The sequence below is a fragment of the Magnolia sinica genome, chromosome 15, assembly GCF_029962835.1.
Source record: "Magnolia sinica isolate HGM2019 chromosome 15, MsV1, whole genome shotgun sequence".
NCBI classification, from domain to species: Eukaryota; Viridiplantae; Streptophyta; class Magnoliopsida; order Magnoliales; family Magnoliaceae; genus Magnolia; species Magnolia sinica.
Window position 1 is genome coordinate 72,507,988 of NC_080587.1, and position 57,780 is coordinate 72,565,767.

Here is a 57,780-nt window from a genome sequence, read left to right on the forward strand (position 1 = left end):
AACAGTGTTGATTGAACGTTGACCATTAAAAACTTTTTGGGGGCCATAAAAGTTTTAGATCAAGCTGATCTTTGTTTTCACCCTTCATATAAGTCTGTATGACCTAATCAACAGATTGGATGTCAAATAAACAGTACAGTGGGCCTTAGGAGGATTTTAATGGTGGATATCCACTCACTATTGTTTTCCTGTGATGTGGTCCACCTGAGATTTACATCTCTCTAATTTTTGGTATCAAACCCTAAAATGATCTGTAAAAATGGATGAACGGTATGGATGAAATACATACATCATGGTAGGGCCCACAGAGCACCGACCACCGGCCACCCGGCCGCAAAGATCTCGTCTTATTCGCGGCATGCTACCATCTTACTAACCCACTGTATATATAGACAAAAAAATTGGACCGTCCTGATTTTTATATCATGTGATCATGAAGGTATGGCCCACCTTCTGCACGGGTCGGATAATTTACAAAATGTGACACGTGGCACTGCTCGGATATAGTTGTAACGATGCATGTGATTGCATCAGCTTTCCGTTGTTAAAGCAATCTATTAAATAAAGTCAGGTGGGTTTGTAAAGATTTTAGTTCACCAAAATTCTGAAAACGGTGGTGACTCTGAAACCGGACACGTGGCATAGTCGTAAGTCAGTCCGGACCGTCCAACTATCTGAGCAGTCACTGATGGAGAAAAATCGAAAATAATTTAAAAGATAATTCAATTTTAACTATCTGATTCTTCCCTTGAAATGTGGACCACTGGCTGACAATCGATGGCCATCAATTGAATGGTTAGGATATCTCGACGAATCTGATTGTAGTGATGAGATCCATAGACAGTGTCTCCCATGGTTTCGTGAATATCACGTGCGAAGATGATGAGTCCCCGTCATCTTTAAAATGGTGGTGAACTGTCGGTGAACTGTCAGCGGAATACATCAATTGACGTGACTTGGACAGGATATCAGCCTCCTTGCGATGGGGACTTGCGAAAGCCTTCCACGTGAAGTCCTGCGCTGGAATTTATCTCGACCGTGTGCTTTTGACCTCAGTATCGGAGATGATACCGAAAATAATATGGAATCAAAACCCAAGTGGGCATACGAGAGGTTATATTGGGGAAAGAGCTTTCTATCTTTAAAACTTTTCTGGGCTCTACCTTGTGTTTTTTTATGCCATCCAAATGGTTTATAAGGTCATGCGAAAACAAAAAAATAAAAAGAAAAAATTAGCATAATAAGAAACTTTCGTGGCCTTAAAAATATTTCAACTGTTGTAACTGAATCACAATTGTTTCTTCTTGTGCAGCCTACTTGAGTTTTGTATCCATCTGGATTTCTGTAGAATGTCCTAAAATGATCTCAGATAACAGATGAACGGGATGGATTTATGATAAACATCAAGGTGGGCCCCACCTAGCATCCTAGTGCAGGAACTTCATGCAAAAGGCTCTGGCAGGGAATCTCAGTCCGAAAGTGATGGGGGATTTCTTGCCAAAGCCTTTCACATGAAGTCTCTGTGGTGGGATGCTAGGCGGGCCTACCTTGATATTTATCATGAGTTCATCTCATCCATCCATTTTTTGAGCTCATTTTAGGACATGATACCGAAAATGATATGGATTCAAAACTCAAGTGGGCATAAGAGAGGAAAAACTAGGGAAAAAGTTTTCTACCATTGAAACTTTCCTAGGCTCCACCTTAATTTTTATATGCCATCCAAACTACTTATAAGAAAATTCCCATTAGGATGAAGTGAAAACAAGAAAAATTAGCATGATAAGAAACTTTTGTGGCCTTAAAAATATTTCAATGGTTGTGACTAAATCAAAACGGTTTCCTCTCACATGGCCCACTTGAGTTTTGTATCCATTTGGTTTTCTATAGAATATCTTAAAATGATCTCAAAAAATGGATGAACGGAGTGGATTTATGATAAACATCAAGGTGGGCCCCACCTAGCATCCCAGCGCACGAAATTCCTGCCAAAGGCTTTCGCAGGAAATCCCCATACGAAAGTGACGGGGATTTCTTGCCAAAGCCTTTCACATGAAGTCCCTGTGCCGCTGGGATGCTAGGTGGGCCTACCTTGATGTTTATCATAAATTCATCCTGTCCATCCATTTTTCGATCTCATTTTAGGACATGGCACCGAAAATGATATGGATTCAAAACTCAAGTGGGCATATGAGAGGAAAATATGGAGAAAGAGTTTTCTACCGTTGAAACTTTCTTGAGCTCCACCTTGATTTTTATATGCCATCTAAACGGTTTATAAGATCATTCCCACTAGAATGAAATGAAAACAAGAAAAAATTAGCATGATAAGAAACTTTTGTGGCCTTAAAAATATTTCAACAGTTGTGACTGAATCATAACTGTTTCCTCTCACACGGCCCACTTGAGCTTTGTATCCACCTGATTTTCTGTAGAATGTCCTAAAATGATTTCAGGAAAGGGATGAATGGGATGGATTTATGATAAACATCAAGGTGGGCCCCACCTAGCATCCCAGCACAGGAACTTCCTACCAAAGGCTTTCGCGGGAAATCACCGTCCGAAAGTGATGGGGATTTCCTGTCAAAGCCTTTCACATGAAGTCCTTGCGGTGGGATGTTAGGTGGGCCTACCTTGATGTTTATTATAAATTCATCCTGTCCATCCATTTTCCGAGCTCATTTTAGGATATGATAGCGAAAATGATATGGATTCAAAACTTAAGTAGGCATAGGAGAGGAAAAACTGGGGAAAGAGTTTTCTACCGTTGAAACTTTCCTGGGCTCCACCTTGATTTTTATATGCCATCCAAACGGTTTATAAGATCATTCCCACTAGGATGAAGTGAAAACAAGAAAAAAAAATTAGCATGATAAAAAACTTTTGTGGCCTTAAAAATATTTCAACGGTTGTGACTGAATCACAAATGTTTTCTCTCACACGACCCACTTGAGTTTTATCTGATTTTCTGTGAAATGTCTTAAAATGATCTCAGAAAACGGATGAACGAGGTGGATTTATGATAAACATGAAGGTGGGTCCCACCTAGCATCCCGACGCAGGAACTTATTGCCAAAGGCTTTCGCAGGAAATCCCCGTCCGAAAGTGACGGGGATTTCCTGCCAAAGCCTTTCACATGAAGTCCTTACGCTGGGATGTTAAGTGGGCCTACCTTAATGTTTATCATAAATTTATCCCATGCATCCATCCGTTTTCTGAGCTCATTTTAGGACATGATACCGAAAATGATATGGATTCAAAATTCAAGTGGACATGGGAGAAGAAAAACTGGGGAAAGAGTTTTCTACCGTTGAAATTTTCTTGGGCTCCACCTTGATTTTTATATGTCATCCAAACGGTTTATAAGATCATTCCCACTAGGATGAAATGAAAATAAGAAAAAATTAGCATGATAAAAAACTTTTGTGGCCTTAAAAATATTTCAACGGTTATGACTAAATCACAACTATTTTCTCTCGCGCGGCCCATTTGAGTTTTGTATCCATCTATTTTTTGTAAAATGTCCTAAAATGATCTCAGAAAATGGATGAATGGGGTCGATTTATGATAAACATCAAGGTGGCCCACCTAGCATCTCAATGCAGGAACTTCCTGCCAAAAGCTTTCATGGGAAATCTCGTGACGGAGATTTCCTGCCAAAGCCTTTCACATGAAGTCCCGCGTTCGGATGCTAGGTGGGCCTACCTTGATGTTTATTATAAATTCATCCCGTCCATCCGTTTTTTGAGCTCATTTTAGCACACGGTACCAAAATTGATATAGATTCAAAACTCAAGTGGGCATAGGAGAGGAAAAACAGGGAAAAGGTTTTCTACAGTTGAAACTTTCCTAGGCTCCACTTTGATTTTTATATGCCATCCAAACGGTTTATAAGATCATTTCCACTAGGATGAAGTGAAAACAAGAAAAAATTAGTATGATAAGAAACTTTTGTCGCCTTAAAAATATTTCAACAGTTGTGACTGAATCACAACTGTTTCCTCTCGCGTGGCTCACTTGAGTCTTGTATCTATCTGATTTTCTATAGAATGTCATAAAATGATCTAAGAAAAAGGATGATCGGGGTGGATTTATGGTAAGCATCAAGTTAGGCCCACGTAGCATCCCAGCGAAGGGACTTCCAGCCGAAGGCTTTCGCAGGAAATCCCCGTCCATAATTAAAATGTTCAAATTCTGTATGATAGTTCACCACTATTTAAAACAGCAGTGACTGGTCCAATTTATGAAAAATGTGTAGAAAATCCATCATCTGTACCATGAATACCAATCAGGGAGAAAATCTGATTGGTCAGGAATTTCTATGGGCCTAAAGTTACATTGGTTCAGATCATCAGCTGTCCAGTGATTTCTAACTTGTAGCCAATTGAAAAAATGGGCCACCTTCATTTTCAACCCAGATGATTTCCATGGTGTGTCCCCCATTTTCCACGGATCAGATTTAATAAATAAATGATAAGTGGGTGGAAACAAAGCAATGCACGTGACAGTTCACATGCACCCTTGATGAGAACATTTCTCTTTAAAAAAGAAATCAGCACGTCATTTTCCTTGTGTGTGGGCTACTCTCACCATTCGATCAAATGACGACTGGGCCCACCCTGCTCATTCCCTTTTAAGATTTATTTTTCAGTGGTATCATGAGCACTCTCTAACTAAGCATTGCTAGCCGACACGTGTTTAAGAGACATGTCCACGTCTTGTTTTATTCTGCTGCGCCTGATCCAATACATCAGATATGGACAGTTTAATTTGAACTGCTTGTTTTCCACGCATGCTACACACTCCGCACGAGTATCAATGCGTTTCACTCGTAAAATAACTTCTTCTTTTCTTTGTTTTTTTTTTGTTTTTTCTTGGGGGGGGGGCGGGCGTGTGTGTCAGCATGTTAGTAAACACCCATGTCAGTACACACTCCATGTTAGCCACCCCACTAGGGATCGATATCAAGACCGTGAGATAACTTTCTCAAAGCATAATGGATGATAATTATTTTCTTGGTAATTACCTTCACAGTTACCTATGTGTTGGTTTGACTGTTACATTTTTCAACACAAAAATTGAGGAGGTTGCCAAATATTAGGGGGGGCGCCATCCGTCATGCCAACTAAATTCAGGACGGAAGCCAAAAAATGAAGTAGATTCAAAGTTCAAGTGGACCACACCACAGTAAAAATGTAATCGAGCACTTGCTGTTAAAAACTTCATGGGGCCACTGTTTACTTTGGTATGGGACACTTGAATGTTGAATTTTTCTCATTTCTCAATGCATGCCTCTAAATATTAGGATTAAATGGATGGACGATGCAGATATGTTATATACATGACAGCGGGGCCCACAAATTTATGCAGTCATTTTGGACCTTTTTCAAAGCAAGAATACTGGGGCATTTCCAAACGGGTGAAATTGCAATAATGGGATATTTACCCTGCATCTCAAAAATCAAATGGGCCCTAAAAGCTAAAGGGTTTTTAATACTCCAACCATCCAACTTTTCATCCTCAAACAACCACTCTTTCTTTTCACTGTCAAACAACCAAGCTGGAGCTATTAAAAGGATTGCATAGCAATGTATATGCCAATGCCTTCCCTGTGAAGTCGCATTGTGGAATGATGCTAACTTATTTTGGTTTTTTTTTTTTTTTTCGGTTTCTGGGTGGGGGGTCTTTTTTATCCTTTATTTGTCATCTCTAACTTTAATTCAATTGAAATACAAGATTACTAAGAGATAAAAATTGTGTTTGACTTGGAGTCACTACTAGTTAAACAAAGCTCGAAATTTATGGCAGGCTAAAAACTAAGGATTCCCCCACTTAAGTAACTTTTGTAATTGGTATGCGACTATAGATTTTAAATAATGACGCAGGTTATGAAAAAAATGAGTTAGGCATCAATTTTCACCCATACAACACACGATCTTTACTTTACAAAACTGTAAAAATTTTATAAAAATTTATGAGAAACTTACAATATTAAGTAGCTAAACTGTACCGCACTAGCTCGTGGGGATTGGTTAAGCAAAATAAAGGAAAAAAAACAAAGAATTAACAAAATAAACAAAGTTAAGCCATATTACCCAGAATTTTTAAGATCCTAGTAGGCAAAATAAAAAGGCCCCTAAAGGCAACAGTAAAGTAAACAAAGCAAGCATGGTTACGCGATACTGGTGAAATATTAATGAAACGAAATAAAATAAAGCATAAGTGTGGATGTTACAAGTGTGTAGGAAATGTGCAGAATGGAATACAAGTAGATTTTAAGACGTGAGAAGGAAAATAAAAGATTAGCACCCCTTTCAATCAAAAGGGATGTCTGTACATCCTAACTTCCGACTATATTCATTGACTTCAATGCCGTCTTTATCTTTAAGGTTGACATGAAGGAAGACCCGATAAAAGGAATATTTCAGAGGGTACATATGGTTAAGCACATGCTATTTTCGATGTAACGAAGCTGTGTCATTTGAGTAGATTCTAACGGAATCTGCTCTCTTCGACCGAACCCTTCGACGACGCCTATGTCTCTCCCCTTCTACCCCTCTCTTTACTCAGTCCATCCATCTGTTCCTCGTCTTTGACTCTCTCGCTCCCGGGTGTTTTCCTTTCTTCCTCGGCTCATTGGCAACCAGTTGCATTAAATAGGCAACAGACCAGGTGACATATAAGTGCTACAGCCCTTACTGGAATACGTCGAGCCGGGACCGTCCACGAAAGCACAAGTATCGGGGGTGCAGGCTTCATAGGCTCGGGGGCAGTCTTGGTTTGGTGGCCGGGGCAGTTATGTCAGAAATGGTGAGGTCCGCATGAGATTTGGATCTGCATCATCTTTATGATCATCCCTTAAAATGACCTTTTAAGATGTTTAGATGGTGTGGATTCAAGGCACGTAGATCACTTAGAGCCCCATGGTCAGGGGTCCCACCCACCTCGGTGGATCGGGGTCCCACCCAATCCGATTCCTACAAAATGGTCTAGCTTACAAAGCTTTGACACCAGCGATCGGCTGGTGTTGGCTCACCTGCCACCCGTCAAACCCGTCCTTTTAAACTAATGGCAGCCGTCAAAGCCTTTGTAGTAACAAACTCTGTGGGGCCCACTGTGATGTACACGTGACATCCAGTCCGTCCATTAGTTTCTCCCGCTTGTGTGGAAATGTGAGTGGATGTCGTACCAACATCATGATAGGCCCCATTGGGTTTTCCGCCGCACGGCTTCCCTGCAACAGATTACACATGCAAAAGCGGATGGGGTTGTGGCTACGGGTGTACGTCGAGTCGAACTGAGTTGAGCTGAGGTGCGCTCCCCTCAGCTCGGCTGCTAGCTAGCTGACCTCAGCTTGAACTTGGCTCGGCTCAGTCCTCGGGCCTGATTGGTCAGCTCAGCTCGGCTCGGTTCAGTTAGCAACCCAGGCCAGTTCAAGCTAAGAAACATCAGGACTGCACCTTCAAAATTTTAATGTATTTGAGACAGCAACAATGGTTTTACAGTATTTTATTAAACACTTTCTAAGCAACACAAAAATCATAATAAAAAAGGTATTAGTTTCATATACATACTGTCTTTGCCTCATTTCATAGTCACTGACCTGATTCGATCCGAGTTCAATTTGAGTCGGGTTAGATTCGAGTCAAGTCGAGCCAGGGCCAGCTCGAACTCATTTGTGAGCTCAAAAAATTAGCTCAACTCGGCTCGGACTCAACTTTAAACCAAGTCGAGTCAAGTTAACTGAACTAGCCTGGTTTGTGTACACCTCTAGGTGTGGCCCGCCTCTCACAACATGGTATGGCGCTATTCATGAGGCCCACCTTGATGTGTGTAACATATCCATGCCGCCCATTTGTTTTTCCAGCTCATTTGAGGCTGCAAACCCAGAACTGAAGTAGATATAAATATCAAGTGAACCACGCTGCAGAAAAACAATGGTAATTGAACACTCACCATTAAAAACTTCTTTAGTACCCACGGCAATGCTTATTTGCCATCCATCCAACTTGCCGATAAGGTCACAAATATCAGCTTGATCCAAAACCTTTGTGACCCACAAAAAGTTTTTAAAGATCGATCTCCACTGTTTCCTGTACCGTGGTGTACCTGAGATTTGGATCTACTTCATTTCTATCATCATGCCGGGAAATGATATTAAAAAACAGACGGACACTAGATATATTACAAATACATCAAAGGTGGGCCCCACAGCTAAGGCCACCCGGTGTTGGGGGACACCAAGGCGGCACCTAATCTGCTCCCATCCTAGGCATCCTCTTTTCCACTTTTGAGTTTTGACCATCCATTTTTGGTGAGGCCCCGGATCCGAATCGACTGAGGTGGGTGGGTCCCCTGACCGTGGGGCTCATAGTGATGCATGTGTCTTAAATCAACACCGTCCAACTACTTTGAAAGCTTATTTTAGGGTATAATCCCAAAAAATTGAGGCTAACTCAAGTCTTAGGTGGGACACATCACAGGAAACAATTGTGATTGAATCCTGACCCACTATTTATAACTTAATGGATTCCACTATATTATTTATTTGTCATCCAACCTATTGATAAGATCACAAACACCTGAACGAAGAGACCACACAAATATCATCTTGATACAAAGAAGTGTTTAATGGTTAGTCACCACTGTTTTCTTTTCTGTACTATGGCGCATCAGATATGTGGAACTACTTTATTTTTCTAGAACTTTCAATATGGATGGATGGCGTGGATGTAGTCACATACATCACAGTGGGCCCCACAGCGAGGGTCCCACCCACCTGGGTGGGTCCAGAAAATGTAGCAGTTCTAATCCCACCATCTGGACCATAGAACAGGAAACAGTGTTGATTGGCCATCAAAAACTTTTTGTGGGCCACGAAAGCTTTGGATCTTGATAATATTTGTGTGGTCCCTTCATCCAGGTGTTTGTGACCTTATCAACAGGTTTGATGGCAAATAAACATTCTGGTAGAATCAATGAAGCTTTTAATGATGGGGATTCAAACACGACTCTTTCCTGTGGTGTGGTATACCTAAGATTTGATTCAGCTTCATTTTTGGGGTCATGCTCTAAAATGAGCTTTCAAAATGGTTGGACGGTGTGGATTTAAGTCACATATATCACTTATATCACTGTGAGCCCGACTGTCAGGGTTCCACCGACCTTGGTGGATCCGGGTCTCACCTGATCCGCTCCCCCATGACCCGGTTCTTGGTCGTTCCCACCGTACACATGGCCAGCTATGCAGATTGTCTAATTCCCTGTCTTGGGGAGACGCTTAGGTGCAGCCCCACCTGCCCTCACCCAAGACAATGAGGCCCTTACCATGGGCCACTTTGATGTATGTATGTTATATCCATGCCGCTCAAGCGGTAGATTGAGTGAAAGATACCTCGTTTCAACACTGAGGGTTTGGCATCATACCTCGCTTCAACACTGAGGTTTTGGCATCGATTCCGCGGTAAGGGTGGCTAACGATGAAGTGTGATCTAACAATGGGTGTACTAACAAGCTAACAAAGAATTTAAAAAAATGTTATACCCATGCCTTCCGTCCATTTTTCCAGATCAAGCCCTAAAATGAAGTAGATCCAAATCTCAAGTAGACCGTAGCATAAGAAACATTAGTGATTAAATTCCTTGGGCCCACCATGATGTTTTTGTAATGTTTATTTGCCATCCAACCTATTAATAAGGTCTTGCAAACCTGGATTAAAGGAAAAAATAAATATCAGTTTGATCCAGCACATGAGAAATTTTAATGTTTAATCACCGTTATTTCTTATGCTATGGTCTACCTGATATTTTGATCCATATCACTTTTGGGTTCATACCTTTAGATGATCTGGAAATACAGATGAACAGTGTGGATATAGAATAAATACAACAAGGTGGGTCCCATGGTAAGGGCCGCACCTAATCCACCGCCAATGCCATAAGGCACGTGTCCGTAATATCTTAGTCAGTCATCCATCTGTGTGGAACACTGTCAGAAGTCTTACTTATTATTATATTTTTTCCTGCTGAATATCAGGTGAGCCATGAATGTAAGGACTCCGAGAGTCGAAAGGATCTGAGCAGGTCCCTATTTTCTTTCCATTTCTATATTTCTTTATTGGAAGGAAAGCCAATTTTATATATTATATGCAGCGAATGCATGTAAGGACGAGAATAATCCATGACTACGTACGTGTGGTTTAAAAGAAATTAATAAAATAAAATAAAATAACAAGAGAGAACTTATGATTGGATGTTGATTTGGGGGAGAATACATGCAACAACGTTAGCTTCCTTAGGCTAGGACGCGGATTAGATACTGACAAGTCAGTAGCCAAATTGGCCACTGAAGTGACGTCACCAAGCTCTGTGGACCCTACCATGACGTATTTGTTGTATCCATACCATCCATCCATTTAGAGAGATCATTTTATGGCATGAGAAAAATAATGAGGTAGATATAAATTTCAAGTGGGTCCCACCATAGAAAACAGTGGAGGCAGTGACATCCACCATTCAAAACTTCTTAGGGACTACAGAAGTTTCCAATAAAGATGATATATATATATATATATATATATATATATATATATATATATATATATATATATATATATATATATATATATATATTTCACTTCACCTATCTTTATGTTAACTTATGAATAGGTTGGATCTCAAAAATACATCATGGTGGCCCTATAAATGTTTCGGTGGTTGTTACTACTCCCACGGTTTTCTATGGTGGGTTCACTTGAATTTTAGATCTATATCATTCTTTTTCTCATGCCATAAAACGATCTCTCCAAATGGATGGATGGTATGAATACAACACATGCATCATGGTGGGGTCCACAGAGATTGATGACGTCACTTCAATAGCCATTTGGCTGGTCAGTGTTTACTCCGCGGCCTGTTTGGGCGGTGGAATTAGAAGGGATTAGGTGGGATGCAAGTGCCTATTTGGTTTTCCAATTGTTGCAAAAATATTGATTTTTATAAAATATATTTTAATAATAAAAAATAATATACGATATATAAAAAAGTTGTTTTTGAAAAAATACCGTTTTGTGGGTTTTTAGGAATAGTCCCACATGGGAAAGGGAAGAGAAGAAAAAATGGTTTAAATGAAAACAGTGAAGTATTATAATATTTACTCACCTAGTCCAAGGACTATGGACCTTGTGCGCGCGCTCGGGCTTGGGCTCGGGCACGAGCACTGTGCGAGGGCGTGGGCATGTGAGGCAGTGTGGCTGTAGAGGCGCTAATGGCGCACTTTGCACTTCGCACTTCCGCATCGTGTCGCAGAGGGTCACTCCTTTGCAACCCTGAGCGAACCGGAGCGAGACATGTGCGAGTCGCCTCCTTCGCGACCTTGAGTGAACCGGAGCAAGACGTGTACGAGTCACGGTGCGACTAAGGCGGATGGCTGGATAAAGGGAAGACTAGAGGATTGAATGAGAGTCCTCCAGAATATATAGAGGGCTGAAAAATAGAGCTATTGCAGCAGATCTGTAACAGCTGTGCAGTTAGTGCAGGGTCCAGCTGTAACTGCCGCATGGCTAGCCCAACAGCTAGAAAACGGCTAGCTGCTGTCTCACAACAATCAGCATGCAGCAGCTTAATGGCCCATGCATAACAGTCAAAAAAGGCCATAAAACGGCTAGTTTTCTCCAACAGCTAGAAAACGGTCATGGGATTTAATTCCCTGCACCATAACCCCCAGTCATCATAGCTTATAAAAGGAGGGTCTAGATGGGTTTTCAAACCATCTCTCAACCCACTCTAGTAGACCCATACGAATTGAGACACGGCTCACTACTTCTCTCCAATACTTCAGTGGTTCCAGCAAGACAGCAAGGGTTGAACCTTTGCTAGAAGAATAGACCAATGGTGTGGTCTAGAACGGTTCATCTAAACCAGTGGCTGAAGTACTGACCAGTGCAGTGTTCTAAATCAAAAGAAATATCTTCTATTTCTTTCTCTTTTGGGATTTTTTTTTATACTGTAATTCTGCCAGATAGAGTGTATAAGAGTTCCATTTGGTGGGCCTTCGTGTTTTCTGAACGCAGACCCACACCAGGCTCGTTGAATCCTAGAAGCGGTTTGCCTGTAACCTATCAGCATACTCAATTCACTTGAGTAGGGGCAAATAACGCTTTAAGGACAGGTTTCAGACGTGCTTCAGCCTGTCCTGATTTCATATTATTTTGTAATTTTTCGATTTCTACATTATACAGAAATATATTAATCTGTATAAGTTACAACACCAACTACTTAGGTAATTGGTGTTTAGGTAATTAGTGGTAAAGTTATCATTATTACTCTATATATGTAATTGCAATGGTTGTCCAAGAGCTTTGACTCTTTTACCCTACTTTGTTTTTTGCACTGTACTAGGGGAATTCAACATCATGACAAATTACGAGTGTTTGGGTAGACAGTGAAATAACTTACCTCATTGTTATTGTTACGGTGTCCACCACCTCATATCCGACCTCATATCCGATAGGCATACATAACCTGCTTGGTTTCGAGCATCTATCACCATCAAACGTTTTGTGAATCACACTTGAATATATGGGCTTTTGCTAGTCAAATTTTTGCTTTGAAGAATAGGTAGTTTTTCACCAACAACATTTTCTTTTCCCGCCAACGTGTCACTTACGTATAATATCCAAGCCATTCAAAAGGTGGGCCATATCATAAAGATCATCTGGGGTGAAATCCAGAACGGCCCACTCATTAGGAGGACTACCACTGAAATGAACGGACAGCCAATGATCTATCTTAATGTATAGGTATGGCCCACCTACTAGTGGATCAGTTCCATTTTCACCCTGGATGATCTGTACGGCTCATTCACCTTCTTAGACGGATCAGATGTCCCACACGAGTGACATTTGTCAGGAAAAAGGAGAGCGTTTGCATGTGAAAGAGTCACCCTGATAATACATGAAACCCAACATGTGCAATTATAAACCACCATAACATCTCTATTTCCCTCCAGAAATTCAAATGCATCAATGCACCCAACCACATAAACCAAAGAATCATAGCCGTCCACTACAAGGCCCACCCACCCATATCCTCGTGTGGGTCCCACCCAAATATGAAATGCAATCACTAAACCATGCAACTCCATTAGACAACAAGATGCAACCAAACGCTCCCATATAACATGCATAACAGTTCTAAATTCTCCAAATCCATTCAAAGACATTTCCCTCCAAAATCCAAACGGTCCCCATAAGCTCTCAACCCAAGTACACAAACCAAAGCATCCCAGCCGCCCATTACACGACCCACCCATATCCTCATGTGGGTCCCACTCAAATCTCCCCAAAAACCAACTGCCACATCACCATGGCCCTGCTCTTGAGATCATCCACCCATCTGCGTGAAGCTAGGAAAATCCATGGGCTTTTGCTAGTCAAAATTAACAGTTAAATATATACAAAGCTAAAACAGTTAACCATGATATGCAGAGACAACTAACACACCAAGTCCAATGAGAGATTCCAAAACTAATGCGATGTAGAGTAAGGAAGTCTATATAAAACATGTATGTAATTGAAAGTCCAAAAAAAATTCCGAATCAAATAAGAAGAGAAAGAAATTATGCAAATCCCTCAGTTCACCAAGTAGAACTTATGATCACTATTTCAACGATGATATGAACTGAATCACAATAACCAAAAATAAGATTCCGAATATGAATCTAATAATTACCGCAACACTGTCTGCCATGTCTGCGACACCTTCTCTATGTATGTTAGTGTTAAGGTCATATGGAGCACAAGAGGTCGTTGCCGAGGTCCGACCTATAAGATGACTTGTGCAAATGGCACTGCATCGCTCTCTATGCTGCCACCTAAGACTCTCATAGTCATCTACGATCTCGTCTCGTGGGACATTTGTAAGCTCCATTTTCTCGGACCATGCTGACCATTCAAGAAAAGCCTCGACAGGCGAATTGTAACCACAGAAAAATGCCCTTGAATATCCCTCCACTTGCACACGACACTCCTCCCAGTTATAATATACTCCGGGACGGCGACCGTTGAATACTATGCATACCTTTTTAGCAATCTGCACATTATCAAATAAAGTGACAACATCTCATTGCAATATACCAAAATTAAGATGAACAATGTTAAATATCATTACTTATTCAGTAATTGGAACAAATAGGGTAACTAAATTTGTTCTAATCATTAGATTACGCTGGTATTATAGTATTTCTATTCACATACCTGAACCGATATTTAGGTAACACCTGCAAAATCTAACGGAATGGTTTACACAAAAAACATACAGTTATAAGATCATTGATAGAGTAATCCAGATATAGAAACATGTTATGTAGTGTATATGACAGTTACTTATCAACAATCCATACACACCAGTCACCAATATGCAAACAGTCATCAAAAATATAAAAAAATAACGAGTCGAAGTCCAAGACTGACATCCAGTAAGGTCCTTCCATTGCCTGCTATATACAGGCACATCCACTGCCTGTTCTATCCATCCACATATAGTCACCTACAGTTACCCAAAATAACAAAAAGTAATTGTCCAACAAGCAAATGTCCAAAATAAATAATCATCCAAAATATCAAACTCCATGTTCGTCCTACTGCGCTCAATCGAAGGACTGATCCGGTGTAAGCAGCATCAGCACAAAGTCCAACCTCCTGTGCTCGGGGAGTGAAAGGAATGAGGCAAATTGTTATTCATCATTTGATAGAATCTTTGTTGCGCGAAGGATCTCATGTCCTGTAAGCCCTTCAATCTGCTCCAAAGCAGGAACAATCTGCAGCATACATACCATGTCCTTTCCCTGGTGAATGATTATGCTAGTAACTTCACAGCTTTCGCAACCTCGCTCATTCCTTTTCCAATTACATCACAAGGACGACTCATTCTTGCTCTCTTCCTTAATGTCATGGTGATGCTTGTATTCAAGGAATTGTTTCCATTTCCATTCGGACTTTGGTAGGGCCTATGGGTGCCATCACGACTTTGATACGACCATTGAATGTCAGTCGCACTGTCCCTTACATCGTCACTCAATAGCACGAGCATATCGTCATTCAGATCAACAGACGTTTTCAGCAATAATTCGGTTTCCTTTGACCGTCTTGAAGCAATAGAATTTGGCATGTTGCCTGTGCTTTAACAACGTCCATTAGCTCGGTCATTTCTGAACAGGCATGTCAGGTCATCATACCTCTGCACCACTTTGCCTCATACATGTTGTGCGTAAGGATGTGACTATTAACAAGAATGATGAACATGTCAATACAAGGTTACATTTGGAGATATCATATTTACTAAATACAAACAAAATAAACAACTTGAAACGTATTAAAACTTAAATCGATATCAATCTCACCCGTATGTAATCCTCCTAGACGTCATCTGGAGTAGTGACTACCTTCAAGTCGTCATCCCATCCAAAACCATAAGCATTCAGTATCTCGCGCACTTCAAAATACAGCCTCTTCAACGTGCGGAGGTAATTCCCAACATGTTTCTCCTGTAGTGATATCCCTATGACACCCTTCACAGTATCGACAACTATCTTGTATGTCTCCTTCTTAAATTCATTAACAATCTTACTTCCATTTGAGACAACATCTATAAGAGTGTCAATAAGACTGTCGTCTATCTCATTGATCCAACTCATTACACCACTAGAAGACCCATTTTCATTAGTTGATTTCTGTTTGTATTTCCTCAGTGTCCTCCGTGGTGTAACACTTGGCTCTTGACCAGATACTTTCGTAGGCGTAGACTAATTGTTTCGTTTGTTAGGTGACATATCTTTGACAAAAACTTCAGATATCTAAAGAAATTCAAATGAACATCTTCAAATAAGCATTAAAACACTAGGTAGGAACATAGTTAAATACAATGATATTTTGTAACAACATAATTCTCAGACATTCATATCCTAAATATTAATTGAGAGGAATGAAAAGAAAATATTGTTAAACATCTGATTGAAGTATTATAGACAAGTGTATGTTGCAAAATGAGTACAAATGTTCGATTCTCCCTACTACAAAAATAACAAAAAATCATGTGATTTTCATACGCTACAACGCACAGGATGGAAATCATTCCACATCCTAGTAGCAATATAGTCTTGAAACATGGACCATTCGTCTCTTTTACATTGTGTGACGTTGATAACCATCCATCCCTCATCAAGAGAACTGATCTCAACTAGAGATAGATTTATACCATCCGCTACATCTGTTGATAAGTTCTCATACTCAACAATACCATCTCCCCCAAATCCTCGAATAAAGTTGTGTGACACACAACATGCGATCACTATATCTTCAATTGTGTTAAAAAGTTGTATGGTGGAGATAATTTGAGGATAGAAAATCGAGCTTTTAGTACTCCAAAAATTCACTCTACAATATTTCGTAGTTAAGCATGTCTGTAGTTGAATAATTCTTTCTTGTTGCAAGACTTACGACCAACGCGGTATTTATTGAGGTGGTACCATACGCCGCGGTACGGAGCTATGAATCCTGGCGAATGTACATAACCAGCATCAACTACATAGTACTTACCTACAATTAATTATGAGTAATTATTAATATAATAATTTCATATTAATTCAGTTAATAAATAAGTTCTATTATATAGTTAAACATTAAGTACCCTCTGGGATTGTAAAGCAATCATGTGAATGTATCAAAGCACTCTATAAGACGCGTGCATTGGAGGCCGAACCTTCCCATCTGGCTAGCATGTATATGAGCTTCATATCAAATGTACACGTGGCCATTACGTTTTAAGAGAGAACCCCTTTTCGGTTACGATATGTGGTACTATCCATTCTATGAACATAAGCGGGTACGTGGGTTACATCAATTGTACCAATACAATCCTAATTTAAATTTGATATATTAGGAAAAGAAATTATAAGAGACATAATCTGATGACAAGGATGTTCTTGAATATTAGTGATTAACATGATCCATACCTAAAAATACGTGCTTCAATTGAGATTGACTAGAATCTCTGTTAGTATTTTTACACTGGGGAGTTTTACAAACTCCGAATATAGTCTCACAATTGCGTCAAAGGCTTTAGTAAAATATCGGCTTACAGTTTCTCCAGACCTTATAAAGCGATGTCCAATGACATGGTTTTGCACATTATGCCCTACTGTATAAAGGAACATGATAAGTTGTTCCTCTATACTTATATGTTTCCCATCCGGTAGGATATTCCTATCCCCTAGAAACGAGCATAGGTGAAAGAAAATATCCTTATTCATTCGGAGTTATGTCAGGCACTCATTGACTTCGGTTCTAATTATTCCATTAATTATCTTGCTTCTTTCATAGTCACAAACTCTCAAGGGTGTCTTAGGTAAAAGACTATTGCAAAATTCCTCAATCACAATGACAGTAGTTATTGCTGCAACTAAAGCTACAAAAGCAGCCATCTCCTCTCCGTCCATCCATGTCCTTCCATGTTGTGATATTTACTTGTACAATAAACCGAATGAAACTAAGTCAGCATCCACTAGTCCAATATCAAGCACCAGTTCCATATGTAACTCTATTTATTCAAACATAACAATGAATTGATATTCAAAAAACATATCCCATAACGTTCATAGTAGAACAACACAACCTACATAGCATATCATCAAAATTCATCATCATACTAGTAGTTATGCCTGAGGCTTTATAGCAACAAACTCGACTAAAGAATAGATATAGAAAAAGTGAAATATGCAAATATCAAAACAGATCATACAATCACAACAAAGAAACAAGGAAAAAATACACGTGAATACGAAAGCTAATTCTCAACAAAAAATCATAAATGCCCGATAAAAAGACACCCGATGAAAAAACATGAAGAACAACACAAACTGGTTCAACATTTAAGTATATTTTCACAATATGTATTTTGAACCATGAGGAAGCGAGATGAATTTTGAAAATGCTGCTATCCAAAAAAGATCATTAACATCAAACAAAACATAAGATTTTAAACGGTTGGAATTCTATGTACATGTATAGCCCATCTGATGATCAAATTCACCATATCATTGGGACACCGCATTGGGCGCATGATGAGCTGCTCTGATGTTGCGCATATTTTACTCATCCCGACTAGGTCATTGACTCATTCAATCCAAAAAGTCCTACTCTTAACTCACACATATTTCCTATTTCTTTAACAAACTGTTATAAAAGAAACAAAAATAATAATAATAAACTCAAAATAATTTCTAATACTGGCAAGTAAAAGTACAGGACAAAACCCAATGATTATCTAAATTATAGTACTACATTCTCAAACCCAATATCAGCTTCTATTATTTCCATTATTTTTTTAAGTACTTAAACTCATCCGTTATCATTCTTCAACAAGCAAAACCAAAGTATTAAAATTCAATTTCAAATCATTCCAAGTAATCATCATCTTCATCTTCTTCTTATTCTTATTCTTCTTCTTATGATTGAATTTAACCCATTTGAAATCATACTTCAAGAAACAAAACCCAAATAGTAGAATTCAATTTCAAACTATGGCTAAACAACAATATTGACTCTTGTAATAAACAGACACTCACCGAACCCAATTGACCCTTAACTCCCAATCTCTTTTGTATGAATTAATCCATCATATTTTAAAGAATAAAACCCAAAACCCAAAATTCTAAATCCCAATCCAAACAAGGAAGATATAAAAATAAAAATAAAAACAGTAGAGAAGAAAAGTAAAAAAAAAAAAAAAAAAGGGAGAGAGAGAAAACATATCCTCCATACTAAAATTCTCCACTTCTTCTCATCCTTAAACCCAATTGCAGTCATCCTTCAAAAACCAAAATTCAATTTCCATAACAAAGCAAGAAGATAGAATCAGCAGACAGAGAAAGAATGAGGGAGAATAAAATAAAATAAAACCCATACAACAGAATCCTGTTGTTTTAGCTAGAAATCTCTATACCCCTTAAAAAATCGAGAAAATCAAAACCTATCAGATTTTACAACACCAGAAGAAAATATTCAAGCTCCTATTTACTAAAAATTGGATTTTTATTGATTATAGTAATGATTATTTTTTGAATTCCAATGATTAGAAGCAAATATCAAAATCAAAATAACATTGAAAGAAAAGGTAAAAATTCAAAAATAAAAAATAAAATCACACATACCTCAAGCACGCACATGTTTTCCAGGTCTCTTTGGAAGACACTCTCTGCCTATATACAATAACCAAAAATAATACATTGAGAATTAAAATGGAAGCTGGGAATAGTACAATATCTATAACAGATCATGTAAGACTCTTTGATAGCACCACAAAGCTTATAGCAAAAGGATTATGAAAATTGTATACAAGCTCCAAAAGCCCAAAGGCCTGGACGATAAGTCGATTGCAGAGAGATTATAATAAAAAGAGTCCATGCACTGCAAACATCAGGTTTGTTCTTCAAAACTAGACAAACCCAGCTTACTGTAACCGTAACATCCATTGCTACGAAATTGAATGGATGTAGATAATGAACCGAAAACAAAGATGGATTGAATCATCTAATCAATTGGTGTTTTCTTTAAAATGCCAATAGTTATATCTACAACAGGGTTAAGTTCTATTGAATGGACTGTCCAACGAAAGAAACAACTAGCAACTGGAGTTGAAATCACAGAGCTGTAACACACCAGTATGGTGTCATCGGAACGAAATCCCTGTTGTAGATTGTCCGTTTTTAACATACTCACACAAAAAAGAAAAGGAAAAAAAAAAAGAGCCCTGTTGGGATTTCATTGTAGGACCTGTTTGGACAATAATAAAAAAAAGGGCCCTGATATGAAATCAAAATTCAAAACTGTACAATATCCACTTCTTTTCTTCCTCCATTCTCTTTGGTTTTTTTTTTTTTTTTAAATCCATCTCTCTTTTTTGTTTTTGTTCTTTCAAAACTTTTGATAGAATGTAAACAGAGGATTTAAATGAATTGTATATACATTATGCCAGCAGGATGTTTTTGCAGCTGTAATTAGCTTTCTTCCTCTAACTCTTACACATGACGTGTCGCAGGATTACGGCGTAAAGGACTCAACGTCCGTAAGGACATTCCAGTGTACAACTACTAAGGAATAAAGAGAGCACATAGGACCATCCTATTCTGGCAAAATACGTCATTTGTGGTATATCCAAACAGTCCCTAAAAGTCAATGATCTTTTTAGCTACTTCTTTCAATGGACCCACTCAAAAGCCTCTCGTACTGAAAATCTTGCTGGAACTTTAATGCAGCTCTAGCCTTTTATCTTTCAAAAAACTCAACAAAAACCTCTACATTAAGAACCTAGATGCTAGAAACTGAAAGTTCATCCCAAAAACCATTACAAGAAACCCACATAAAGCTGAAAAATAACAGCAATCGAAGCCTACTTGTTTGGATATCGGATAACTGTTGTGGAAAATCTGATAGTGTACTCACGACCCGATATCTATTGGCTGGTAGAGGAAGCAATGCTTAACAGTTAATAGGAAGCCATGGCGAACGAGGTTGTCTACCGAGAGAAGAAGACGTAGAACCCATACCTTTGAAACAAAAATCATATTTTCGACAAAAGACGCAGCCATAAAGATGGATACCACGTCGTCTACAAGCAAGATCTAACCTTCACAGTCTGTTAACCAGGGAGACATGGATGATTAGCATGTACGATGAATGGGAAGAAGATCAACATGAAAGGATGGCAAGCTTGCAAAAACATCTGGGAAGGATTTCTGAAAATGGAACTCAGAAACGAGGATCATACCTTGCAAGGGAGGATTTTCGTCTCATATCACTGGGAATGCGCTGAGGATTTTTGTTTGGAAGAAGAAGATATACCCGTTATGTAGACATATTCAGTGGCTAACATCCAGTAGTGTCCCGCGGACCACCATTTTCACTTCAGATGGATTTTCGGGCGTCAGAAGATATGAATCAAGTACCTGCATTTCTGCAGAATTCAGCATCTACATTACTGCCAAATCCATCCAATTGCAGCTGATCTTTAATGCAACAGAATACACTTAAATTTCAAACGGGTGTGAAATGTCATAATTACCCCATGCATGTTAAATACTAGTATTTGGTAAAACCAAACAGGCCATAAATTCTGTTTGGTATTTATTTGGAAGCAACAAATGTTTATTTCTGAATAAATATTTGGTCTTATTGATATGGGATGTTGTTTTATCATTGCCATCAATTTATTTTACTAGTTTATTTTAGGGCATGAGCCTAATATTGAAACATATCCAAAGTTTAAGTGAACCACACCACAAGAAACAGTTAGAAGAATGACATCAACCATTGAAACCTTCCTGAGAAGGCCACAAAAGTTTGAGATCAAGATCATATTGATGTAGGGACCACCGAGGCCGATGTAATGAACTAGGTGGGCATGGACGAGAAGAAGTTCTCTTATTTTCAGCTTTCCTATGGGCCGATGTAGGTTGCGCACTTCTCAACAAGGAGAGTCGAGCGATCGGGCTTAGCCAGACGTCACCTTTCCACATTTTTTTGTTAATTTTAGAATTGTATATTAGACCCAGCTGGACCCTTACTCTGGATAATTATACTACATGCATTTCCATTTAATTATCTGCTTTAATCGTGTTTATTCCAAAGTATGATATACTGTTTAGTATAATCTTATACATGCTTAACTACTTAATATAAAAATAACCGAGAAACTAGCTTCCGCAAAGCATAAGTGATGCCTGAAAACTAGGGAGTCAAGCATTTGCTCGACCCTCAAATTTGGGGCGTTACAGTTATTTATATTATTAAAAACTCAGGCCAAGACCTGCTTCGAGCTGAGTTGAGTCGAGTTGAAGCTAGCTTGGACTCGGCTTGAAATTTTTTTCAAGCTCATTAAAACATCTCGACTTGGGACGAACATAATTTCGAGGTGAGTCGAGACGAGCCTTTTCGAGGTGAGTTGAGCGAGTTAACTAAGCTAACTCAGTTCGTGTCCAGTGTAGCGCCCCGAAATTCAAGGGCCGAGTAAGAACTCGGCTCTCGGATTCCCGAGTGCCATGTGTATCCTAACGGGCCTCATATGCATGTAAATATGGATATCAAGAAGTTAAAGAAGGATTAAATCAACATAAGGTAACTAGTCATCGGAGATTTAACTATAAACCATCTATAATCTAAGTGCTACTAATAAAGTTATGAACTAGCATAAAACCTCATAATCCCAAGAAACAGATATCCATTAGGGGCCTAGTCTCATCCTCGTCTCTTCTAAAGAAAGTTGGGCCCTAGCCCATACCCAAGATCATCCATCGCGCTAGTAAGGTTCACCAAACGTCTAGAAGTACACTAACTCCTCGTCGTCATCCATACAGACATCGTCCAATGCATCTCGCTCCAAGGTTCCTGCATCTATGCCAGAGTCTGGTTGGTGTTTTAGAACACTGTCCCAGAGTGAGAGTGAGTGATCAACTCAGTGGTACTATTAGTAATAGATAGCACAAATAATCATGTATAGAATAGATTTAGCAAACAACATACATTATAGATTTCTAAATACTCTTGTTAATGAAATGCATGGTTCATGATATGATACATGCATCTTTCCACCAACACTCCCTTGAGCAACAACATCTAACGATCGCAAATGACTAACACTCCCTTAGTGCGATCTCGACTCCCTAATCGCCAAAGTAAGCAATGCAATGTTATAGATCACGTTGATCGAGTTGATTAATTAGGTTCATTCATCCAGCAGGTTGGAGAAATTATAATATCCTTAGTAAAACGTTGTCCTAACCTGATCACGCGGCTCAGGGCCGTGGCCGATTGGCTATCGCGATCCTTAACCCTCGTGGGTTTGATAATCCCATAGCTCTTAAGCTCATATGAAGTCAATTAGGACTTTCAAGTCCAGCTTGTGGTCACTATGGGGAGGTCGTCACTCCAGCATAAGCCGACAGCACGGGCACAATGTCCCATACCACCGTCTCCGGCTCACGAGTCCTGGTACTCATTGGTAACTACGGGGAGGCTCGTCACCCCAACATAGGCCGACAACATGGGCATAGTATCTCATACCACCATCCCCGGCTTATGAGTCTTGTGGGCCAAATATTATGATCAACAGTGGGCACAAATGTCTCAGGGTATCTCGGGTTCCTACATAGGCGTACGATCATAGTTAACACACAGGGATGGTCGATTGTGAGTCAATATGCCCCCATAAGTCGCACTGTAAACCAAACGGTCTGAGAACGATGTCTCGTGCAGTCCAACTACAATCGCCGATTCACAGCTTAACTGATCGGACCAGATTTACTCGTGGGCAGGCTCAATGGAAGGTCACCTAAGTGATTCAATTAATCGGCAAATCCATAAGGATCTATGCATTAGATAAACAACATGTATCATCAGATTCAGGGATAAGTCACATAAGGCGACCATAATTCAACAATTCAACTACATGGTCAGCAATAAACCAAATTCAGTTAAACCATACAGACTATATTCAACGAGTTTCAACATATACAGCCATAAGGACAGCTATGCACCAATACACAACAGTTCAGTCTTTCATGGGTCAACATAAATCATGCAATTCAGTTGTATGTAGAGGATCAAGTATAAGTAATTCAATAAATCAACAAGTTGTCAACAATTCATGCCTCTCTCCAAGCACATTTGACATGCAACAGTGATTCATCCAAAATCAGTAATATTTGAAAAAAATTAATTGCTTATACCCTACAAGAACATGCATTCAACAATTCATAAATTGGGGTATTAGGGGTTCAAACCTCATTTTCCATGAATTTGAAAAATTCCTAGTCTATAGTCTCATTCATGCACTCCCAAGAAAATTTCAACAATATACAATAGCAATGCACCATACACATTTATTAGACCCATGCTAAGCACGATAATCAGCCACCTAAAGGTAATGGTCTGCACCTATGGTTGACCGGAAGCCACTGAAATCGTCTTAAGATTGCCGGGTCCGCAAGCTCAACGCGTCGGGGCCCTGCGTTATAAGAAAACAGCGGTAAGATGCATGCATGTGGCTGAAAATTAGGGAGAAATGGGCTGAAAATCGGTTCTCACCTTACTTCGGGTGTAGCTCGGTTCTACAGTGGTAGGATCGAGATCCGCGGGGTTGCAAGGGCGTGGATGCGAGGGAAATGCGATCCCCAAGCACTAAAGCACGCACACTCTCTCTCTCTCTCTTCTCTCTTTCCCTTTCTCTCTATTCTCTCTCTCTCTCTCTCCTCTCTTTCCCTTTCTCTCTATTCTCTCTCTCTCTCTAGAATTTTTGGTTGTTGAAAAATCAGCAAATGAGAGAGGGTTGGGCCATATATACCCTGGAATTAGATCCTTTAACCCTGAGTTTGATAATATACCTCCAACGGCCCTATGGGGCCCATTTTTGGCTATTGGAGCCACCCTGATGGGCCCCTGGCCCATCCAATTCATGGATAAGGTGTCTCATGGTCTAATAAAGCGCCGGGTAAAATTTGACGGCAAACGGATGCAGGGTTTTGCCACATCGGTCTAATTTTCGATCAATAATTACTAGCCTTTGATCGTCAGAATTTGTGGGCGAGGGCAGTGGAATATTTCTAGCCTTTGGTGTAAATTTAGAAAAGATCCAACAGCTGAAATGCTCGGATTATTTGATCTAAGAAACAGTTCCAATTGATTTAAATTTTTAGGCTTTCCTTCGTTAGGCCTGGCGATTCGCGATTTTCAAGTGCTGGTTAGACGGCATGGTTTACCCATCTTTGGGCATCATCTGAGCCCGTAATTCGTGAGGGACCACAAGCCCAGTGAGGCATATAACTTCCTAGAGTTTCAAAATTTTTGGTCCTTCCTCGGGCCGTACACGACTCATACAGACAGTCGCAAAGTGAGACTTGGTCGTCTGACCCTACGTCTCCTATTTGGCCTGAATATAATTTGATCAAGTCACATTATTGGCTTAATCACGATTAGTTTACAGGTGATAGGCCCACACATGCAACTGAATTGTATGGTCCTGCGTCAGTTCGCACGTGAGCGCCTCAGGACACTGCTCCAGTTTTAGACCGGGCGTTACATCCAACTTTAAAGAAGAAGCTTATAAGCCAGTTTGATAAAGAATTGTAACGTCTTAGATTTTTGCTATTTTAGATTTCTAAAAACTCTTGAAATTTTTCTATATAATTAACTTACGTTGTCATTTACTAACCATTAATGCTCGAGGTGAGCTTATACACGGGTGATACCAGTAAAGAATAATACAAATTCGATTAATTAACCATAGGAAGCCAACGAATCCGCCCGATCACTTAAACCTCGAGTTTAGCCTCGTGATTTGTTCATCTAGGGCTCAAATATAGTGGACATATCACTTAATAATCGATACAATCTTAATTAAATAAAGACTTACCCAGAGCCAAGACAACTATGGGTCAGATCTTAATTAATAAACCAAAGTAACCTAGTTATTCCTTTAGCCTAAAAACCAACGGTTTGAGGTGATTATGATCGAATTGCTATTTTTGCTAATTACGAATATGCCACACTATGAACTTTTCCAAACCTTAGTCATTGGACACAAGAAATCTCATTATCCAATTTATTTTAGAAATATTTTGATTTTTCGAACAAGGTATAGATTGATAGTTAGTGGGTTATTAAACTTGAGACTATAAAAAGAGGCTCATCTTAATAGACTTATCGTCCATCGCGAGACATAGAGCCAAGATCGCGTCTTGAATCGTTCAAATTGAACTCACAAGACCAGTGCATAAGATCTGTGCATATTTGTGAAATTAATTAAGAACTTAAGTTAGTTGTCTATAGCCGATCTTTACTAAAGTTGTGGCTTTCGGATCGTTAGATCATGACCAAATTTAGGGGAACAACCTAAATTAATATCCTACACATATCCGTATAGTCGCGGCCTTGAACGACTATCGGTGACCGTCGAACTAACTTTAAATCACACTCATCAATCGGCACATCCAAATGACGGGTTGATCGTATTCATGTGTATATCATCACTAGGGCCAACTATCATACATCGTATATCAACCTATATACTCTTTAATGAACCCTAATAATAGAAAACACCCTCCCATAAAGTTAGTATAATGAATACTTAGCTCCTGGGGCCATTTGCACTATTTATGACACTAAAACAATTTACTATTTCACACCCCCTCTCCTTATATGAATTTCATGCCCTAAATTGGGAAAGAAATAGAGAAAGAGGGGAAGAGAGAGAGAGAGAGAGAGAGAGAGAGAGAGAGAGAGAGGAGGAGGAGGAGGAGTGAGAGCAAGTAAGGGAGAGATTGGTGTCTCCTTCACTAAATTACTTTAATCTAACCTTAGTTGCTACTGAATCCTCCATTAATCCTCTTTCATCGATGATTATAAGTAAAAATATTGTCTAACCTTTCAATTTCAAAACATAATATAGACTTTTAGCTATTAATGATGTTTCATTTATCTTGGTTTAGGATTGATGATTTTTCCTCAAAAACTCTAACCCTAAGCGCGAGAAAGTGGTATGAAACCCTTTAAGGTGCGGACTATTATTCCTAGGTTGTCATTTATCGACCCTTGAGGGTCTCAGTTAATGATTTGTTGTTGTAGATGGCTTATTAATTAGTAACATGCCCACATTTCGATTAGATTGCAACTAGTGCTATTACTTGTTTATGCTCGCATGTTTGATAAAATGTCTAAGTAGAGATATGTTGTTATATTTGATGCTCACATGTTTGATGAAATGGTTAAGTAGATGTGTTGTTCTATTGTTACTCACATGTTTGATGAAATGCCGAAGTGGTTGTGTCGTTGAAATCATGCTTAATATGAAATCACATTATGATTGTCTAATAAATGGATAAACCTTAATAATGTTTAGAATTGCCTACAGTGTCGGGTCAGTTGGTAAATCGCCCAAACCAAGGCATGACTCGATTTGAGTTGGCTACCCTAGGCTCGTTTGATCGGCTTGGGTTGAACACGGATGACCGACATTAGATAGATTACACGGGATGCTCGCACTCAATGTCAGTTGGGTCGAAGTTCCCTGAGTTAATCGAGTTAGTCTAATAGTTAACTAACCATGTATGTTCACGATGTATGGCAACGACAAATGAAATTTATGATACCTCATTCCTATTGAATGAGTCTACTTATAACCATTAGTAGTACAATCCACAAGACTCATGAGCCAAGCATGGTGGTATAGGACACCGTGTCCGAGTTGTCAGCCTATGCTAGGGTGAAGTGTCTCCTCGTAGTGACCAATGAGCAATTATGAAGGCTACGAGCCTACTATATTATAAAGGGAATGGATGTCGTAACCGCACCACAATTACGCTTGCGTGACGACTCTTACATCAATTATGATCATCCTTTACCATGTTGACGGAGTGAATAAACCTATGTCATCCGAGTCCTTTGTGATCGGTCCGACCAGTGTTAGTCTCACATTGGCTAGGGAGCTGTCGCTTGGGTGATGAACCCAAAAACGGATCAATGAACAAAGGTGAGGAGCCGTTACGGCTACCCGCAGCCTCGTGATCTGGTTGAAACCATGATAAAATGGAGGTATCCTAGATAAATAACTACTCGGCTAACATTCACCCCAATTGCATTGCATTAAATAGTTGTTGTGATTTGGCGTTGGAGTCGCTTGTAAGGGAGTGTTGGCATTTGCAAAATAATCGTTGAAGCCACTTATGGGGGAGTGTTGGATTGCGAGGGCATGTATCAAGTCATTATTCCATAGATACATTTAATAAGAGTAGCTAGGAAATGATTATTTACTTGCCTTATCATTACCTGCGTTGATTAAGTTGATAACATATGTTACTTATAATTAATGGAACCACTGAATTAGTTACTCACTTACGCATGAGACAATATTTTAAAACACTAACCATACGATATTATCGATGCATGTGCTACCAAGACCTCCGACGAGTAGGCTTAGATCGGCTTGGGCTTTCGCCGTAAAATCTTAGGAGTGTTGGGCGAAATTAGAAATCTTAAATTTATTTTAATTTTTGTACATGTACATGTTGGAGTCCTCGACTGGGGGTGCTCTATATGTTGATTTTGTTATATGTTCTTTATGACTTATATAATTCCCATTTTGGGCGATCACCACTTTTTGAAATTGTACATTTTAATTATTAGCCATATTTTTTTGGATTTAATTGCATTTGCTTAACTTTTAATACTGTTGATTTAAAGTCACTATGATTTTGATCATATGTAAATGTTAATCAGATTGCACAGGCATGTGGAAACTCACCCACATGCATTTTCGATAGGTTTATACTTGAAAACTTAGGATCAGAGTCTTCGTATTCATGTGCCGATTTTCGGAGTGTGACAGTCATGTGGTTATAAATGCTTCCACTGAACCACATGATAGACCTAAATTAAGTATTAGCACATATATAATGTGGCAAGATTTGATTGGGTGATAGGTTGTTACCAAAGATGAGGACCATAAAAAGGAAAGCAGATTAGCTGGTGTACACCACCGACCCAATTGGTGTGTTGATATCACCAAGTCCCATGGGTTCCATCGTGAGGTATGAGTTATATTCAAATTGTCCGTCCACTTGCCTAGCTCTTAAGGCTTGAGCTGCAAAATAAGACATCTAAATATTAAGTGGACCACACTGCATAAAGCAGCAAAGGATTAAACGTTTACCCAGAAATTTTAGATCAACTTGATATTTGTTTTTCCTCTTCATCCTGGTTTGTGTGACCTCGTGAAGAGATTGGATGGAAAATAAATGTTAGGGTGGGCCCTATGAATATTTTAATAGTGAGAGTCATTGTCCCACTGCTGTTTGTGGTGTGGTCCACTTGAGCTTTGGATATGACTCGTTTTCAAGATAAAGATCTAAAATAATCTCTCCAAATGGATGAACGATGTGGATATAATAAATACATCATTGTGGGGCCATGTAACTTTGATCTCCTTTAAACCGTTCATACAACTTTGGGAGCTCGAGTAATATCAACACTCATCCTTGCACGACATGCACCCACACCAGCTAGATTGGCGGGTGTATGGCACACAAACTAATCGGCTCCCAATATAAAGTATGTTTGAAAGTTGTTAGCTCAAAAATAGTAACTAAGTGACCTCTCTCTATGTCTTCCAATCAAATCTATGTGTACGCTATGGTAGGATGGATTTGAATTGAGTAATGCCCTTACTTGTATCAGCTCAGCATACCCCCAATGTATACAGCATGATTTAATTGAATGGCATGCAGCTGTAACATATGAAACTCCATTGAAAGCAAGCATGCTTGAAAATGGCTTGAGTAGTTAGTTGAGTGGGCCACCTTTGCCATCAAATCAAATCTTGCCATGCACGCATGTGCCAAGCCCGGCACATGTAGGCCAGTAGCCAATCCTCACGGGACCGGTTTGAGACAGAACCTTATCCAATGGCTAATACGGCCAATTTACTTAGCCACAATAAAATATTCATTCTTTTAATATATATATATATATATATATATATATATATATATATATATATATATATATATATATATATATATATAGTGGAACACTCACTTGTGAACCAGTTCGCAAGGACTACCTACGAACTTTTTTGAGAACTCATCATATCTGATGAGTCTCGAAAATCTGAATGGTCCACATGAAGCAGAACCTCGTGAAACCCCTTGGTACCAATTTTTACTTTGAACCAAAACTTCAGTGGGCCATAAAAATGCAAACAGTTTCTTCCTTTGATTTGAATTTCTCTTTGCTATGGCCCATCAGAATCTTAGATCAGGGTGAAAATTCACCCCCTAAGGTTTCATGGGATTCCGCATCCTATGGACCGTTCGGATTCGACACCCATGACACGTGTGCAAAGGTGAGCACGTGCGTAGGTGCATAGGTGAGCATGCCTCTCTCTCTCTCTCTCTCTCTCTCTCTCTCTCTCTCTCTCTCTCTCTCTCTCTCTATATATATATATATATATATATATATATTGTTATGGGAAGATCAGAGATGTGTGAACTCCGAGGACTGATGTTGTTCAGAGTCAACTTGACGCATAGGACTAAGCTCAGAGTTACGTGAATATGCGGAGGGCAGACTTCTAACTCGTCATTCATTATACCTTCGCTCCGAGGCCCTAGGCCCAGATGATTAGCTCAGCGCTTGGTGTGATCCGAGGCAGAGGTAGTTGGCTCGGAGTCCAAACGGATTTTACTAATTAGGGAGACTGTGAGGTGTTCTATTACTGCACGATTAGCAACGGTTACTCAACCACCAATGTTCAAACGACCACTGAACGACTGGGTGGCCGAATCACCTGCAGGATGTGGCAAATGCCCCAAGATGCACCGACTTATGCGGACATGTCTATCCTAAACAATGGGATATAAGTAACATCTTTCGGGGAGGAGACAAGTACACAATATCTCGCACTCCCTCTGCAGCTCGACTTAGACCCAGATTCCCTTGAGTTGACTTAGGCGTCGGAGGGTTTACTATTTAAGCCAGGGTCTCCTTTGCTCACTGTTTTTGTGCAATTCCAGGGCTTAATAAGAGTTCGGAGCTCCAAGTGGAGGGTAGTCAAGATTTTGACAGCAATATATATATATATATATATATATATATATATATATAAATATATATATATATATATATATATATATATATATATATATATATACATAATTTAGATTTACCGTACCATCTGTTGCACGTATATTATAACTTTAGATTTAGCAAATTTCCAATGGTACTGTAAAATCTTTCTTGTGTTACTAAATGATCAATGTATATTAAGAGCCATAGACTGCCCATGTATAAAATAACAGAGTGGACTAGGTGAGGCCCGGATCCGTGGGGCTCACAGTGACGTATGTGCCTTAAATCCACAGGTCCAACCATTTTGATAGCTCATTTTAAGGCATGACTTCAAATCTTAGGTGGACAATACCACGGGAAACAATCTTGATTGAATCCCCACCAATAAAATCTTCATGGATTCTAGCTGAATGTTTATCTGCCATCCAACTTGTTGATAAGATCACAAACACCCATATGAAGACACCACAGAAATATCATATTGATCCAAACATTTTGTAGCCTACAAGAAGTTTTTAATAGTCATTCACCACTGTTTTCAGTACCATGGTCTATTTGGGATTTCAATCTGCTTCATTTTTTAGGTCATGGCCTAAAATGAGTTTTCCAAGCAAATGAATGACATGGATGTAGTCACATACATTATGGAGGGCCCAGTAGGGGTCTCACCCATCCATCTAAGCGGGACACGGATTAGCTATTGAATCTACAGAAGCTGGAAGCGACGTCACCATGTCTTTTGGGCCCAATATAATGTATGAGTTGCATCCACACCATCCAACCATTTGGAGAGTTCATTTTAGGGCATGATCCAAAGAACAAGGCATATCAATGGTTCAATTGGACAGTGATGCCCACCATTGAAACCTTCCAATGGCCCACCATGATGTTTATTTGAGATCTAACCTGTTTATAAGTTAACCTTGAATGGAATAAGAGAAAACACAAATATCTACTTAATCGAAAACTTCAATGGCCAAAAAAGTTTTTAATGGTAGATGTTCAATCTCCACTATTTTTTGTGGTGGGTCCACTTGAGCTTTGGATCTACCTCATTCTTTGCATAATGCCCTAAAATAATCTCTCCAAATGTTTGGACGGTGTGTATACAACACATACTTCATGATGGGTCCCACATAACATAGTGACGTCACTTTGGTGGCCACACTCGGTAGCATCAAGTAGCTTATCCGCGTCCACCAAAGCGGCGCCCAAAAGAGGCGGATTAGATACTGACAGGTTGAGTAGAGTGGAGTTTGCTACTACTAAAGTGATGTTACCAAGTTACGTGGCTCCATTAATGATGTATGCATTTTATCCACACTGTCCATCCATTTTGAGATATCATTTTAGGGCATGGATAAAGAATGAGGCGGATAAAAATCTGTAGTGGACCCACCATAGAAAACAGTGGGGAGAGTGATTCCCACCGTTGAAACTATCCTAAGGCCCACCATAATGTTTATTTGAAATCCAATCTGTTCAATAGTTAAAAAAGACAAAAAAGAAGGAAAACACAAATTTTAGCTGGATATAAAGCTTTTGTAGCCCTTAGAAGTTTTTAACCGTGGGCATAATTGTCTCCATTATTTACTGTGCTAGGTCCATTGGAGCTTTGGATTTAACTCATTCTTTCCATCTTGCCCTAAAATGATCTCTATAAATAGATGAAAGGTGTGGATACAAAACATACATCTTGGATTCATGTAAGCCCACGGAACTTGGTGGTGTCACTTCAGTTGCTGGTCTACTCAACCTGTCGGTGGCTAATCCGCACCGGAAACGGATTGACTACTCCCCCTGCCACCCGCCCATAGCTGGTGGTTGGTGCTCTCTGGGCCCCACTATGATGTATGTGTTTCATCAATGCTGTCCATCTGTTTTTCTAGATCATTTTATATATTAAACCAAAAATGAAGTATATCCTAATCTCAAGTGGACCACATTATAGGAAACAGTGTCGAAGTGGACCACATTATAGGAAACAGTGTCGAATGAGCTTCGATTATTAAAAACTTTTTAGGGGCCATAAAAGTTTTGGATCAAGCTGATCTTTGTCTTTTCCCTTCATCATGGGTCTGTATGACCTAATCAATAGATTGGATGTCAAATAAATAATACATTTGGGCTTAGAATGATTTAAACGGTGGATATCCAATAGCTATTTTTTTCCTGTGGTGTGGTTCACTTGAGATTTATATCCTTATAATTGTTGGCATAAAGCCTTAAACGTATCTTTAAGAATGGATGAAACACATACATCATGGTGGGCCCATAGAGCCCCGACCACTAGCCACGGGCACGAGCAGCCAAACCATTTCCACCCGCACCCGCCCAAAATCCGACGCGGATTAGATACCGACGGGTTGAGTAGCGAGTCGCCTACTAAAGTGACGTTATCAAGTTCTGTGTGCCCCACCATGATGTATGTGTTGTATCCACACCGTCCATTCATTTTAAGATATCATTTTAGGGCATGAACCAAAGAATGAGGCGGATAAAAATCTGTAGTGGACCCACCATAGAAAATAGTGGGGAGAGTGATTCCCACCATTGAAACTATCCTAAGGCCCACCATAATGTTTATTTAAATCAAACCTGTTCAAAAGTTAAAAAAGATATGAAATAAGGAAAAATACAAATATCAACTTGATCTAAAACTTTGGCAGCCTTTACAAGTTTTTAACGGTGGCATCACTGTCCCCATTGTTTTCTGTGTTGGGATCCACTTGAGCTTTGGATTTAACTCATTATCTAGATATTGCCTAAAATGATCTCTTTATATGGATGGAAGGCGTGGATACAAAACGTATATCATGGTTACGTCGCTTAGTCCCGCTACTCACCCTGTCGGTAGTTAATATGCGCCCCCCAAAGTCACCTTTTTTCCAGAATGGTAAATCGAGGCTGGTGGCAGCGGGAAGTAGTCGACGCTGGTGGCAGGGGGACGTAGCCAATGCGTTTCCATCCGCACCCGCCCAAAATCACCTTTTCTCGAGAATGACAAATCGTGGCTGGTGGCAGGGGTAGTAGCCAATCCGTTTACATCCGCACCCGCCCAAAATGACCTTTTTCCCGAGAATGGCAAATCGATCCGTTTCCATCTGCACCCGCCCAAAAGCACCTTTTTTCGAGAATCTCGTGGCAGGAGAGATTCAAGAGACTGTTGTCAGGAAGAAACCAGGACATACGTGTGGTCAATTATCAACTCTTTCGATCAGGTTGGTCAACAACATATGTGATAAAGGGATGGTTACTGACCATAGGTTGGTCTAGGACATAGATTGCTAACGTATGGCTCACCATGATGTTGGTGAGAAAACCGTCGGGTCTATCATCTTCGCTCAAGAACTATTTACTGCGATGTGGTCCACCTGAAATTTTTTCTGCTTTATTTTTTAGACCATGCTATGAAATAAGTTAGTAAAATAGGTGAATAATGTGAATATACAATGTATATATTGAGGTGGGCTTTACTTTCAGGGTCACTTAGGTGGCAGCAAATCATGCTCATTTAGGGGTGGACTGGGTGAAAGGTTGGCCTCACCCAAGAAAGCGCAGACCTTAGCTGGCCCTAATTAGATGAATGTATCATGTATCAACGCATTCCTCCATTTTTTCCATATGATTTTATGATGTGATACCAAAAATGAGATATATTTGGACCATACCATTGGAAACAATGGTGATTGAAAGCTCTAGCATTAAAAAAATTTTAGACCATGCTTTAATGTTTCTAAAGTGTTTATTTTCTATTCAATTGATAAGTTCACGTGAGCCTGAATGTAGGGAAAAATTAAATATCAACTTGATCTAAAACTTTTGTGGTTCAAGGATGGTCAATCACTACTATTTTCTACAGTTTGATTGGCTAGTAATTAGATCTGCTTCAATTTTTGAATAATACCTTGAAATGATCTGAAACAATAGGTGGGCCACATGGTTTGAACTCCGTTACAGCAACAGAACCTGCTTGGATGCAAGAAAGCATTCCATGAGAAGAAGCTAGATGGGATCCACCTTAATATTTTTGATAAATCCACTCCAAAGTTCTATATCATTTTAAGTAATATGATAGAAAATGAGGCAGAACTAAAACTCATGTGTATTGTAGATACATTAAAGATTGAACCTTTATCATCGTTGAAACATTCATGGTTCACATAAGTTTTGGATCCAGCTAATATCTTTTGTTTTGATTTCATTCCAGCAGGAATGACGTACAGATGACATATAAATATCACATTGGACCCATATAGGTTTAGTAGCCATTTCCCTGCCCACGTTATCCTATTGTGTGGCTCACTTGGCTTCGATTTTTCTAATTTTAGGGTCCTTGTCCTCAAATGATTCGAAAAAACAGATGGACAGAGTGAATTTCTAACAAACATCGCTGCGGGCTTACCAAGAAATTATGAGAAATCCACTTTATCCTATCGGTTTCTCCAACTCATGTCAAGATTTCATAAGCGGCAGATCTAAAACTTAAGGGGGCGTTTGGCGCATGGTATTAGATGGGATTAGGTGGGATGGAATTGCATTTGGTCCCATGCCAATTCCACTCAATGTTTGGTAAGAATAGAAAAGCTTGGAATTAGGTTAGATGGAATTGCATTGGTCCGAGCCAATTCCACTCACTGTTAGCAAGTTGTGTAGGTCCCATAATGATGTGTGGGCTATATCTACACTGTCCACCCATTTTTTCAGATCATTTTAGAGCATGGCCCCAAAAATCAGGTAGATCTAAAGCTCAAGTGGACCCCGCCATAGAAAGCAGCGGGGATTGAATACCTACCGTTGGAAACTTCTTTGGGGCCACATGAGTTTTGGATCTGCCTCATTTTTAGGTGCATATCATAAAATGAGGTTATAAAATATATGAACGATTTGGATATAACATACAAGTGTTATTCTCAATAGTTTCAAATGGCAGTGGGTATATCCATCCAATATACTACTGTATTACAAACATAGCATCAAATTAAGCTTATCTCAGGTAGCAGGGGACAATCCCTGCCATACGTAATAATTACACTTTTTTTTTTTTATCCCATCCCACCTAATCCTTCCCAGTACCATGCGCCAAACACCCCCTAGGTGGGCCGTGCGACAGAAAATAATGGAGATTAAACTTCCACCGTTGAAACAATCGTGTGGCCACGAACATCGCTGTCTCCCAGCTGGAGGCAATCCGCTTCCCTATACACCGCTTAGGGCTCTCTTTCTTGGAAGTTGCAAGACACTGGATGTTAGCTGTTAGAGCTGGAAAATGGCAGAGACATCTCTCCACCGTGCACTTGGCAACGACAACTATCATTCCGGACCGTATATCTAACTTTCCCTAACGTTGGTGGGTAAATGGCCAAAATACAGAGACTGGTTGATCCCATTCTTCTGATCATTCTCTTTCAGAACGATGACAGAAGAAAAAACAACAGATGAAAGTGAAGAAATCAACTGACAGAATTGTGATGCAGGGAGTATATCCGCTGGATCACAGACATGGACCGGATCCAACGCATATGGACCAGACGTATCTTATCCTTTGGTTTCGATTATGGGTGTACACCAGTCGAACCGAGTCGAGCTTGGTACAGCTAGACTCCACTCAGCCACTGGCTGACCCAGCTCAAACTTGGCTCAACTCGGTTCTCAAGCTTTGTTGGCCAGCTTGGCACATTTTGGCCATTAGCTCAGGCCAAATCAAACTGAGTTTAAGTCAAGATAGAGCCTCCGCAGCATTTTTTCAAACAAATGGAGTGCACTTTCAATTTCTCATAAAATATAAAGCAGTAGCCTCCATAGTTTACAGATATTTCATCAAAAGATCAAGATACAATGATGTTTGTCTCTTGTTCATACCTTTCTCATCACCAGCTAACACTTTTATGAGTCATTTCATTAAATGCTTGTTGAGCACCATCGATATGAAAATAATTGAGTTTGACTCGAGTTGAGTCCGATCTAAGCTTAACTCGAGTTGGGTGCGATCCAAGTTGAGTCGAGCTCACGCAAGCTTAAGCTTGACTTAAAAAAATTTCAAGCTTAAAAAATCAAATCAACTTGCTCGAACTCAATTTTGAACTAGGCTGAATTGGGCTTTTTCAAGTCGAGCCGAGCGAGCTAACCAAGCTATCTCGGTTCCAAGGCCTTATAAGTGTGATTGGGTGAGACATAGACCATGGGGCCATTGTGATGTATGTGTTTTATCTGCCGTTCATCTATTTTTCCACTCATTTTAGGGTATGAACCCGAAAATTGAGGCCCACATCGTGAGAAAATAAAAATGATTCAAACCCTACCTTTGAAAGCTCCCTAGGGCCCATTGTAACGTTAACTTGGCATCCAACCTCTTGACAAGGTCACACATGCCATAACCAATATCAGCTTTATCTTTTATAGTCTCCATTAGTTTTTAATGGTGGAAAATTCAATCCCTACCATATGGTCCACCTAAGATTTGGATCTGCCTCACATTTAGAATAATGCCGAGCAGGAAAAAACGATTGACGGCATGGATATACAACACATATGTCAAGGTGGGCCCTAGCCCACCCAGTAAACTGGTGCACCTGTCTCACCTGATACGCGTCCCATCTGAGGCAGCTCTCAGGAAATCCACGTCCAGCTCGCCCAACTACGGTATGCGTGTAATTCAAATCAAGGCCGTCTAATCAACAGAATCAGCTACATATCGTTCATTGCATCCTAATCATATCGATTCTACGGCTCGTATCTCCGATAAATAGAAACTATATTGGGAAGCAGATTGGCTGGTGTAGCACACAGCAGCTGTATAGCTGCTCTAGGTACGTCGAAGACGATCACTGACGCTCATCAATCTCCTAGTTGTAGGAATAGGTGTAGATATAATAAATAAATAACTGTGAGGCCTAAGTATCTTTGATCTCCTTTGAACCGTTCATACAACTCGGAGCTCGAGGAGCGGCATGGACATGTACCTACAGCAGCTATATAGCTGTTGTGAGGTACACCAGGCAATTCACTTCCGCTGACGTACCTCACACCAGTTATATAGTTGTTGTATTGACGTCAGCAAGTTTTGTGAATTTGATCATGAGGTATATGTTATATCTAAATTGTCCATTCATTTGGCGAGCTCATCTTAAGGCTTGAGATAAAAAATAAGATAGATCTAATTATCAAGTGAACCACATTGCGAAAAAACAATTAGGGATTGAATGTCTATCATTGAAACATTTTTTGGAGTTACAGAAGTTTTGGATCAATATAAAATTTGTTTTTCCTCTTCATTCAAGTTTTTATGACCTTATCAAAAAATTGGATGAAAAATAAACACTATGGTGGGCTACTTTTTTAATTGTGAAAGTCATTATCTCCGCTACTATGTGTTGCGGTTCAAATAATCTTTAGATATGATTCAATTTTTGAATTATGCTCTAAAATGACCTCTGAAAATAGATAAATTATGTAAATATAGTAAATATATCAATGTGGCCCCATATAACTTTATATCCTTGAACTGTTCGTACAACTTAGAGCTCGAGGAGTGTCTGCACGACACGTACCTACAGCAGCTATATAGCTGGTGTGGTGTAGACCACCCCTTCCGCTTCCGTTCACAGGAGATCAAAGTTACATGCCCCATCATTGATGTATTTATTATACTACACCATTCATCTCTTTTTAAGAGATCATTTTAGAGTATTATCAAAAAATAAATCCAATCAAAGGATCATACCCACCGCACTACAAACAGCAGTGAAGATAATGACTTTTACGGTTGAACTTGCGGTAAAAAATAATCATATCAAAATATCATATGCACCACGTTACAAACAGCAGCGAAGATAATAACTTTTGCGGTTAAAAATTTTGTAGGACCCATCCTAACATTTATTTTCCATCCAATCTCTTAGTACAGTCCAAAAGACGAGCTGGCCAAATGAATGTACGTTTTGGATATAACAAATACATCATGATCAGACTTAAAAAACTTGCTGACATTAGCGTAGCAGTTATACAGTTGGTGTGAGGTACACCTGCCAATCAGCTTCCACTATCTTGCCGAGAATTTTTTACCGTATGATACACTCATCCTACTGTTGATTACCTGATCAGCAATCTTCCGGTTAAAATTTTCGGATGTAATCCATCTAGAGAGATTCCTTACATTTGGACGGCTTGGATTCGATTTATCTACCACATGTACATAGGAAATCCTCACGTGTATCGAATAGACAGGGCACTCGAGTGCACTATATAAAACCCAAGCTTGAAACCGCATATTCGTCACGTGCCCGCTTCTCTTTCTCCATTTTTCTACGTCTGCAGTTAAATAAGACGGTGAAAGGCTGCTGCTATATTTTCCGGCGATTTTTTGACCGGAAATTCCTGCAAAAAAAATCCAATCTGGTATAGAGCAGAGAAAAAGATTGTGATTTTTTTGGAAATCCGCCCGGAAAAAATCCGATTCGGATATCGTCATTTTGAGGAAATCAGTAGGAATAGTAGTTTTCTGCCGGAAAACCGCCGGAAAAGAGGCGAGAGTCCTCCGTGTACTAACGTTCTCGCCCCGCTTTTCTCGGCAGCTTTGGTCGGAAATACTGCCGGAAAAGCTTATCTCCGCCGAAGAAGTTGAAGAATCCGGTATTCAGTTCACCTCCTCCTTTTCTCGACGGAGATACTGACGGGAAAGCTCATTTCTGGCATTCTTGGCTTTTCTGCTGGAAAAGCTCATCCTGGCTGGAGAAGTTGAAGAATCCGGTGGATTCTGCTCATTTCCTCATTTTCCCGCTGGAGATACAGCGGGAAAATTTCATATCTGAATTTCCCGCCGTTCTGCCGGAAGAGGTCATCCTAACGGTAGAAGTTGAAGAATCCAGTCGATTCAATTCATTTCCTCCTTTTCGGGCGGGAGATACTGCCGAAAAATCTCATGTCCGGTTTTCCCGGCCATTCTGCCGAAAAAGCTTATCGTCGCCGGAGAAGTTAAAACCCCGTCCTCGTTTGGCCGGGAACCCGCCGAAAAGCTGATGAGCTCGTGTGAAAATCTCGCCGGATTTAGGCGCTGTCCTGTTTTCCGGCCGTTTAGTGCCGGAAAACCCCGTACACGCTTTGAAGCTGAATAACTGCCGGGTTCTTGTCCTCGATCGTGTAAAGTCTGGTCTGGCCTTAATCGAGTCTGTTCTAGTGTTTTTCCATGGATTTGAATGGCAAAGCTTACACCAAAGGTGAGAAAGACGATGTTGTTTTGGTAATTTCAGAAGAAGAAGCTTCAAAGGCTAAGAATCAGATCAGGGATTGCAGAGATTCATTAAAAGATGCAGGATCTTGCTCCTTTTCAAAGGAATCGGAATCTGCTAGCCCAATCCTTGCGTCTCCGCTGTCTAATGATCCGAAGGATTCCGATTCTGGATTCTCAGATATTGACCATCTGAAATCGAAAGTCTCCGTTTCTGCTTCAACGTTAGTTGGCAGCAGCCCTTCCCCTGAAACCGTGAAATTCTGTCCGAGTCCAAACAAGCCTCCAAAGCACCCCCAAACTGAAACCCTAACCTACCGTTCACTCTCAAGATCGATGGTCTCAAAGCCTAAGTCGAGATATGTTGAATTGCCCTATCCATCTGCTTTGAAACAGGTGGAAGAACATCTCCCAACGAAAGGCTCGACTTCACCTTACTGGAGTTCGCCAAACCGAGCTCCTCCTATCACTCCCAAGGAAAATCTCAAGAGCACCACGATGACCCCACGGTCGCTTGCGGTGGAGGAAGAAGAGGAAGAGATTTATGAAAGTTGTGATGTCCCTGGACGTGAGAAATGGTGCAGGAAATTGAAATTCAGGGTCCTGTTCGAGTGGGTCTCACTGCTCTGTGCGACCGCATTGCTGATCACAAGCCTGACCGTTAACGAATTGCAGAACTTCATGATCTGGGGTCTGGAAATCTGGAAATGGTGCCTGATGGTGATAGTGATCTTCTGCGGCCGCTTGGTTTCTGGTTGGTTTATATATGTCCTTGTTTTCTTGATCGAACTGAATTTCATACTCAAGAAGAAGGTTCTGTATTTTGTTCATGGTTTGAAGAGAAGTGTTCAGGTCTGTATTTGGTCGGCTTTGGTTCTCCTCAGTTGGTCTCTGCTGTTTGATTGCGGGGTTGAGCGATCAAAGACAACCAGCAAGGTCTTGAATTATGTGTCGAGGACTCTTGGTACGGTTCTGATTGGAGCTGTTATATGGTTGGTGAAGACTCTGTTGGTCAAGATCTTAGCTTCTTCATTCCACGTCAATACATTCTTTGATCGGATTCAAGAATCGATTTATCATCAGTATCTTCTTCAGACCCTCTCGGGGCCTCCATCGATGGAGATGGCTGAGCAGGTTGGGAGGACCAAGAGTGCCCAGTTGAGTTTGAGGAGTGTGGAGAATGGGAAGGGAGGGGAGCAACAAAAGGTGATTGATGTGGGGAAGCTTCATAAGATGAAGCAAGAGAAGGTCTCGGCATGGACCATGAAACGGCTGGTTAACACGATAACGAGCTCTGGATTGTCCACGATTTCATATACGATTGATGAGAGCATCGATGAAGAGTGGGTTGAGCAGAAAGATCAGGAGATTACTAGCGAGTTGGAAGCGAAGGCTGCTGCTTATAAAATTTTCAAAAATGTTGCCAAGCCCAATTGCAAGTAAGGAGCCATATTTGAGTGTTTTTTTTTTTTTTTTTAAATGTTGGGATGATTGGTTTTCCTTGGACTATATAAGCCTTATCGGTTGTTTTGGCAGGTGTATTGATGTGGAGGACCTTATGAGGTTCTTGAGTAAGGAGGAGGTGGCAAGTGTGCTTCCGCATTTCGAAGGTGCTGCAGAAACTGGAAAGATCAAGAAGTCGGCTTTGAGGAACTGGGTGGTAAGATTGTTTTCAGATCTCCACACGGTCTTCCTTGTGTTTGAATCTCAAATGCTGCGAAAGTAATGCAATAGAGCACATGTTAATTTGTATCTTCTAGTCTGAGCGAGAGAGTTATCCTTTGATGGTTCATTTCATTTCATGGCTTTCCTCCAATTTCTCCTTTGGGCAGGTTCATATCTTTTGTTTTCACCACTGATTTTTCTTTTATGGATGGGCTAAAAATTCTCTCATCTTACGGGATCCTTCCTGTACACGTGGCCTGATACAATTGGCCATGTGCTTTTGAAAAATTAAGAAGATACACACAGCTGACTATTTGGATCTCTAACGATATGGAAATTTTGGTATGGCAACTGCCCTTCCCTGACTATGTAAACAATGCCCGGAGAAGAGTTGGAGGCACAAACCAAGCCATCACACAACCCCTCTCTCATAGCGCAACACTATCCATCTTGGTTTTATCTTTTATTTTCTTTGTTTATTTATGTTCTTGCTTATTATACTGATCTTAATCCCAAATCAATAAAATTGGCATTTCGCCTTTATCTTTTATTATTCCATTATTGTGTCATTGGAGAACCTGAGAGCTATAATCATTGTTGAAAGAAAAGTCCTTAGCTCAAGACAAAAACATCTCATTTGAAAGGACTAACCCTCCCCTTCCAAATCGCCTGATCGCTGCACATTGGTGCCTTAAAAGTCAAGTAAACCTTCATAGGTTTAATCCTACGGCTGATTTGACGCCTGGGGTTGCAAGCGTTTAATCGAACTCGAGTTGAGTAAGACTCTGGCACACTCGGCACTATTTTAATCGTACACATTTCACCGAATATGGGCCATTTGTTAACACGAGTGGTCTCGTGTCTGATTGAATAGCAACAATAATAAGAAACCTACACTGTCAAATCATTTCATGGAAAGAACATGGAAATTTTTCTCTAGCCGAGAAAAAGTTCATATCTTAACTTGAGGGATTGCCTAATTTTCCAATATTAGTAGCCAACATGTTTTTCTGGTCTTGTTTTTCAGGTTAAGGTCTACCTTGAACGCAAATCACTAGCACATTCCCTGAATGACACCAAAACAGCGGTGAAACAGTTGAACAAGCTAGTAACAGGGGTCGTGATCGTCTTAATTATAATCATATGGCTGCTTTTGATGGAGTTCGCATCAACCAAAGTGCTCGTGTTCATCTCATCTCAGATATTGGTGGTGGTTTTCATGTTTGGAAACACCTGCAAAACCATATTTGAAGGCATCATATTCATATTCGTAATGCACCCATTTGATGTTGGCGACCGTTGTGTTATCGATGGAGTGCAGGTAGCTCCCTAAAGTTGACATCTATTTTGTGAGTGTTGCTAAGCCCATTTGTGTATATGGCATCCCATCTACCTGCTACCACATGTGCTGGTGTTCACACATGTGAGATCCAAGACGCCCATCGGGTGGGTCCCATCATGTCGATCCCTGGTCCAGAAATCAGGCATGACCACTAATCTGGCAGGACACAAATTTCAAAACAAATGTGCAATTGAGAAAAAAAGTTCTAAGCTCCTCTAGGAATGTTGTCTGTTTCTATATTGTGGCCCACCTGATGAGTTGAAAGTCCTGATTTTTGGGCCAGTGCTTCTATACAGTGGGGATGCTTATCAAAATAAATAGATAAATCGATACAGTGGGACCCACCTGATGGTCATGGACCTCCCACCCATGTGCCATGCTGGAACATGTTGCCATGTAGATGTACTTCCTTATTTGATACGTGTGGGCCTAGCATCCTCATCATTATCTAAGCCCTATCCCAACTAATTGGGGTTGGCTGCATGAATTTGTGTGGGCATAGTAAAACCTTTTATTTTGTTATATTTACTTGATGAACTGTAACCTTGCAGATGGTTGTCGAAGAGATGAATATTTTGACGACAATCTTCTTGAGGTTTGACAATGAGAAAATATACTATCCAAATTCGGTGTTGGCAACTAGACCCATCAGCAACTTCTACCGAAGTCCAAACATGGGTGATTCTGTGGAGTTTGCAGTTGATGTTTCAACTTCGATGGATAGTATCGGAGCTCTCAAAGAAAGGATAAAAATGTACGTTATAAACCCTTGCCTTCTGTTCTGTACTCTGTATTAGATCAAGCTATGTTCAGTTTATGACATCGCATATGCATCTTTAGCCATTCTGTTTGCTCAAACAATATGTAGTTCGCGGGCGCTTACCATGGTAATGAGTATGGGGCCATCATTTTTCAACAACATGAACAGCATCCATGGTAATGAGTATGGGCCATCATTTTTCAACAACATGAACAGCATCATCTGGACAGTCCAGGTCATTTAGCTGTCTAGACAACGTTATGCACATTTCAGCTCTTGATAAATGATGATAATAAGCAGATATTTGTTTTATATATTACACATGCACCGTTTGGTCAATTTTACCCTTGCAACTAGTTGTGGGGAGCATCAAAACCTTTGTTTTTTCGTCAGTTTAGCCCTTCGACCCAAAGGTATATCCGTCCTTTCAACTCCATGTGAGTAGACCACACCCACTTCTCCAGTTTGCTTGTAGCCCACTAGAAGGCGTACTATTAGGAGTTCGTGCGACAAAGGCTCTGTGGGCCCACCGTGGTAAATATGTGACATCCACTCCATGCATTTGTTGTATCGGCTCATGTTAGATGTTAGACAAAAAACGATGGAGATTTAAGCTTGAGTGGGTCACATATTGGAAAAAATTGGAATGGGTCAACTATCACTGAACCCTTCTTTGTGTGTACATGCACCGTCCTATAGCCTCACCGTTCCCTCTATCTCACTCTCTTGTTCTCTCTACCCTACCCTCTCCATGTGGATTGCACGTACCCTCTCCTGTTCTCTCTACCCCACCCCTCTCCTGTTCTCTCTATCCTACCCTCTTCATGTGGATTGCACGTACCCTCTCCTATTCTCTCTACCCCATCCCTCTCTTGTTCTCTCTACCCTACCCTCTCCATGTGGATTGCACGTGCCCGATCCCCTAGTATGTTCAATGTAATTATTATCAAGCTACATACATAGATTTTATGTAAATGCACAATGAAGAGCACTATTGTGTTGATATAACCTATTCTTCATGTCTATCTATCTGGAAATATCCAGGCATGACTTTTATTTATGATGGGGACATCACGCGCACATGCACGCCCCCCTATGCACGTACACAAGGAGGAGGAGGGCCCCACCATCGATCTGGATTGATAACGACGTTCAGAGAGGGCCTCCTAGTTAGAGGACTGCGTTTTGGTTCGTTGGAGTAGACCTGATCGGTATATGAATCCCACCATGGGTTCTCATGATTGTGGCCCACTATTCTAAATAATCTAGTACTTTGTGTTTTGCTTATTATTGTTATTAGGAATATTATGGATAGTTTAAATTGCTTTGATTAGTTGTTATTTTTTATTACTTTGTTTCTAAGTAATAGGGTGCGCACATGGCATGAGTTTTGGAGTATATGATTTTGTTATAAATAGGCACTCCCTGTAGTTTTTTTTTTTCTCATCAAAGATTGAATAAAATTTCTGCTTTTTTTCCTACTCCTCTCTGAGTTGTGAAAACCTAATTGGGTGCAAAACTCTCCACAACCCTCCCTTCTTCGAAGGATTACCACCGTGGTACGAAGCCACACCTATTCCGATTTGTCCCCATCTTCTACCATCCATATCCAACTTTTCCTACAACCATTCAATCTTCAAATCCATTACCACTTTGTAGTTAATCCTCCTCTACAGTAGATTTCCAGAATCTGGCCTGCAAGATGGTTGAAACTTCGGCGGAGCACCACGCACGGATCGGATATCGGATTGGGCTGAAATTTGGTGGGAGTGTGGCCCACTCCTGGCCGACCAGACCTAAGGTGTTACTTTTTGGGTTGGTGGGCCCCACGCACATGCGGTCAGCCATCAACGCACGTGCGTCAGGCCTGGCCTACTGTCCACATGCGCGGGTTGGCTTTAGGTTCACTCTCTCCTCTCTTTTATTCCTATCTTACCTGATTTCCCTAACCCTAACCCTAGTTTATCCTAAATTCCTAATTTTATGCCATTTTCTTTAACCCTAGGGTTCTCCAAATTGAAACCTATGAATCCCTTGGATTGGGGAAATATTTTTGTGCATGTGTGGATGAATTTACTCCCCTTTGATCATTGTTTGGTCTACGACTTTAATTGATCCAGCCTTAGCATGTGTAAGCCTGGACCCGCATAGATTCCGCTTTGTTGAATGCTTGACCTTTTTGTGGGATGTGAAATTTTGTGTGATTGTTTCTGAACTAGTATGATCTAAAGCTTGAACTCTTGCATAGCATATTTAAATGTTCATGTCCTGCACTAGGGCTGTCAGTGGGCAGGATCTGAGCCAGGCCTTGGCAAGCCAGACCCTGGTCTGTCCATTTTCCGGGCATGAAAATACATGCCTAGCCCCCCTCCCTCCAAGGCTAGGCAAAAATTTGGCCCACGACGGCCATAAACAGGTTATGTTTTAGAACAAAAGTTGCTAGGCCCTAGCCCAAACTTGTCTAGCCCATTTTATCTATCGTGCCCCATGATTAGGCCCGTGGGCCTAGTGGGCTCGACATGCCCTCTTCCCACCCCTTGTTGGGTCAAGGCTGATGACAGCCCTTTGGTTATCCAATTCCCAGCCCATTGAAACACACACCCCACCCCCCCCCCACACCACACCTGTATGAAACTCTTAGTGTAGGGTTCTTTGTGGAGTAACCGGGGAGTTTCGAAAGCTGATCTTCTTTTATTTGTTTGTTTATTTATATCACGAAACCGTCTTCATTGAAGAAGTTCCTTTTTGGGCTTACCAGGTACATAGAGAGCAAACCTCAGCACTGGCAACCTAACCACAACTTAGTGGTCAAGGAGATCAAGAATATGAATAAGATGAACATGGCTCTATTGATCAACCACACCACGAACTTTCAGAACATGGGTGAAAAGATTAGCCGTAGATCTGATCTCATCTTCGAGTTGAAGAAAATATTCGAAGACCTCTCGATTAAATATCACCTTCTGCCTCAAGAAGTTCACCTCCGTTACATTGGCTCTGCAATGCCACCGACATTGAACTTTGGACAGTGATGATCTCTCCGTGGCGCCAGAAACTCAGCTAACTCTGTGAGTGCCTTTTTTGTTAGTAATTTTCAAGATAAGTTTTAAGGGCTGTTTCTCATAAAAAAAAAGAAAGGACCTATATTTCAAATAATTCAGAATGGAATCTATTGGTTTTGGAAGTATTTTTAAATATATTGGTTTGGATTTCAAGAGTCCAAAGGGATTAGTGGCTAGAGGAGATACTTCAGAAATTTGCTCTTGCTCTGGTTCAAATCTATCTATACTATATATAATGTGGGCAACTTCTGGACATTTTTACCCCTGCAATCAGTTTCCGTAAGGTTGGGATATTAAAAGGAAATGGGAATACATTTCTAATAAAGGTAGGGATTTCCTGGGAACTAAAAATTGTGACCGTTGTTGGTTGAATGGTTCAGACTTCACCTCTGAAATCTTGCAACAGTCTAGATTTTACCCACAAAAAAGCAGCTTATTTAAAAGTAGCCTACCCTCTTCTTCTCTGCATGTAGCCTATGTGGACAGCACTACTAGGGAGCCATGCACAAACGCTGCACGCCATGGGCCCTACCATGACGATTCTATGAAATCCACTCCATACATCTATTGCATTGCCTCATGCTAGGATGTCAGCCCGAGTTTGACCTAAATAAAAGTAGAACATTTTTTATTTTATTTTTTTTGTCAATGAATTTTTATTGGAAAAACTAGTTGTGTAAGGGGATGTGATCTCATCATTGGCATCGAGCAGCTCCTGCTAGCTTTGTTGGATTGACATTGCAACCAAAAACGGCATGCTTGATGACAAGGTTTGATGACTCGAACAACTCAAACCTGTTGAAACCAAAGATGAGCAAGGGGATGCGATCTTATCATTGGCATCGAGCAGCTCCTGCTAGCTTTGTTGGATTGACTTTGCAACCAAAAATGACATGCTTAATGACAAGGTTCGATGACTTGAACAACTCAAACCTGTTGAAACCAAAGATGAGTTTATACATACGCTTGGTTTTTCACAAATCCATCCAAAACACTCCGACTCCGGTTGAGTTAAACCTAGTCAGAGGTGATAATTTGAGTTTTCTCGTCTCGAATACCAACTTTCAATGTCAGTGTAATTGATCTGCCCAGTTGAAAGACCGAAGCAACTGTGGCAATGACCTGAGTCAGCATGTTCATAAGGGGGATTCCAACTTGGACCTTGCTCTCTAAGAATGTTGCGAGTTGTTTTCGTTGTCTTCTTCTTCTTCTTCTTCATCTTTTGCATGAGGTTTGTTTCAGTTTGTACAAGTGGGGGCAAGTGCAGCTCAATTTTCAGTGATCCAAACAGTTGATGTTGCGGGCAGTGGATGGCCCATGTTGCAACAAACAAAATCCCCAAGACTGGAAGAATCATAGATCTACAGATAGATGGTTAAGAGGGAAAATTCAGCTGTGCTCCACAATCAAGAAAGAGGCCCAATATTATACATCTTCTGTCTTCCAATCTGTGGGATTTTTTGGGGAACATGGGCTGGCAACGGTGAAGCTTAAGGGTGGCATTGAGCTGGCTGAGTTCAAAGCAGTCCTGGAATGGCCCAATTTTTAACCAGGCATAAAAATCAGTTGGGGCCCGGCCCGTTTTGTGATTTAGTGTTGCATTTCAGGCCAAAGCTCTCCCACAGGCCTATATTCTAGTCCTGAGTGCAATCTGAAAGCTCAAAAGATATGGTGCAGCTATCCTGGCCCTGTCATTTGCACCCTGCCTCTTTTTACTTTCTTCAGCTTTTTGTTGACCTTTCTTCAGCTGTTATTCATATAGGTTTCTGATTTTTTCTTTCATTGAACTGCCAGGTTTTGGGGTGATGGATTTGGATATTATTTGCAGTGGTGGGCCAAGCTTCTGACTGCTCCAATGAGAGAAAACAGGAGTGACATGGGTTTCTCTTGCCTATGAAGTGATTTCGGACATCTCTTTGAACATCCATGATTAATTCAGAAGCATCGATATTTTTATTGTTTTGTTCTATGCTGGCCACCTTAAAAGTCAAGCAAGGTTTGCCTGTTTTTGAGTTTTCGACATTGAAATTTTGGTGCCACCCGTGTCAGAATGTTGCAACTCATCTTCTTGTTTTGGGTTTTTGTTGTTATCACACACACAAACAGAGGAGAGTTCGGGTTTCCATACTAGGATATGTGCTAACTGCCATGAATAGTGTTGGAACTTGTATATGTTCTTTAACGGCTGAACCCTTATTCCATCTTATTCACTCTTCTTGACCCAGCTTCATCTTCATGGCTATGGTGTTAGATCTTGGATACTGAAACAGAGTGAAACATTGGGACTCAAAAAATGCATCCTTTGACACATTCAATTGTATAGTAAAAATGTATCATTATAGTGATATTAGTTAAATGAAAGCATTAAATTTTATTTTATTTTTTTAAAAAAAAAACATATCCAAGATAGAAAAAATACATAATTCATCATCATCATCTAACTGTTATCCTAATTTACTGGGGTCGGCTATGCAAAATCATGTTATGGTGTTCCACTCCAGGACCATATCCTCAGTTTAATTATAGTGCATCAAATATTTTCTTACTCCTGCCACCAAATTCCTATTTGGGCCTTCCCCAACTTGAACAAACTGACCCCTGTTCATGGTCTTCAATACACACATGGCCAGACCATCTAAGCTTACTTTCCTTTATCTTCTCACCTATCCGGGCTATGCCTAAGTTCTCTTGAATGTCTTCACTTCTAATTCTATCATTCCTGTCTTACCACTCATTCATCTCAATATCCATGTTTCCATCTACATTCGTTTTGGTTCCTTGATTGCCCCATTTCTGTCCATCTTATAACATCTCCCTTTCATTTTGATTGATCTGCAGCGAAGGGTTCCATTGAAACCTAAAGAAAATTCAAAGCATACCACCCCTGTCGGTTTCTTCAAGCTCAATTTTGATGGAAGCTCTTTGGGGGTTACCCAGGCCTGGCAAGGATCTACAGCTTAGCAAAGAACCACAGGAGCAACGAAATTCTAGAAATACTGGGTCCACTAGATTTGAGGGACTCCAATTTCACCAAAGCAACTTCCTTCTTCAAGGCATAAAAGTAGGACCTGTTGGTTGCTGCTTAAAAATGAGTTCATCTCGTTCTAGTTAATATCACTTACATATTAGAGGCCATGGTACATTTTTTGGCCTCTATCAAAGGCATTGATCTCTAAAACATGATTATGACTAAACAAAATGCGATGAACCCTTTTTTAAGCGGCAACCAAACATGCCATTAGCTGTGGATCATTGTCTTAGCCCCATAATTATTAAAAGAGATTTTAGCAATGTGATCAAATGGATTAGGGATGACAGTTTACCCTGGGCCATTGCAAAAATTAGCGAGGAAGCTTCAAATTTATGTTCTTATGTGCAAATTCTGAGAAACAAGGAACCGAGTGTGATAGTGAGCAGGAGTTAAGGCCTCTGGCGGCTCTGCTGGCCCAGCAGTCATTCTACTCTCTCTCTCTCTCTCTCTCTCTCTCTCTCTCTCTCTCTCTCTCTCTCTCTCTCTCTCTCTCTCTCTCTCTCTCTCTCTCTCTCTCTCTCTCTCTCTCTCTCTCTCTCTCTCTCTCTCTCTCTCTCTCTCTCTCTCTCTCTCTCTCTCTCTCTCTCTCTCTCTCTCTCTCTCTCTCTCTCTCTCTCTCTCTCTCTCTCTCTCTCTCTCTCTCTCTCTCTCTCTCTCTCTCTCTCTCTCTCTCTCTCTCTCTCTCTCTCTCTCTCTCTCTCTGTTCCGCTTTTGTTTAATAAAAATTTTCAATACATAAATAAATAAAACATGCTTAATAAAAATTTTCAATACATAAATAAATAAAACATGCCAAACACAATCTGAGAAGAATTTCCGACAAGAAAGCCAGCAGTTTCTTTTATTACCCGCCCGTTGTGAAACAAATCATACATGGTCTCACAAGCTGAGCACTCTAAGATTTAGGTTCTGTTTGGATGCACGAGTGAAGTGAATTGCATGCCCTTGGTATATGATGAGGGTAGATCTCCAAATTGCAATTATGTTCATCCACGTCAAACTTGGAAGTGGTTGGCTCTTCTTTGCTGAACTAAATTATCGCAATTTGATTCGGTAGCGAATCCAAACACGCCTTTAGACAGCAGAGAAGCAGCTAGAAATTGGTTCAGCCGTTGAAATTATTGAAGCTGCTGCTCCATTGTTATAAGAGATGCAAAGCATTCTTTCCAATCTGAAACCTTTTCTCCCCCATTCACCACCTATGCAGAGAATAAGCTTAAAATCAAAATGGTTTTTTATCATGATGATCAGAACCATTCACTTATCATAAGGATCCATAAACGGACTATAAACAGAAGCCAAGATGATCGGACGATCCCAACCATGTAAAAACCTCAGGAAAAAAAATAAATAAATTCACTAATTGGGTTATAGTGGCTTTTCTATGCAATTTTAAAATGATGATTTTGGTCGCAAATTGCAATTATGATGAGGGTACATCTCCAAATTGCAATTATGTTCATCCATGTCAAACTTGGAAGTGGTTGGCTCTTCTTTGCTGAACTAAATTATCGCAATTTGATTCGGTAGCGAATCCAAACACGCCTTTAGACAGCAGAGAAGCAGCTAGAAATTGGTTCAGCCGTTGAAATTATTGAAGCTGCTGCTCAATTGTTATAAGAGATGCAAAGCATTCTTTCCAATCTGAAACCTTTTCTCCCACATTCACCACCTATGCAAAGAATAAGCTTAAAATCAAAATGGTTTTTTATCATGATGATCAGAACCATTCACTTATCATAAGGATCCATAAACGGACTATAAACAGAAGCCACGATGATCGGACGATCCCAACCATGTAAAAACCTCAGGAAAATAAATAAATAAATTCACTAATTGGGTTATAGTGGCTTTTCTATGCAATTTTAAAATGATGATTTTGGTCCATGACCCACAATGGTTCTTCCAACCCCAAATATATGGGGGGAGGCCACGACAACCATGATGGTGACAGCGACTAAGGCCATTCATGGTGGTCCCAGATGAATGAATCAGTTTAGATCATTGTTCATATTGCCACGTGTACAGTGTAGAGAGTGTCGGCTGGATCTCCTCTCAATCCCACTTGAGTCTATATGAAATGGTAATGTTGACTGTTTAAAACCAACCTCAAAAACCAGTCCTTTCTGTGGAACTGCATCAAGTGCCTCTACACAGATGAGAGCAGCATCCTCTTTGCTGAGTCTTCCTTGTGTTGCGCTTCCCTGAAATAGGAAAAATAATAAAGAATTATTATATGATGTGTAGCTCGATTCTGAAAAGTGGGGTCCATGGTTAAGCAATCTTGACCATTGGTGTGTTGTGGGTTCATGGACAATTCCCCAGATATCTCCCACGTTAGGAGATCCTGGCATCCAATATTGGGACTTTTTTTTTTTTTTTTTCAGTTGGGTGGGGATCATTTGTTGTATTTCCCTTCTTAGGTGTCCATCTGTAGCATAGATAGAAAACTTAGAAAAAACTGAACTTGACTCAACCAGATTTCACCATGACTCAGAAAAACTCGATCTGGTCACAGCTCGGCGAACTCAAGAAAAACCGACTCAAGTCAAAAAACAAATCGTAAAAATCAACAAAAACCCAAACTGACTTATCACAATTGGAAATTAATTATATACGATTATGTTTTTTAAATATTAAATAATACTGGAAAAACTCAGAAAAAACTCATATGAGGTTTTGAGGCTACTTGACTCATCTGGTTTCAAGTGGAGTCGAGTCTTTGAGAATATGTAGCTCACAAAAGATTTTTCGCCAGCTTCATCCACTGCATGACCAGAATCAGCTAATGTCTCTCCATGGAATGGCTTGCGACAGTTTGCATTCAACACCGAAACTTCCATTGGAGAACAAATGCAGCTAAAATCTCATTTGAATTTGTACCAAACACATTTTTCTTCAGCTTCGTATAAGTCTGAAGTTGGCACCATTGCATCTTTCCATATTTCAATCATTGTTGGTCTCTCTACTGTGATACGAAGATTCCATTGTTCATCAGGCGTGGTCCACCATGCATCGTGCCATGGCCTGAAAACCAGTCCACTTTCGCCCATAACAGTGAGCGAAAACCATTGACAATTGAAAAGAATCGAATGATCATCCGCATTCAGCAATCCACTTGTGACCCACCTGATGACCAAACAGGCCTGATTTTCATGCTGCCTGTGCCCACCTAATGAATTGTCTGGATCTGTTGCAAATGCACCCCAATGGCAGGTGTATCAAGTGGACAGCAGCATTCCAATGACAAAGGAAGAAAAGATGAAGAAGAAGACCTCTTTAAAGCTGAAACCTTGCTCACCACCGGGGCTATTTTGCAATGAGCCAGCTCTGATGATGGTGTAGGGGATGCCGGATGCAATCACCGCTGCTTCATCTCTCTCGGCGAGCTTCCTCGCGTTTCTGTTCATGAGAGCTTGGATGCCACTGCTGCCTCTATAAACGGCCAACTGCAATCTCATTAAAACTCCATAATACATGGCCAGTATATAAAGGACATGTTTGGACACTCGATTGAACTGAATTGCGATAGCATGATCCAATGTAGAAGAAATGGCCATTGTGGGGTGGCGCCATTGTACTTCATTTGTAATTACATGCATTCCAAGGACTCCAAATTGTCGTAATTCTTATCCGTTTGAGTAGTGTATAAGACCTACTTTCGCCGTTTACTTTTGCATTGAATTGAATTTTGCAATTCAGTTCAGTTGAGCATCCAAACGCAGCTTTATTTTGACATGGGACCATGAATGCATGCATGGAGTGAGCGGGAAACCTGAGAAAGAAGAATGATATGTTGTATGCCTTTCATGTTCCCGACATCTGATAAGAATCCTCCCTGCAGGAAAATGCATTTGTATGAGTTTGGAGGGTCATACAAAGTGAAGATTTTCATTAGGATGTAAAGAGAATTAGCATCTCAAATGAAAATACACATCCGACACCAAACAAGGTATGCTGCCATTCTCTCTTCCATTTTATATTGTTGCAATGGAGATATGAAAATAAGCTTTCAGTCTGTAATCAAAGGGCACGTTTGGAGGCCACCCACTTTTCATTTCTCCCTAAATCTGCAGAGACTGGCATTTGTAGGGGAAAGCTGTTGATTGATATGTGCCGAGTGTTTGAGAAGCTGAACCATTCATCAAACTTGGGATTCTGGAAAACCCCTTTCTCTGAAATTTCAGGGCCTATTGGACACTTGAGCGGGCCACAATCTTAATTTCAAATCCAGCCATTGACATGTACATCGGGAGAAAAATGCATTAGAACTCAAATTCTCAGTAGCACCCAAGAACACCCTTAAAGAGTATAAGCAAGCCATTATATTGAAAAGATTCAAACATTGCACCAGTTAATTTCAATATGGATTCTCTGGTAATGACATAAAATTCAAATTTCCAGAATCTAACCGATATGATTTATGCCTATCTGATCCGAGGAACCGTGTGATCTGGGTGGACCACTTCCCAAAATCTTCCATATTGTAAGATCCTAGCTGTCAATGCTTTGGCCGTTTTCTTCTGTTGAATGTCTCTGATGGTCTCGAGAAGATTATTGGGGTATAGTCCATCCACTCACTTCAAACCATGTCTGGAAAATGGGAATGAGAATCGATGGACTGATTGGAACAGAACATACATACATTTGGAGGGCATATCACTGCACGGACGCCTTTCAGAGCCTTCTTAAGGAAGGACCGATCGCTCACATCTCCTGCCATTGACTTCTCACAGAACAACAGGACCAAATTAGAAAAAATCATTGAAACGATGTTGGAAATGTCTGTTATATGGATATGCATGAGAAAATCTCTTGTGATGTTTTCACCTCGACATAAGTCCCAAAGGCTTCAACCATGGCCCGCTTATCCTTGACAAGCGCCTTCACTCGAGATCGTTTTAAAATCAATGATAGTATTACCATCTGCATGGACCAAAATACATGGCTATCATCTCATTTTAGAAGTTCTGATTGTTCTATGTTATATGCCTTCATAGTGGTTTGATTGCATGAATTAGGCTGCATTTGGATGCTCGATTGGATTGAATTGCAGTTGCCATCTCAGTGAAGAAGTCCATGACCAAAGAAGTCATAACCCCATTCCATTCATTGGAGTTCAATTTTACACAAGCTAAGACAAAATCAAGACTGAAGATTTACTGAATTTGCATATTGAGATGATGGAAATATGAAAAATCAGGCAAATGCAATGACCCACCTGACCAATTTCACTATCTCCGTCCGTCACCAACACTGCATCTTGAATTTCCTCTGCTTCTGCGCATCAACAAACACACCCAATTTCCTTCAAGGCCTCAGAATCCAAAAGCAACGTTCCTGAATACATACTCAACTACCTGGCGATTCATCGTCTTCATCTACAAGACCTCCATCTTTTGGGAGTATATCCAGCGCTCCATACCACTTCCTCAATTTTGGTCCGCCTGCAAATGCAACCATGTGTGAATGTAGAAAACCCCATTTAACTCATAATTACGAAATTCAAAGCCGTTTCGGTATCTATTGCAGATCAAACAATGAATCCAGCTGAACATATGCCATTGCTAATCCAAATGCTCTCTCTCTCTCTCTCTCTCTCTCTCTCTCTGCACCACGGATGGAAATGATACCATGCTCAGACTGTGGGCTTCTCCTTTGATGGATGATGCCTGCAAATGGAATGCTAGCATTCCATATGCAGTGGGAAGAAATTTCACCAATCGAATAACATCAACCGTTTGATGGATGAGGTTCTTTGATTTGTCACCCATCTATGGTGGGACCCACAAGTCAAATGATCCACAACGATAAAAGTGCGCCGATTTACAGAAAATCCATTTAAAGAAGAAGAATTCACGGGACTGAACATGGAATTCATTGAATTTTCCTGCCAAGACTAGATCGCATTCGTCGGGATGAAATTGAATGAAACAAGTAACACCCAAATCGATATCTGATGAGAAAAGATTAAAATACCTTCGATGTAGTCGAGAATCTGATCGGTGAAGCTAGTTTTCTTCTTGGAAGAGCAGCAAATGAGAGATGGAGTATGGGATCTGGTTGATGGAATTGAGCTCTTTAATGGATTCTGAGAAGAAGAGTGGAAGGAGAGAGAGTGAGAGGGGGTGTTGGAGAAAATAGAGAGAGATGAAGAGAGAGAAGCCATTGCAGAGAGATTGAGAGAGAGAGAGAGAGAGAGAGAGAGAGAGGACAAACAGTTATTTCAGTTCAAGCTTTTGGATAAGGAGATGATTGGTGGAGAAAGCACGTGAGCCAATCCATGGATGAGGAACGATGTGATGCGTTGGTCCATATCTTTCAAAGTACACTTGGATTTTCAATTCTGATTAGTAGGGGACTTATGGTTCTGTAATCCAGACCGTCTATATGTTGATTATTACCGTATGCAAGAGATCGATCTTTTCCTGTTGATGCGGACCGTTGTTTTATTTTCCCTTCTTAACCGTTCATTTGGGGAACAAAAATTAGAAATTTTATGAATTTTCTATCCATTAGATTTTTTGGGGTTTGGTTATGTCAGTGGAAGAAACAAAACTAATGGATTGGATTGCGTATTTACGAGCATTACTTATCAGAATTGAAAACGCGTGTGTACTGTACAAAGGTGCAATCTAAGTGGTATGAAATTCCACCGGCTGTAGATTCGGGATCACCGAGTTAGGTGAGGCCGTGACCGTGGGCCCACCTTGATTTATGTATTGTATATCCACTCCATCCATACGTTTTATCGGCTCATTTTAGGATTTGAGCCCAAAAATTAAATGATCCAAATCTCAAGTGGACCACACAACAGGAGCCAATGCTGATTGAACACCCACCATTAAAAACTTCCTAGGCCTACCGTAAATTTTATTTTCAATACAAACTTTTGATAAGATCACACTGACCTAGATGAAGAGAAAACACAAATATGACTTGATCCAAAACTTCTATTGCTCCTAAAATTTTTTTCACCCGTGGCCATTCAGTCACTACTGTTTCATGTGATGTGGTCCACCTAAGATTTGGATCTGCCTGATTTTGAGGCTCATGCCATAAAAAGATTTGGATCTGCCTGATTTTGAGGCTCATGCCATAAAAAGAACTGAAAAAAACAGATGGACGGCCTGGATAAAATACATACATCATGATGGAGTGGATTAGGTGTTACCCTCGTAACACCTCCATGGACCACACCACACGAAACATTGGTGAATGAACGCCTACCACTAAAAACTTCCTGAGACCTACCATAGGCAAATTCATAATGTTTATTTGTCATCAAATCCATTCATAAGGTTAAATACACCCGAACGAAGGGAAAATGCAAAGGTAGGATTAATCAAAATTTTCGTAGCATGCAAAGAGCTGGTCATTCACCACATTTTTTTCGTTGGTATGGTCCACCATAAATTTTGATTTTGTTAATTTGTGTGATACGGTCCTAAAATGAGCTGGGAAAAAGAAAATGGATGGAATGGATGTAAAAAAAAAAAAAACAAAAAACAAAAAACAAAACAAAACAAAACAATAAATCCGCTAAAGTAGGCTCTACATGATAAGGGGGTAAAACCTAATGCTGATTGTCCACAGACGCTGCCAATATCAAGGTGTCAATTGGACGGTGCTACGTAGGCTCCATCATAATATATATGTTTTATCCATGTTGGTCATTTATTTTTTTCATATTATTTAGGACATGAGCACAAAAATAAAACAAATTCAAATCTAAAGTGGACTACACAAAAACCATTAATGATTGAACACCCCACTATTAAAATCTTCCTCAGGCCACTGTAATGTTTATATGCCATCTAACATATTGATTAGGTCACATGGACTTTGAAAGAAGGAAAAACACAAATGTCAAATTCATCTAAAACTTTTGTGACCTTTAGGGAAGTTTTTAATGGTGAGCCTTCAATCACCATTGTTTCCTGTAGTATGGTTAGCATGAGATTTAAATGGGCTTAAATTTTTGTCTTTGCATGGATAAGACATATACATTGTGGTGGGGCCCA

At 40.2% G+C, this 57,780-nt stretch overlaps 2 protein-coding genes across 7 annotated transcripts; one reads left to right on the forward strand and one right to left on the reverse strand.

Annotated features, from left to right (window-relative positions):
* Positions 1 to 38,932: 38,932 nt before the first annotated feature.
* Positions 38,933 to 53,712, forward strand: LOC131227356 (mechanosensitive ion channel protein 10-like). 4 transcript variants are annotated; one of them, XM_058223139.1, is made up of 7 exons: positions 38,933 to 39,745; positions 39,776 to 41,335; positions 41,433 to 41,556; positions 42,589 to 42,882; positions 43,455 to 43,657; positions 46,422 to 46,731; positions 48,520 to 48,949. In XM_058223139.1, the coding sequence occupies exons 2-6, from the start codon at positions 39,855 to 39,857 to the stop codon at positions 46,693 to 46,695; spliced, it is 2,376 nt and encodes a 791-aa protein (XP_058079122.1). In that variant the 5' UTR covers positions 38,933 to 39,745; positions 39,776 to 39,854; the 3' UTR covers positions 46,696 to 46,731; positions 48,520 to 48,949. The 4 variants fall into 4 exon arrangements, 3 of the variants coding, with proteins under 3 accessions (XP_058079122.1, XP_058079123.1, XP_058079124.1); XR_009162223.1 differs by lacking the exon at positions 46,422 to 46,731 and adding an exon at positions 53,601 to 53,672 and having other exon boundaries at positions 38,933 to 41,335; positions 48,520 to 48,721; XM_058223140.1 differs by lacking the exon at positions 46,422 to 46,731 and adding an exon at positions 53,601 to 53,712 and having other exon boundaries at positions 38,933 to 41,335; positions 48,520 to 48,605.
* On the reverse strand, positions 50,570 to 56,080 carry LOC131227357 (uncharacterized). Of its 3 annotated transcripts, none has more exons than XM_058223144.1 (9): positions 55,736 to 56,080; positions 55,117 to 55,203; positions 54,978 to 55,036; positions 54,587 to 54,682; positions 54,398 to 54,482; positions 53,532 to 53,594; positions 53,032 to 53,189; positions 51,865 to 51,960; positions 50,570 to 50,955 (listed from the first exon to the last, which is right to left on the reverse strand). In XM_058223144.1, the coding sequence occupies exons 1-9, from the start codon at positions 55,923 to 55,925 to the stop codon at positions 50,875 to 50,877; spliced, it is 915 nt and encodes a 304-aa protein (XP_058079127.1). In that variant the 5' UTR covers positions 55,926 to 56,080; the 3' UTR covers positions 50,570 to 50,874. The 3 variants fall into 3 exon arrangements, with proteins under 3 accessions (XP_058079127.1, XP_058079125.1, XP_058079126.1); XM_058223142.1 differs by having other exon boundaries at positions 53,032 to 53,205; positions 54,402 to 54,482; positions 55,736 to 56,073; XM_058223143.1 differs by lacking the exon at positions 50,570 to 50,955 and adding an exon at positions 51,205 to 51,428 and having other exon boundaries at positions 53,032 to 53,205; positions 54,402 to 54,482; positions 55,736 to 56,074.
* Between the last annotated feature and the right edge of the window lie 1,700 nt (positions 56,081 to 57,780).

Coding starts and splice junctions, on each gene's coding strand:
- LOC131227356 (XM_058223139.1), top strand. CDS start 39,855: ATGGATTTGAATGGCAAAGCTTACACCAAAGGTGAGAAAGACGATGTT. Junction 41,557..42,588: donor CGGCTTTGAGGAACTGGGTG/GTAAGATTGTTT, acceptor CTTGTTTTTCAG/GTTAAGGTCTACCTTGAACG. Junction 43,658..46,421: donor CTCAAAGAAAGGATAAAAAT/GTACGTTATAAA, acceptor TGGGCTTACCAG/GTACATAGAGAGCAAACCTC.
- LOC131227357 (XM_058223142.1), bottom strand. CDS start 55,925: ATGGCTTCTCTCTCTTCATCTCTCTCTATTTTCTCCAACACCCCCTCT. Junction 53,206..53,531: donor ATATCATTCTTCTTTCTCAG/GTTTCCCGCTCA, acceptor ATGAGATTGCAG/TTGGCCGTTTATAGAGGCAG. Junction 51,961..53,031: donor AAGGTTTCAGCTTTAAAGAG/GTCTTCTTCTTC, acceptor TTCCTATTTCAG/GGAAGCGCAACACAAGGAAG.